The sequence below is a fragment of the Solea senegalensis genome, linkage group LG7, assembly GCF_019176455.1.
Source record: "Solea senegalensis isolate Sse05_10M linkage group LG7, IFAPA_SoseM_1, whole genome shotgun sequence".
In the NCBI taxonomy this organism is placed as follows: Eukaryota; Metazoa; Chordata; class Actinopteri; order Pleuronectiformes; family Soleidae; genus Solea; species Solea senegalensis.
Window position 1 is genome coordinate 13,231,928 of NC_058027.1, and position 60,948 is coordinate 13,292,875.

General features: G+C 40.0%; 3 protein-coding genes across 8 annotated transcripts; all 3 read right to left on the reverse strand.

Moving 5' to 3' along the window:
• Positions 1–3,024: 3,024 nt before the first annotated feature.
• LOC122771901 (transmembrane protein 266-like) lies at positions 3,025–40,496 on the reverse strand. The gene is made up of 11 exons (XM_044029465.1): positions 39,738–40,496; positions 39,044–39,179; positions 27,624–27,815; positions 14,773–14,927; positions 13,313–13,386; positions 11,986–12,042; positions 11,547–11,685; positions 9,223–9,338; positions 7,676–7,871; positions 4,781–4,843; positions 3,025–4,646 (listed from the first exon to the last, which is right to left on the reverse strand). The coding sequence occupies exons 2-11, from the start codon at positions 39,055–39,057 to the stop codon at positions 4,009–4,011; spliced, it is 1,644 nt and encodes a 547-aa protein (XP_043885400.1). The 5' UTR covers positions 39,058–39,179; positions 39,738–40,496; the 3' UTR covers positions 3,025–4,008.
• A 407-nt stretch (positions 40,497–40,903) lies between these two features.
• fbxo22 (F-box protein 22) lies at positions 40,904–50,026 on the reverse strand. Its single transcript, XM_044029960.1, has 7 exons — positions 49,815–50,026; positions 49,419–49,551; positions 48,084–48,171; positions 45,879–45,977; positions 43,942–44,094; positions 43,683–43,848; positions 40,904–43,019 (listed from the first exon to the last, which is right to left on the reverse strand). The coding sequence occupies exons 1-7, from the start codon at positions 49,943–49,945 to the stop codon at positions 42,626–42,628; spliced, it is 1,164 nt and encodes a 387-aa protein (XP_043885895.1). The 5' UTR covers positions 49,946–50,026; the 3' UTR covers positions 40,904–42,625.
• Positions 50,027–50,798: 772 nt separating this feature from the next.
• Positions 50,799–60,349, reverse strand: tpma (alpha-tropomyosin). 6 transcript variants are annotated; one of them, XM_044029961.1, is made up of 10 exons: positions 60,106–60,344; positions 59,677–59,802; positions 56,848–56,981; positions 55,866–55,983; positions 55,579–55,649; positions 55,345–55,420; positions 55,183–55,245; positions 54,916–54,985; positions 54,312–54,390; positions 53,544–53,910 (listed from the first exon to the last, which is right to left on the reverse strand). In XM_044029961.1, exons 1-10 carry the CDS (start codon positions 60,217–60,219, stop codon positions 53,907–53,909), a joined length of 855 nt encoding a protein of 284 aa, XP_043885896.1. In that variant the 5' UTR covers positions 60,220–60,344; the 3' UTR covers positions 53,544–53,906. The 6 variants fall into 6 exon arrangements, with proteins under 6 accessions (XP_043885897.1, XP_043885898.1, XP_043885901.1 ...); XM_044029962.1 differs by lacking the exons at positions 53,544–53,910; positions 54,312–54,390 and adding an exon at positions 50,799–51,434 and having other exon boundaries at positions 60,106–60,349; XM_044029963.1 differs by lacking the exons at positions 53,544–53,910; positions 54,312–54,390 and adding an exon at positions 50,799–52,828 and having other exon boundaries at positions 60,106–60,349.
• Positions 60,350–60,948: the final 599 nt, after the last annotated feature.

Below are 60,948 nucleotides of genomic sequence, written 5' to 3' on the forward strand. Positions count from 1 at the left end.
AGTGGCATTATATGTACAGTATAGGCTATATTGAAAATGTGTGTGCTTCTTTTATTTATTTATTTATTTTAACTTTATTTATCATTAGGTAGAGGTGAGGGGTTTTTTTGTACCAAAGTGGCCTAAAACGTTCAGTGAGTTCATTAAATCTCAATTTTTACCTGCACTTTGACTCTGAATTTTAACTGTTACAGAATTAGTGACATCTATTGGTGAGACTGCAGATTGCAAAAAAAAACCCTCTCATATTCCAGAAAGGATACCGTTCTTCTTTGTTTGATTTTTGCTTTCGCTTGGCTGACCACGCTGTGTAGTATATACTATTTCTGCCAATAAACCCTCATAAATATTACTTACTGCACCTTTATTAAAAACATAGAAGGTCTGTTTTCTAGCTGAATAAAGTTGCCTTTGTGGCCAAGGAGGAGGAGACTTGGTTTAAAATGTCTGTGTTTTTTAATGAATGAATAGTTTATTTGTTTTTTCTCCCTCTCTTTACGGGTCGCCACAGTAGACGATCCACATATTTATTTTATGTGGGATGTCTTTCCTGACACAACCCAGCTCATTTATCCAGGCTTTGGACTTCGAGTGTCCAATTTACAGTCAACAATGGGGATTGGGTACCTTCCTCAAGATTCGAATCGCCAACCCTTCAGCTACAAGTTGAACAGTATAAAATAAATGATGCGAAATAGAAAACATAAAGGAATAACATAGTTTAGCATGTGATTTAGCGTACATGTTGCAGAAAGGAAAGAAAGGAGGTCAGCGGTCATCACTTTCTCTTTGTTAATGAGAACCAAAAGAATGATCATGTAATGTTAATGCAGTTTAAGTGACTTCCTCTGTGCCATTATTAAAACATTTCAATTATTAAGCGTCTAATGGTCACTGCTATTTAACTTAGCTTCCTGTGAGTGTGACAGTGACTACACTCCTGCTTTCACCGGAGAGGTCTCAGAAGCAATTTACTTCTTCGCATGTCTCCTAAAGGTCTGCTCAGTGGCCTCGCCTGTCAAAATTCAACACTTGACTCACACCGTGATACGTATTGGCAAATTGGGTTCATATGAATCATTTAGGCGGACTTTTCATTCATTTTTTAGAGGCGAGGGAAAGTCGCCTCACACGATGTGATTGACTCAAACACATTTTTGCAAAATTTCCTCGGTGTTGCATCGCACAAACAAATTTGCTGAACTTGATCGCTGAATGGCGACGCTCGGGACAGAGGTGGAAGTTTGAAAAGCACGAATTATCCTTCTTTTTCAAGGCTGAGCGGGAAAAGGTTCAGATTGAAGGCACTGCACTTTCACTTGAGATATTAATACCAAGGCAGCCATGACAGATAGAGGCTGAGCCAAGGTTCGGCACCCATATTCAACAGGATTCCATTGTGCGTGACGAGAGCCAAGCAGATCATTATTTATTTACTTCGCTCCATGGCATAAGAGGGGATTGAAGCTTTTGTAAACTAGATTGATGTGATGGGTCAAGTAATTGCCAGCAGATTGTAGATCCAGGTTATCAATTTACATGTTGGTTCATTATAAATGAACACAGTTGGCTGCAGAAAATGATGATTTAAACAATGACTCCACCTAGTATGAGTCTATATTGTTTGTTTTAGTTCTATATAATCTGTTGCAGTACAATTTGAGTTAAATAATTTATTTACTATAAGCATTTTGAGTCATTTACTTACCATCATATCATCACTGAAATTAAGTGTAAAGATTGAAAAAAGCTTCTCTTTGAGAACTCTTTTTTCATTACGCCTTATAATAACAAAAATAATTGTTGCCATAGTTTTACATTCATCCTAGTTGCCAATGCCAAATGCTAATCTAGCTCATATATGAACAATCTGAATTTTAACATTTAGACTATTCTATTAACTTGCACTAAACTATTTAGATACGAACAATATATTATCAATTTATTTACAATGAACATTATGTGGTTATCAGCTGGGAGATTGTTTGCCATAAAGCCACCTATACTCTTCAGTCTAACTGGTATTTTGAGCCAATCTGATGTTTGTGTACATTCAATTCACTGCTGATTACCCAAGTTTTTATATATCATTAACCTGAGATAAAGTCACCGATGATGCATAAAGTATTAATGTCACTTACACAGAGTAGTTAGTACGATCATATTTTATGCAAATATGAAATGAGTGCGACGGCCAGTATTAGGGTGATAAAGGCCGAGGAAGGCATGGAGAAATTGTAACTTTTCTCTTATTCCACATCCTGACGCCTTTTGAGGGATGCTCCGTTTCCTATCTTCAATTTCCCGTCAAGCGTCATCTCCTCATTAGGTCTCAGATGGACACATCCCTGGCTCCCAAGCCTATAAATGAGAGAAAAGGTTTGTCCTGTCCTTTATATTGTTGTAAATAAACTTGCTAAGCCTGCCGGGAAATGAAATATCATCATAAGTAGGAAGTGAGACACTGACAGATTTGGCAGAGGGCATTGAAATGCCATTTTTGAGCTGCACTTACTGTTATTCAAAGCTGTAGTTTGACGTAATGTTCCCAAGTATGGGTCTTTACCCAATATAATCAGCCTCAGAGTTAGTTATCAGCACTTAAAGTGTCAAGGTCAAAAACAGAGATGTGCTCAGTTATGTAGCAGCTTGTGAAATAGCCCGTGTAATTAGTCCCCTGCTGTGTTATTTACACATAAATTAAACTATTCTCATTAACAGTTATAAGTAACACTCGTGTTGACGGACAAATTGCCGCCGTCAGAGTTATTAACAATTAAAACATTGAGAAACAAAATGGTACAACAGTTTATCTTCTCTTAAAATAATAATGGGGGAGTGGGTAGTTAACGGTGCTGATTCCTTACAATGACTTCACCAATTAGCATTTGTTGTGACAGGTCTTCAAATGTTTATAACCTTAAATAATTGACATGTTTTCATAATTGTATGTAAATGGAGATGTGTTGCTCAAACACTGTAAGACAAGACACTTGTTAGCAAACATCAGTGAATGAGGAGGAGTTAGAGAAATACTAACTTTTATTTTTGCTAATTTCATTCAAATGACAACACCTGCGATTGGCAATGACTTCCTCCAGATTAAGTTTGCAAAAGTGTTTGTAAACATTAAAGTGCAAAGAATTTGCTTGCCGTGAAGGGCACGTCTTTTAAAGGTTCATGCTACAAGCACTCCAGTCTAGTGTTATTTGAAGAATTCCAGACATTGAACTTTTCTTTTCATCATACAAATTCACCCATGAAAAAAAACAAAAAAAAAAAACAACAACAATACACTTGGAATTTTCATGGTTCCAAACAAATAGGCAACAGAAAAGCCAGAGGTTAAAAAAAGGAAAGAAAACGGGCGATTTGAAAACCGCTGTCAAGCCAGTCTTATGTACCCTGTGGCTCTTTGAACACAGACTCTATGATTAGTGTTAACAGTTGATAATACAAATTAAAAGAAAGAGAATAACAAGAAAAATACCATTACAACACTGCTTGTAACTGCAGAGAGTGGCGTCTTGTTTGTTCAGCATGTAGGTTTTATTCAGTGTAGGCTAAAATGGCCCATTGCTGGTTTTAATTCATGTTCAGTTCAGTGCATTTAGGACCTATTCAAAGAGAGAATTCCTGATGAAAATGTGTCCAAGAACACATTAGACTCCCATGTTACAGGAAGGTAATTGTGTGTTTTTGTTGTGCTATTTCAGGGCATTTCTAAATTGAAATCATGGGGGAACTGGGGAGGTCAGAGTTCATCATATCCGTCTATCTATAGTGTTCTGCACATGTCAAGTTAAGGAGCATCAGTGTCAGCTCGAAGCACAGGCTTAAGAATGCTCTGGATTGGCAAATATTGGCTTTACACAACAAGAGAAACATTTTATACCCTATGTGGTCCCTCTAGTGAGGTTTAACCTGCCACAAGAGTTCAGATGTTTGCCAAACATGGTGGCAGTTAAAAGAGAAAAAAAAAGCTCCCTGTTTCTGTGTAAGTGTAGTTTATGTATTAGACATGTGTCCCAGAGGTGTGTCCGCTGGTCCCAGGAGCCGGTACTTCTCCTCCAGCGACGGCTCAGTGCTGCTGCTCTGCAGATGGATCAGTGGTTTGGTCTGCAACAGCACACAACCTCTTCCTTGGCCACGCCTCTCCTCTTGGTTCCTGCGATTGAAGATGTTTATTCTGTTGTCCAGCTCGGGGCTGGCCTTTTCTGAGCCTGTGGGGCTGGGAAGCTTTAGGTTGACAGGGTCGACTGCCAGGCCCTTCTGGGCCAGACATGAGTCCTCAGAGAGGGAGGAGAGCAGTTCCTGAACAACCACGCTGGGGTCCCTGGGGTCTTGGCCTGAGAATGGAGGAGGGCAGCAGCGATGAGAGCTGTAACTCAGACTGAGGTCCTGAGCTGTGCTGCTGCTGCAGTCTGTCACAGATGACGCCAGGGTGTGGCTACTCAGGCTGTGGGGCCGGGCCGTCATGCTGCCACTGGACTGTAGCATGCTGCAGGAGGATTCACTTACAGCACTACCCACCCGCTCCACAGCGAGCACTGGGTTTGACTGGACAGGAGTCACACTGGTGGGGAGGTGAACATCAATGGCTGCCATGGTGATGACCCGAGTGCCTAAGCCAGGACCCCCAGGATCTTGAAAGACAGCGAACACATTTAGAAAAAGTCAGATATTGTCTTTAATTAGACAATCTATTGTGCAAAATTAAATAAATTAGACTTTTGCCTGGCACATGATTTACAAACTCTTAGTGTTCATAGTCTCTTACCACTGCTTGCTTCACTGTAGTATTGGCTGATGTAGTTGTTCATGTCATCGTGCCCAACAGGATCTGAGTTCAATTCAATATAAATCAAATGATGAGACGCTCATTTATCATTCATTCACAAAGTTATGACAAAATGTTGGTTTATCTAAGTATCTCTTTTCTATATAGCTGCACATTTCTGGCTCATTTTAACTTTGACAACCACCACCCTCTTAACAAAACACGTGTATCATCAAATTGTCCTTGTACCATATCACTCTGCGTCTACTAGCAAATGTTGCTTCTTCTTCCATATTGACAGGCATGTTTCTTATCGACGCCCCTGTGTCCATGATCCTTTCCGTGTGTCATTGACCCTCTCTCTATCAATCAATCAGTGTTATTTTAAACACCTGCGGTTGCTACTGATACCATAGTTCTCCTTTTAAATCATCACCTAATGACAAACAGACAAACACATCCACACAATAATTGTAAGGAATTAGTAACCTGTCAACACTACATACATTGTGTTGTGTTAATTGCTCTTTTCTGTCCTTTTTCTACACAATTTAATTCTATGAATAAGGAAAGAACCAGGTACAGTATAATTTGTGTTCATATACAGAGTCGCATGAAGTGTAAATGACTGTAATTGGATTTCACACCTTTCTCTCTGTACGTACTTTGGTCCATTTCAATCTTAACAGCGCAAACTGCTCCGAATGGGAAATATCTCTTATGTTTACATACAATAATATTGACAGCTTCGCCTTGCATTAGCTGCACCTTAGTGCACCAGATATAGACTTGGACAGTGGCAGGGTGGGGTTGGTTACAGGGATGAGGGAAATGGGGGTGAATGAGAGAGAGAACGGGAGCTCTTTGTTCAGACTCGGGTCCCTCCGGTCTTGCAGGCCTCTGTGTGTGAGTGTGTGTGTGTGTGTGTGTGTGTGTGTGGTGACTGGCTGTGATCTGCCGTGCTCTACTGTTCGCTTGATTGGCCTTGAGCTCACTGTCCGCTGGCTGAGTGCGAACCCAGAGTAGCCTGAGTGCTAGCCTCCGTCCCCGGGGACATGCTGCAGACTCTGATGGGTAATTTCATTTATTTTTCAGGCTAAAATATTAATCCCTGAGCCACCCCAGGAGAGGAAGCATTGCACTCACTAAAACAAGACTAAGACAATCACTCCACAATTAATAACACATGAGTCTTAAGAAAGAAAGAAAAAAGTAAAAAAGAATGGGCCGCCCAGCATACATAAAAAGGCTGAGAAAGGCTTTCTGTCGGAGAAAGTCAAGTTACCAGCCTGTCATCTGTCTGTGGAAAATCAGAGACGATGAGGTCCTTTAAGTTCAGATGTTAGAAGGCATTTTAATTGCTGTGGTTTTCATTCTCTACCACAGATGAAGAAGTATGAGGGTAGAAAACAGGATGGTTACCAACCACTGCAGCTAATACTGAATATAAGAATGACATGAACAAAAGAAATTAGATTTGGAGCAAACATATCTAGACTTTGATTAGATAATAGCTTCATGGTTTGGGATATTGACTGTATACCTACTCTGTATTGATCTGTTGGTCAGTTCTTCCATAATATTGGTCCTGACTTAAATATCTCAGTTATTGCCTTATAAAGTAAGATGGCGGTGGTTTACTATCTTAACATCAGAATGTTACAATATTGTCATTGTGTGCTGATGTTAGCATCGACCCAACCATTACTCCAATCAATGAAACCTCACAGACTGATGTGATGTCTGCAGATGCTTAGACCTGCTCATTTTATTAAATATGCTTCATATGCTTTAAGCGTTTTGTGTCGTTTTATAGAGACAAATGGATACGTTCAAACTTTGCTACACACCAAACATGCCTATATCTTTCGTTGCGGCAGTAAATCTCTTTTACGGTACTCTTGCAGGACTAAGTGCTTTGTCACGACAGTCCTCTCACTCCACAGGCTCATTGATTCGCATTGATTGTCACTGGACGTGATTTAAATGGACATGCGTTAGTACTTTGAGGTGTTTAAAACCATCTGTGAGTCTCCTACATTTGATAAGAGTTATTCACAGTGAGGTGGCTCGCTGCGTGTGTGAGCGCGAGGTCCATTGAGATCCGGTGTGCAATACTGGCCAGTACAAACACACTTGGCTTGATTTGAGTTGACCTGACTTGCCTTAAGCTGCATGGTCTAAGTGCTCATCCCAGTGACCATGTTTCTGTAAAATTCCCCACTTGTTTCTGAGAGCCAGATTTTCCACTATGCCCTCAGGGTAATTTCGCGGCCACTATGGAGCCTCCTGGTGTCCTATTGTGGTTTGCAGGTGAAGGGGAACAGATGTTGACAGCAGCCCACTCCTTCTTAACAAGACCCAATCCACAGAGCACTCTGTACCTGAAATAGCCCCAGTGGCCTGCGTTGGTTTGGTTTGGTTTTGCCACAAGGAGGGAGGTAAGAAAGATAGTTGGGGAGTGACAGACACTGACATGGTGTCAGAGAACATGCTTGTTTTCTCCAGAATTCTCCAGATCCTAAAAGCTTTTTTGCCCTTCATATTGATCCCACTGCGCCTGCGGTCAGATGGGTGTTGTGTCTGAGCGTGGAGGCGCTAAGAGCCTGGCCTCGAAGATGCCCCAGGGCTACTGCTTCAGATTAACTCTACACTGCTGTGGCATTCAGTTCACCTGATGTTACGCTGTTCAAGACTTTTTGTTCCACGTGATTATGTACATACTTTATGCTGCACCTGTCTCCAGGACTGTCATAATGACACCGGCTTTTTTGTCTTAAATGAATCTATTTTCAGTTCACAAAATCCTCCTTTTCAATCAGCTTATGTGATATTACCTGTTTCTGTCCAAGAATGCCAGAATACAAACATACCGCTCTAGAAACCGGACTGTACCTGCAGTTGTACGGGGCTCCCTGGGGTTTCTCTGGCCACCTTCATCGTCAGACTCCCCAGGAGTCAAGCCTTCTACAACCTTGAAACTTCTGCCTTGTTTCCCCCAGACGTGGTGGATTTGCATGGCCGCTTCACGCTCTGCTGCAATGTCCAGGTCCTGCTGCGCCAGATGAGCCCTCAGCTGCCTGATCTCAAACTGCACATGATTGAGTTGCATGAGCGTGTCGGTCAGGAGTGTGAATGAACAGGGAGAGTAAAAGGGTATTTGAAAAATGACAGATGAGAGGAAGAAGAATATGATAAGGAGAAAGATTGAGGAATAGGGGGAAAATAAAAATACTTTTCAAAGCAGTGAACACAGACAGTAATGTACATTCATCTTTTCTAAAAATCATAATATACAAATGTATTTGTTATTGAATAGCAACTGAACAAATCCATAGATCGAAAAAAAAGAAACATGCTGAATGGATAAAATTACATCAAATAGACTGTGGGCCTGTGACTCATGCTCACCATAGACACAAAGAATGATAAACAGTCTGTATTTGTATATCATGTCCCTTGACTTAATAGTTCATGGGTTATATTGCAAAACATCATGGTTTGTTATTAAGAAAGTTATTTTCAGTATTTCAGCTCTATGCTTTTTTATGTACAGCAATATCCCTCCATATGCTTCATCGCCCTGAGAGAAAACAATTGCAGTTAAATATAGCGAAAGGAAAACTTTGACAGGCGGAGAGCGTGGACTTTGTTACTTTAGTTCTGACGGAAATATGTATTTGTAATGTATGACCCTGCACGACTAAGAATGACCTTAGTGTACATTAAAACTGTGAGAACCTGTGTTTTATGAATATGTTTATTAGCTTCTAGTGCTAGACCTACACTTTTTTATACTGATTGTAGTCTGATCGTCCCCATCAGTGTGTGTGTGTGTGTGTGTGTGTGTGAGCTTAGAATGAAATGTGTAATGAAACAAGTGGAAAAGTTTGACCTGTTCATGAGGTATTGCTGCCCTCTTCTGGTGGCAGATGAGCTGGCAGCTTCATATAGAGTCATGGCTGTAATAAACTATACACTGTGACAAATGTAGACTAGATTTGATGACAGATAGGACTATAAACAAGCAGTAAGTCAGAAACCTGTGGTATAGAAACAATTAGAACCTTAAACCTACAATAATTATGTGTGACCATAACTAAGCTGTATTATTTTTAGTTGTTTGAGTGGCCCATTGTACACTGATACCCTTGTTTTATCTGTGGCTGTAGGTGTTTTTGTCATTTATGGACAGTTAAGAAAATCCAATAGTGACGGTGTTTAAGCGCAAAATGGAAATCAATAAAACCATGATTGACTTCCACGTTTCAAACCATAGTCTACATGTTGATGTTTTTGGCAGGCACACTTGTCCTGCATATGTAGATGTTGCTCTTGAGAAAACTTTTTTTTTTTCCTTTTTCCGACTAACAGAACCACTTGGTTTCACCTCCTGTGAGCTCACGAGCTAATTTTATAACTCTAAGGTGTTTTGTACTCACAGCCTGTTCCTGGCAGATCTGAGTGAGACGCTCCAGCTGCTCCTCTCTCACAGCCTTGGTCTTCTCACACTGCTGAATCTCCAGCTCCATCTCAACTTTGACTTGTAGCACGTATGCTATCACAGGAGAGAGATATTATGGTATTATATCTATGGTAAAACACAATGAGGTCAAGTCAAAGTTCACTGTTAAACGATATTTACTGCCCAGATGCCTGTCAAACCTCAGCTGGAAACCTTACACATGGACTCAATTAAAATAACAAAGTTTCACAGAGACAATGGTTTATGAAAAAATATTCACAATATTTGCATCTCCAGTTTATACAGTCAACATTTCCTCCGGGACCTGTGAACAATACCTGTATAGTACCAATTAGTTAGACACTATGGAAAATAAATTGTAATAAAGTAGACAATTTATGACATTAAAAAAAGAGCGAGACATGTCGCTCTGTAAACACTTTCTTTAACTTCAGATACACTTTTTGGTGTATCTGACATACTGTGAATCTAAATGCAAATCAGCTCAGTCTTTATGTTACTTTTAAAAACAATAACCTAAATAGACTGTGGATATTGGGCATTAAGACAGCATTGGCAACTTGACACAAACCTTTTTCAGCTCAAAGCTAATTTGTTTATCCATGGGAGTCTGACATGATGCTTATTTAGGGTTATTTAGGGTTCGACAAGTTTTAAATCGGTCTCTATTTTTGAGAGAAAACTGCAGGTGACAACATGATTTCCCCTTCTTTCAAGTTCACTGCACATTATTTACACGTGACACATTTTCTGGAGCAGATTAGGAGAGCGTGTCTCAAACAGGGTACTGAGGGTGTGTCCTGGTGTGTGTGTGTGTGTGTGTGTGTGTGGTAGATTATTTACAACAGATCATTCATCCATCATTTACCGCTTTACCCTCCACATGTGGGTCAAGGGTACTGGAGCCAAGCCCAGCTGACAACGGGGTACATACAGGACAGGTCGCCAGTCCATCACAGGGTCAACACACAGAGACAAACAACCATCCACTCTCACATTCACACCTAGGGTTAATTTAGAGTGTCCAATTAACCTCTGCATGTTTTTGAACTGTGGGAGGAAACTGGAGAGTAAAGCCGTGTGCACTCAGGGAAACATGCAATCTCCATGCAGAAAGGCCCTTGTGGGTTTGCTGGGCTGCAAACCTGGGTATTTTTTGCTGGTAGGCAACAGCAATGTAGATTGCTGAAATTACGGTGGATCTCTTTTTATTGGATCCTTTTTCTGATACTTTTTTTCTGAGAGCCCGGTTTCTCCAATCTGGCGTACGACATGTATCACTTTGCTAAGAAACTGAGCTCAGTTTCTCTGGTCCTGACAAGTTTTGATGCCGCTCATTCTTCGGTGTTTCCTCTCCCATCGCCCGACACAAACATCTCCTCTTTACACATTAAGCTAATCATGCGCGAGACTCAATGTCTCTCCTGTGATAACTGAGCACGTCCCTCAGCTGTACATTTAACGGTTTGTGTGAGATTTTTTTTTCCTCTCTGAGGTGTGACGCCGCCTGCCTAACAACAAAACTCAATCACTCACAATGATCAAAGTCAACAGGTCGAGATGTATAAGTCCTTTCCCTGGAAACCCACACAGCAACTGCATGTAAAGAAGCACATTTCCCCTGAAACTCTGAACACTGTAGTGCTCCTCAAGTAATTCATGCTTTGATTATGTGTCCTTTATAGTTGAATAAAAGCCAGTCTCCTGAAATGAACCAGCACAGGAAATAGTTTTAATCAGGACTCTGTCTGTATCGACATAAAAAATGCACAATTCTGTCTGTCCTCCAGAAAGACAGTAAGCACGGAACTGTAAAGAATACAGTGCTTCACTCATCCACTGTCACTGGACATGAACAGATGACACTGACCTCATTCGTGGTCTCAATGCCACTGATCCCGTATGCAGGCGGAGACGCGTACCGAGGGTGACCTCCGCGCACATATCGAACCTGTCTGTATTAGCATAGAGGAGAGCGACCACTATATTCATTATAGCCTGTCTGAATCTACTTAACCAGCCCCTTACAATCAATACAAGTTAGCGTAGCAGAGTGGCAGCAATTTACTGTGAGAGTAAATCAATAGCCATATTGCTCTGAATAGTAAATAATATGTATAACCATTGAGAAAATGGGATCATTTAGCTCTTTCGAGGCCAACTGATTCCCGCGTGATCTTTTGGAGTTAGGAAAGATGAGGTATTTCCTTCTTATATTGTTGGTATCAGTCTCTCACACACATTACAATTTTTTGATGGACAGGTTTTGGCCCTACTCACCATCAATGATCCTCTTGACCCTCCAGATGCGGAGAGTGATGATGAGGCTAATGGCATCCCAGGGGCTGCTGGGCCCATTGGCCACCGTGGAGGCCACCATGGGCGCCAGTGACAGCACAATGACAGCACCATCAAACACCTGAGGGGAGCAGCAAGGCATACGGTACACACACGTATCATATATAGAGAAATGCTGCCAAAACGACCTTCCAGCCATGACCTCAATTATGTGATTGTGGGCCGTAAAAATGAATCTGCCACCAACAGCATGTTTGCTTCGCTTAGTTTAGCACAAGCACCAGGAATGGGAAGAAACAGCTAAATTGGCTCTATCTAAAGGTGGTTTAGGGGTCTTGGGAGGATAACATTAGAATAAAAACAGGCATATTATATGTTAATAAAATAAGACACAGAAAACACAGATGACAAGTATACTCACCTCAACTTTGTTTTCTATGTAGTCCCAGATCCCGAGCACTACAATTCTGAAGACAGTCTGAGACAGACGGGATAGAGATAAATGGACATGTTAGAATAGGTAGGGACACAATGATATGTGACCCTGAAAAGAGCACAATCCATTTTTCTTCTTTGAATTTCCTTTATACTGCAGAAATAGTAACAATTCATGAAAATGATACCCGAATCTTAAGACTTAAGTCTTAGACTTACTTTCAAAATAAATTCAAAATAAACCGAATCCATACAATGACATTTATTTGACTCTGATGCATCAAAACATCTGGAAAAAGCCATGAGAGCTGTGTTTCACCTGCTCAAGTATTCATTGCTAAATTATCTCTGTAGCAATCATCCCTAATAACACTTTATCAGTGGCAAACCTGTAACCTGATATTGATAATGGACCCACAAAAGGTACAACACTTGTAATGTGATCACCTGTCAAGATCCTACACTCTTCTCTATGAATGCCCGTGGTAGTGGGCTTCTTTGTTGAAAAAGCCCATTGATTTACGATCCAATTAGCATGGAGAGTCATGCACAAGTGGTGACGCTAATCCATCATGTGGAGCACATGTTGGACAACAGTGCTGTGTTAAATGAGAACTGCTGAGGCTCTGCCCACATGTACGAATCCTCTTCCTTGATTGGTGCACAGGGACCACCTAGTAATAAGCTACAGCTACAGTATGTAACACGATTCCCACATGATTCTTGTTCTGTGGTGTCAGTGGGTGGAATGTTTGGATGGCTCATATTACTGAAACCCCATCCCCACTGCTCATTAAGCTCAGCTGTAATTATTGCTGCTGCTGGCTCCCTGGTAATTAATGTTTGGTTTTTAGGGCATCGGGGCTAAGGCCATTGGGGTAATTGGTTTGCTCTGGAGTGGCCTGTAGGCCAAATTCTCCACTGTCCATTTTTGTTTTTCACAATTCCAGCCTGATGGTAAGACACTATTTTATCTAACAATGACTCAAATTTTATTAAGACTAATTAAAACAGCGGTTAAAACTTTCAGCCGTCAGCCTCAAGGTAGCATCCCTAAAGCCAAAGCTGAATACTGACTAGATGAAAGATTGCAGGATAGTGGTCAAGAATGGAAATTAAATAAGAGCCACCTATACTAGTTCCCTTGGGCCTCTCCAAGGTCATAATTTTAAGTTTAAAGAAAGTTTAATTTGTCCCTGGGGTGCTCTGATGATCATTTAACACCAGACAAGAACAACAGAATTTCACCAATACAACTCTATAAAATAGAGTTGTATTGGTGATGGTAGCACAGTTAGATACACACATCTTACCTCTGAGAAGAAGAGTGACAGGATGATAAGGCTAATCCAGTGGATAATGCTGGCAAATTGAAAAGCATTGGAAACTGTTGAGAGAAAACACAGGACAAAATCTTAAGCTGCAGAGTTGAAGTAAAATATCAGTGTTTTCTATTTCACAGAGGTGAGAAAATAAACTCAAAATTAAATAAAAGTTTTAGCACCTGAGTCGGGTTGTAAGCTGAGTTAAAAAATATTTTTATTTTCTTCTGATGGAGCAGGAAGTCATGTGAAATCTGTTTTCCTGTCAGGATTTATTTTATCCCTGCTCTTGCAGCCCTTTGACAAACTGTCCAACAGCATGTTTAGGTCGTTCCATATCTCAGCGCTCATCCATCGATCTCCAATGCCAACCTGCATTTACCCACCCCCTTTTCCACTAAACTCTCTGTGCGCTTTCTTGCTCATTTCCTCCCACATTTCTGCCTACACCTCTATTTGTCTTGCAGGACTGGCAGCGGACAAACACTAGATCACACCAGTGTCCCTGCAGTGAGACTCAGGTATCATCAGACTGGACACTAGCCAGTAATTGATGAGAATGTTTGCCTGCTGTTGTAGACAAGAGACTCGGTTCATTATCGCCTCTCTCCATCACTGGCAATCACAAACATTTACCATCCAGCTCCACCGCCCCCTCTGTGACTGACATGACTACACACAGCAGTGACACGAGCGACTGTGGCAGTAAAGTGCTACCACCTAAAAATACAGAGAATCAAAAGCAATTGATATGTCTTACGCTTGATATCACCGCATCGGACCTACTGTAGCAGGTCCATTTAAAGCTAGTCCATCTATTTTAGATACAATCAGATGTTTGATGAGTATTTGTGGTACAGTTTCAAACCTCCGAATGGTTCATTATATCAATAATGGCACAGGAAAAGTAAAGTTACAAAAGGCACATTTACCAATTTCAAGTAAACCGTGCTCATTCATGTTACTTTTGTTTGTATATTTTGCAAAAGTTTGGCCATGAAATAATGAAAAAGTCAAAAGTAGTGGCTGAGTGTCTGTTTTCTAAGACGTCACAAGCAAAAAAAGTAATAGTATAGCCACTAAAAGGTCTATTATCACAGGTTACTTCAAGAGATGCTTGAGCTTTTCATACACATGTATGAGTTAAACCCATTGACATCTTGCTAATATATAAGACCAACTTTCAGTCACTTTCATGTCAATATTTGTACAGTTCCACAGTGATTCTTTTTTCTGACACTGTTTATATGTAAGTGGAAATACAGGACTAGCACTAGACCAAAAAAAAAACCCCAAAACATTCTGTTAAAAGCTGAAGGGCCTCCCAGATGTTCTATGAGCGTCAAACATTGTTCTGCTGATGTAGAATATGCAGGCTCAGCGAGCAACTCCTCAATACAAATAAAGGTCAAAATAGGAGAAAAACACGAGCAGCCGTGCACACAATTTACATTGTAGGAGTTTGGTGTCTATGAGCAGCTCCAAAGACAGGAAAAGCACCACCAGGATGACGCAAGCCACCAGGACACAGTTGAAGCCAGCGCTGAGCAGACAGACCTGCCACAGGGCCACGCGGCGACCACAGCACGGCTTCAGCCAGTTAGACCTGAGGACAACAAACACAATAATAATAATAATTAATGTTTCACTTCACACCATTTATACATATAAAATCAAAGTTAAGAAGCTAAGAGGAACAGAACTGGAACATGGATATGACGGAATCATTGTTTCCAGAGGTGGAGAGTAACAAGCTACTTTTTTACTTTAACTTGACTACATGTTTAGACCTGCACCTTTACTTGTACATAAGTAAAATGTTGTATTAAGAAAGTGGACCTTTTATTGAGTAGAACATTTCAGTACTCTTTGCACCTCAGATTTGTTCTGGCGAGTCCTGGCCAATAGAGGGCGGTAGTTTACACTTATGAAAGGTGATAAAAAATCCAGGGAGAGAGACTTGGTGATGGCCAGAGGAAAAAGCGTGAGTGTGGTCAGAGGAGTATTGACAGAGAAAGAGACACTGGAGCTCTGTGAACTAGTGTCTTGACCATTGGCTGTAGGTGTGACCAGAATAGTGATGGACTCCTTTTTACTGTGGCAATGAAGGGAACCACTGTAGAGGAAGCTGCGTTTGTGTTCAGATAAATCAGTGGTGTGAGACACCACTGTGCATGTGAGATATAAATAAAGAATAAAAGACCTAATTATATCCACATATCAAACTGAGAACTGTGTGTTAAAACATATGGAAAACTGTGAAAACTGTGGAAAAACTCAAGATCAGATACTTCATTCATTCATTCTACTACTTTATCCTCCACATGACGGTTACATGGGAGATGGAAGCAATCAGGTGACGTAAGGCAAAAGACGCGGTACACCCTGGACAGGTCACCAGTCCATGACAGGACAAACACGCACAGACAAACAACCATTCACTCTCACACTCATATATACAGTACCTACAGTCAATTTGGAGGTGAATGTTTCATGACAAATAAGTCTTTCTTTTGCCAGACAGTGTAAATGACAACAGAAATTAGACCATTTAAGGGTTTGGCAAGATGGCTCAATGCTATTTTGAAATAGTGGGCAAGTCTGACAGAGTAGCTACAACATGGGCTGACAGTGGGAGCTAAGAGAAACGGTGTCTCTCACCAGCTCTCCAGCTGGAGTGGAAATTTGGATCTGCCCACTACCTTTCCCTTCTCCCTATGCACTGGCACAAGGAGACAGACTTTGGCAGAGCATCTCCCTCCTCTGATCATGTCTCCATTCCTTGGCGTGGCACTAACTTGGGCTGCAACGGTGGCAAAATGGCACCATTTTCACTGTGGTTGCAAAACTGATTATATTGCTCTCATCACAGAAGTATGGGAATGTTTTCCCTGTTTTAAAATGTAGTTATAGCCAATTGAACCACATTAACTTTGGCATAAATTAAACTCGAGTGCAAGAAATGATCTGAGAGGTGCTTTTGGATGATATCAATTGATTAATTTGACGAAGAAAGAAGTTTTTGATGAACTATATAAGATTCAATCCCATGCAAATGACTTCACTGGGTCTCTTTCATAGCGTATACTGTAAGTGATTTTATTTGTTTTACCCTTATTTATGACACACTGTGTTTTCTCAATCGATGGAAGTGACTGTGGGACTGTTCGGCTACTTGATCAAGGAGAACAGGTCATATAACCTGAACAACAGTGATTCAAACCTGAAAAACATTACTGATTTTATAGAATAGTTCTTCAAATTAAACATCATTTCAGGCTGGGATTGTGAAGAATGATGAGCAAACCACAACATGGACACCTTACATCTCTGAAGAACAAACTGCACAACGTTAGAATGGAAATATGTTTGATTAAGATTAAGTTTCTCATTTTCCAGTAACACATTTATGTCATAAAAAAAAAGTAAACATTGTTGGCGGATGTTAAGTTGATCACTCCAGCCTCCTGTCGGTTTCTCAGATGGAATTATTTGTATAAGACTGGCATGCAGCAGAGCTACATTCCAGTAAATAATGCAAGGCTAATCTAATAGAGGTGTAATCATGCTGATAGCAATCATCTTCTTGGCTTTGCGTGGGGTGGAACAAGTGCGCGAGCTCCAGATGGTGCAGAATCGGCTCCACCGGGGTCTTGGCGAGACAGTGGATGCCACATATTGTTGTCATACTGTGTTCCTCCCTTCATGCCAGGACAGATAGGCCCTTTGTCTACAAGATGTATATGGGTGTGTTACCCCAAATGTCTGAAATCATTACACATTTTTTCAATCATGTCAACATGATACGATGTTCTTACATGTTGTCACAGCAGATGTGCATTTCATAGAAAGTCGAGAAATTCATCTGAACATAGATCCATAGCAGTAATGTGCATGCCAATCACACCCCACAATATATTTACCTAAAAGGCTGTTTCATTACATCCTTGATTTCTCTCAATACCTTCATGTGCCACAAATAATCACTGATGAGGTCAGTCAGTCATCATCGACCGCTTTATCCTCCACCAGAGGGTCGCGGGGGGTGCTGTGCCAATCTCAGCTACATCGGGCGATAGGCGGGGTACACCCTGGACAGTTCGCCAGTCCATCGCAGGGCCACACACAGATAGAGACAAACAACCATTCACTCTCACACTCACTTCTACGGTCAATTTAGAGTGTCCAATTCACCAAATCCCCACATTGCATGTTTTTGGACTGTGGGAGGAAGCCGGAGAACCCGGAGAGAACCCACGCACACACGGGGAGAACATGCAAACTCCATGCAGAAAGGCCCTTGTTCCAACCGGGGCTCGAACCCAGGTCTTAAATGTATTGTTCTAATAAAAAGTAGGGCTGGGACGATAGTATCAATAATCGTGGTTTTCTTTTCCTCCTTAAACCAAAATTGAATGATACATTTCGTTGAGACAATAACCCATGACAATAATCATAGTGGTAATAAAGTAGAAGGGCAATAAACGTATTGTTTCTCCTTTTAAACACAGAATGAGTGAATGACTTTCCTTCAGAGTGTAATTCAAATATTCACTGACTGCTCCTGATCTGTTTCACCGGCACAGCTGGAAGTTACAGCCTTGCTGCCACTTAGTGATGAAGGTGAGGAGAGATTCTCATTCACCCTCTCCTCCCACATTTTCCATTAGGTTTAAGGGAATTTGCACTATAGTCGAACTCCTCAAACGTTCACTATGTTTGAACATAATGAGCGTTTTTAAATCGAGTCGGTTCTAATGCATGGAAGAAATGTCATCAGAACATTGAACAATTAACCTCCATGGTTATAGGACGCTTTATGGCATGCATCCACCCCGAGTAGAGTGGAGTACTCCACTGAAATCCATTTTACATTAGATGATTTCATGCCTTATTTGTCTGTTGCAAGGAAGCAAACAATTACCAGAACATAAACATGGGGGCAGTGCTATAAAACAAGTGGTAAAAAGGCAAAATACTACTCACAAACTAAAGGGTCACTAAACATGTGCTCTAAACAGGTTCCCTATAAAGTTAGTTAGTTATATTGTCTCAAGAGTAGAAAGACATTAACTTCACTAAATCATACTGTAGTTTACCTACACACCGTGATCCACACACTCTTTTAGAAACCTGTTAAAACCAGCAAGCGCAGGTCATTAAAACACCATTCCAAACTTTTCTTCTCACCATTGGACAGAGACAAGTGTTACATAGTGTTTCCCATCTCCAAGCTTCATGCTGTTCCAAAAAATTTGAACAATAATATTCCTTTAAATGTTGAGTCTCCACTTCTCAATGGAGCTTACTCAAAAAAAAAAAACATTAAGTAACTGCATAGAAAAGAAAAAATACAAACACATACAGAAAACTCTGTGTCCGTCTCCTGCACATACTTTTGTTTGAAGAAAAACATGGAGTTGTAGTAAGGCAGTGTCTATCATCTGATATTGAAATGAGTCATAATCATCACAGCAGGCACCATGGAGACTCGGCTCATGTCATGATGAAAACTAGCCCAGACCAGAAGGGACGCAGTCCGACGCTGCCAGTGACACACGCAGTATATTAATGAGTCTTATTAAAGCAAGAGAAAATGTTGTTTCCTTAACCCAGTTGGTCCTGACAGCCTGAAAGAACCAACAGGCATGAGTCATTCATGGACAAGGTCGTCTTTTGTTTTCAAACTTGGCACCGTGGAATTTCTCAGTGACATTTTTCCACAACCCAGTAGTGAGTTCCCACATCCGTGGGCAAAACCGTGTGTCCAAAAGTCTGTGCTTGATGATGTATCTAAAGGACAGTACATAGGTGACTCTTTACCTCGGGCCCCCAGAGACCCTACAAAAAGCTCTGCACGTCTCCCTCACACATTTCTGTGTTCAGCTCTCCTGTTTTGTCACTTTCTCTGTCCACCTATTATCTCTGCTGCCAGTGTGTATTGAGCAGGTTGATACAGCTGTCAGTGTCTTCCACTGCTGGTGAGACTGAGTGGAGGTGGACAGGGAAACAGAGGAGTGAGATTAAATCAGGGAAAGTAATCGATACCACCATGTTGAGAGAGAGAGAGCCACCACACACTGGTCTCATCAGATAAAGTGGACGAGGGGATTTTGCACAAACATTTATTCATGCTCATCCAGTAGACATGAATAGAAGTCTTATTTTCTACCAATGAGTTTCCTTTTCTTTTTGTTTTATTTGTTGTTGTTTTTCCGGAGGGGGTCTATTTTCTTTTCTTTTCTTTTCTTTTATGTTATACTGTGAGTCTTACTCTGCCATTTGAACAAAGATGCTTTTCACAAATTTAGATGTTGACACATTTTTCAAAAACTATTTTAAAATAATTTTTTACTGATCAATGTACAGTAAAGTTTTTTTTTTTTTAATTTAAGATGAACTGCAAATTAGGGTTATCTGTCAAATTATGATAAACTGGATTCCTATCATATCCCACAGAAAACAAATTTGTTTTGAGCTGGATCCACAATTTAACAAGCAACTGGCTGGCTGCCCTTTTCTTTAAAAAGATCTTTGATTTAACAAAAAGGATTATTAGCATAGTATTTTCTCACATTCACAGTATTGTTAGGCAACCACATCATTAATTCAAATACTTCATTTGTTTATGTGCAGCAGTTACATAACTGCTTCTTATTTCGAGCCATGCCATTATATATTGATATGATTGCATAATAGAAGATGTTATTTGGCCGATATTAATTACAGCGTGTTAATTACACAATGTGACTATTGATCATTTACACTTTCATACTTCAGATTTGGAAGTTTCTCAAGTGTCCAGTAGATACATTATTATTAGCAGAATATGTCATTGTGTCGTGTTGATTTAACACATCAAGAAAGAGGTATGTTTTTTGGACACAACCTTTTTAACAAGCTCACATAGTGTGAAAAGTGTGTTGATGTATATGTTGAGAGGGAGGTGTTAGTATGCAGTTGTGCTGGGAAAACTCCTATTTGAATGCAAAGGTTATTTGAGCGAGATCAACATATATATGCACCAAGGTCGTCACTCTGTGATTATTATTTTCTTTATCTTCTGGAATTTGATTCCCTTTCCACTTTGGCCAGGAAAGCAATCCCTCACATTTCCTGTCAGTGAATATTAACCACTCTCTTCTATTGTTTATTCTCTCCCTCTCTTGGATGATGAGAGTGATGACACGGACAGGAGTAACACATTACTGATACTGCAATACTGTATGCGTGGATACCAAAAACACGTGTGTAAAAACACTAAATAAAAGCATGAAATGCAGATTTACGTAGTCTGTCTGAGTCCATTTGTCCATAAAAAGCTGGTCCCTCCCCAGTTTATGTCTGAGACAGCCTCCTCCGTGTATCTATATCTATCTATATATTATCTAAAAGGATCATTTAATTGAAAAAGCAAGACATCTCCATTTAATGTGTGTTCCCTCCTCTCAGTTGTGACGTGAACTCCACTCTCACATGTTACCTGTGGTTTTATGGTTAACAAAAAAAAGGAACAAAAGTAAAACATTTAAGTATAATTTCCACCAAATAATTGTGGTAGGAACCTGTTGTGATTGTGTAAAGGGGCCATGCTTATTTCCCTCCACTGACCACTTTCTAAAATTTGCAAATGGAGCAGTACTTCTTTCAAAATGGTAAATTTGGACCCTTGGCCTAAAGCCTGCTGGTGGCTCAGGGCATGAACTCCTGTTGTTTCCTCTTGCCCACCACAGATTTGGAAGAACCATCTGGTGTTGGTACCTAACCCTGGACTCCTTGCACATTTGGAACAGCACCATCAACAACATATGCTTCCATTTCCTCGTCTGTCAACCACAAACCGTAGGATGGAGGTGACATCATCAAATGCTCAGGTGTGCACATGCAGGGGCACCTGCACCACCTCAGGCTTCCTGTAAACAGAGTGAATTGTACAGCTGCAGGTTGACAGTAAGCTTGTCTACATAGTTTGGTGCATTTTAAAATTCAATAAAAATTCTGTTCAAAAAGTGTTTGTCCAATGCCGACAGTGTCTTTGTAAATACCCGTTTAACAGCTTGTGAACACAAATATGTGATCAGTCAATCAAACAGCTGCGACTCAATGCTTTTAGACTTGTCGACATTGTCAAGACGACCTGCTGTATTTCAAACCGAGCATCCAAAATGAGGAAGAAAGGTGATTTAAGTGACTTTGAAGGTGACTTGGTTGCTGATGCCAGACAGGCTGGCTTTGGCCTCAGTATTTCAGAAACTGCTAATTTACTGGCATTTTCACATTTAACCATCTCTAAAGTTTGCGGTCCCAAAAAGACAAAACATTCAGTGACACATCAAAAATGCCTTGCTAATTAACGCCAGAGTTCAAAGGAGAATGGCCAAACTGGTCTGAAATGATGAGAAGGAAAATCAAATCAAATCACCCGAAGACCATCTCTGACCACACAGCGACGAAGCAGATCGGCCATAACAGCGACTCTAGCCATCAATGAGAGGCCAGACTTTGCCCCCCCCCCGACAAAGTCACACACACTTAGCAGCGTCCTACACAAACAAGCTGAAATACACCAAAATCCTTCAACCAAAAAAAAAAAAAAAGTGAGCAAACAAACAAAAGCAGCTTGATGACTAGGAGGAGAGTGGGCGGCCATGAAAGTGCTGAACACAAGCCCGTGCCACCTTGGTCCTCCCAGCATTTTTCCTAGACAGGAAGATGGATGGGCCCAACTCTATTAATAACCACACTCCACTTACCATGGCGCCTAAACTGCTAACATTGCAACTGCCTCCCGATGCTAGCTAGAACAACCACCTCCCACAATGTCGCCCACATCTCTACCAATACTAAAACACCAGTGTTTGGCAAACATGTAGTAAACAGGTGCTGGTAATCTCCAGACAACCTGTCCACCTATCTTCACCATGAAAGCTTCCTGTGACGGTACCTCCGGTAGGTTTGGTCAGATAAGTTGATGTAGTGACAAGTGTGGGCAACATGATGGGGAAAAATAAGAAAAGATATTTGGCAGTTCCTTTGTATCACAGAGAAAAACTGAAGGAAGCACGAGATAAGGAGAGAAAAAAAAAAAACAGAAGAAAGAGCACAGTGAAAAACCAGTAGAACTACAGATATGTGTAGAAAGGTGATGAAAGAAGAAAAAAGACTGGGAAAAAAGCATCAATGAAGGGATGCGATTGTTTCTAATGAGGTGTGACAGTCCAGTATAAACTGGGATATGTAGTGAACCATGATTACTGAGGATTAGATAACAACCACTATGCAGAGCAGTAAGAAAGCTTGTCAGGCCTGGCCTTGTTTCTACGCTCCCTCTCTCTCTCCCTCTCAATGTATAAATACTCTAAGTGCTGTGTGTGTATACGTATGCATGCGCGTGTGTGTGTGTAAGAAAAAAGACGGAGACTATACTTTGCCATCATGTGAAGTGAGGCCAGCTCACTATATACGAGATAGCAGTAAGGTCAGCTCCACCTTCACAAAGCTACAGGCCATGATATGCAAACATGGCTGACAGTAGGTGCTTCATCACACGGTGGCAGTTTGACACAGGAGCCTTTTCTCTTGATTAATCCCCTCTGCTCGCTTCTGCTGTGCAGCCGTACACTGAAGGAAAACCACGATAGCAAAAAGCTGTTTGTTAGACGCCGTAACAGGCTACATGTCATTTCCTGTTCCCACCGTGTAAATGGGATTTTCTTAAACGCACAAGTATCCAATGACGATCTATTTCACTTTGGCTAGTCTTTAATAAAGTAAAAAAAAAAACAATTCTACAGTGCATTTTCTATTGACATGTTACACAACATAGTGCAAGAGGAATAAAAGCCCAGTTTAGTTTGCATAGTTTTCATTTACACCCACTCTGACATGGAAACATTCCCAAATTGGCTGTGAAAATAACTTTCCACCTCTCACCCAACAACCTGTCGCCATGGCAATGCAACACCTCGACCAAGGTTGTGACTTTCTTATGTTTTAGAAGCGTACAAGACCCGTCTGTTAAACATCACCGCAGACCACATGTCTCCCTTGCACAACGCTGTTTCACTGTCTCAGAAAACCCATGAGCCAGTTAATGCCACTCTCTGTGTGTGTTTGTGTGTGTGTGTGTGTGGGTTGGTAGTGTCTGCCAGCAGATTCCTCTACCACATTTTCATTGTGATGACTGTGGCTCGCTGTTCGCATCTTGCCTCTTCTCAACTTCACTTTATCATTCCACACACCCATAAAAAGATTCATTTCCTCGGCTTTATTTCCCTAAAGGTGAGTTCCAGCGATCCATCCCTGCTTCATGCTCTCCAGCTTTTCTCCCGGCGTTCAGCAGGTGGACACAGACATGGGCCTGACGGTGCTGACATACTGTTACGGCCCAACAAAGTCAACTCGCGGGTCGCGAATGTGAAAAGCGCTGACATGAAAAAACCTGGTGTTGCAAAACGTGATGACGGTGCATGGGGCGTGGCCTTTGTGAATGTCATTTAAGGAGGCTGGCGGCATCTGTCTGTTTGACAGGTGGATCGATAGAGTAATGAGCAGACGGAGGCACAAGCGTAATTACCAAAAGCCCAACGGTGCTGAAACGCACAGAGCAAGATAGACTTCTGCAGGTAAGAAGACGGACATGTTCACTGAGAAGCTCTCTCTGCAAAATTCTGCTGATTCTAATGACGTGGCCGTGATGTCATATGGGGCCTCGTTTGAATGCATCTTTAAAAAACCTCACAGGAAGGTGAGACCTTTGACATTTAAAAACCAAGAGGTACGAGGACAATGCGATGAAAGTTCCCAATATGCAGCCCGATAACGGTGAGTCATTTGAACGATTAGTTAAGCATTTACTAGTAGGGTGAAGATGTAACATTCACATAAGTGGAGCTCATGACGCCGGTGAAATAAAACGGAATTTCATTAGAGCCAAAAGAAAGAAGGATGACTTTTACAACTCCCACTGGCAGCGATTTTACTGCCAGACATTTTGCACTAATGACTTGAATATGAAATAGTGACCCCTTCGCACTAAGCACAGTTTGAGTAAATTGAGCTCACTGGTAAAATAACCTTCACCGCAGTGACTGGTAAATCTGTTGTTAGGGCTTTTTGCAGCAGGGGTTTGGCTGCGTTTTTCAGCCTCTGAGACCAGAGGGGGAAATTTAGTTTCTTGCCCTCACACCCGAGCTCATTTGAATATACTGATATTTTATAATTAGTCAACAACAGCAAGCCGGTGACCCAGTTATCGGTGGACTTACAGCAGACTTTCAGGAATTATACACATTGAACAACAGTTTCTTTTCTTTTTTTTTTACAGTGCACTAAAGTTTAATAAGTTCTAATCAGTGAGCACGTGGAACTGCATCTCAGCCTCGGTAAACATACGCACATGTATACATTCTGCAAACGGATCAAAATATGTGCCAGCGCTAACCCTGGTACACGCCATGACACACGAGAGCTTTACTGGCTGTGATACAGCAATAGTGTGAGCGTCAGCATCGCCCACTGTTGATGGTGCGTCTGTGACATCCATCTGTCTCTGGCCATGACTCGCTAACTGAAGGGAACCAATGGAGGAAGACTTGATTTGGTGTCAAACTGAGGACCTGGAGGAGTCTGTGTGTGTGTGTGTGTGTGTGTGTGTGCACACGCGTGCATGTTTTGTAGCCCGTGCTGCAGCTTATGGTGTGGATGTGCATCCTAGTGAGAGAGCAAGCACTAAGAGCTCAGTTTGAGTCAGGTTTACTGAACGGAATGAAAAGCCTGGGCAAAGAAATCTGTTCATATAGTGACTAATCAAAATAACAGCTGTGACTTGACCTGGTATCCATATGTCCATGCCAGGATTCAATAGCATTATGTTTAAAGATGCAGGGTGGAAGAATTTGTGACATCTCATGGTGAGATGACAGAATTAAATTTTTCCTAATTTACATTGTAAGCTTCCACCTAACCCTTTAACACCGAGCATATCGCAGACGACATGGCATTGTCATAACTACTCGACGGTTTGTGCTATCGGAAAAAATTGTGAACGCTGAGAAGTTGCACGTTCAAGCAAACATGTGGTTATTACGGTAATTTCACATTCGCGCAAATCAGCATCTTTGTCACCAGAGAGGAGAGAGTTGGAAAAACACCCATTTTTCCAAGGTTCCATTTTTTTGGACATTGAGATAAAGACTCAACCAAATGTTTTTTTAAATATGTTTTATACTGTATACAAATTTAACAAGCAAAATCTGGTGTTCATGTACAACTACAGTGATTTTTTCTAAATAATAAGTTTTTGGTTTTCTTCATTTTAAAATGTTAATACACTATTTTAACATGCAGTAAATTGTAAATAACTGCCGGATATTGAAGGTTATTCTGGAAAAATGGGCATTGGACCTTTTCTGGTCAAAATAAGTAAAAAAGTCCAGTCCAACATTTTGAGCCTTGGATATTAAAAGGGTTAAAAATGTAAAATACACACTCTGGAAAGTTTGTACATTTGTGTTGCCGTAGATTAGGTTTCAAGACGACCTCTATAAAGCAAGGCTCTTGCCTAAAATACAGCCAAGCAGAGGAAATTACAAAAAAATAATAATAATAATAATGGCTTTAAATGTGGCAGCATGTGTAGTCAGACATGATAAAAGACATACAAGACATTAAAGGTGTGATGTTATTGTTTCCTGGCTCATGGGCTATAAACTATTATAATAAAGCCTCCACCTGCCGGCAGGCGAGAAGGTGAGGGTGGATATTTAGTTTAAATTGATGAATTGATCTCAGTTGACTTATGGACACAGAGGTTGTCACGTAATGATTAATCAACGTAACCTAGAGGAGCAACAGGGACAGCAAGTCAAGGACTTAACACATGATGAATGACAATCATGCATAGCATGTGGCATTTACGCGAGCGTGATGAGGTGAACATGTATTCTAAATGTGTGACAGACAAACAGACATCCATTCATCTATTTTCTACCGCTTTATCCTCGACAATCAGACAGTGATGTTTAAATTTGACCATGTGGTGGTTTGGGTAAATTAGTTGGATAAGTAAAATGACTGGCTGAGCGTGCGTTCTAAATTATTTACTTATTTTTCACACATATGCATCTAAGTGGCCACACACAACAACTCTTGACGTCAGTGTAGTGTTTTCTTTTTAAAGCAGCCATGCACAAAAGAAATGGGCCTTATCATCTATTATCAGTCAGACAAAGCATCCGATACGATGCTTTTCTGATTTAATTGAATGTTGCTATGAAGGAAAATGTGGACGGACTATAACAAAATGACTATTTCAAAGAAGTCAAAACCATACTCTGGCCTTGAGTTGCCAAAGTGACTCGGATATAAAAAGAAAAGAAGATAATCTTGTGAAAAGAGGATATTACATTTGGGATATGTACTTTTCAAAATATTTTTAAGCGACACAATGAAGGATTTCAACCTTCAAATAATATCTCCAAGCTTATTTTTTGATGGTAAATGGTCTTACTACAGGTTTAAATGGTGCCCCAGTCTAAGCCTGAGCAGGTCTGCGTCACCTGCATTGGCACTATGTCATTTCTGGTTTTTGGGTCAGTGCCACTAAAAGAACTACAACTTCATACTTTACTGACACCCCTACATTGTGTTACTTTAAGCAAACACGATTTGTTGGCTCAACCGGGGAATGAGAGTGTAATGGTTCCACGTTTGTTAGAGACAAACGAAACCACATAAATGGGCAACATATGACCCAGCTTCAACTCCTCAGAGAAAAGCAGAGAGAAGCAGCTTAACTCGACATACGATGAGATAATGCTGACTATCTGCATCGTGCTGTATTCATTTACTGCGTGTGCAGACCAAAAGTTTCCGCTTCTATTGCTGCATTTTCATCTTAAATGCAATTAGCTGATGAAACATAGCTTGGCATTTACTTTAAAGTAGTCACAGATGCATAGTTGTCCCATTACCAAATAAAAAGTTACAGTATAACATTATTTTAAAAATGTTACTGTCCAGGAAATGATTATTATTAGCACATGAAGTTGTTTTCTTACGGTTGGGTCATATGTAGAGCTTATATTACTATTTATTACGGGTTACAGCTCACTCTAGCTTATCCACATTTATATATGTAGATGTTGTCAAATGTGTTGCATGTTGGGTTGTGTAAATTAGAATTAAAGTTCAATTCAAGATTTAAACCTGATGTACTTCATTCAATGTGTTTCCCACCCGTGATCTAAACATGCGTGTACATCACATTGAATGAATGCTCACATAGAGCCGATGCACTCACCCATCTCTGTTTTCGTCTTCATCTGCGTTGGAGAGGAGCTGCGAACCAGCCAGCGAGAGGTCCAGAGCGGCAAGGGGCAGATCTCTGTAGCCAAAACTCACCAGCTGGACTGGAGGAGCCAAGCACTGGTTCTCGTCCTCCACCGGCTGGGAGATGATCTCCAAGTCTGACAGACCTGCTGGCCCCACCTCCCTAGTTCCATGCCAGCAGCAACAGAGTCAAACGTTCCACGCACAAGAAAACAGAAGAAATAAGGAAGAGAAACATTTCAATAAAAGAATGACCTCAATCCTATATCGTCCATATCATCAACATTCTCCAGATGTTAACAATAGTTAACACTTTAAACACAAACACAATGTCCAAGGCGTCCAAGGCCCTGCACCAGCAACTGATCCTCAGCACTGGTCCAGTGACGGCTTACTCAGTTCAACAGTTCATTTGTGAGTAAACGCTGCGACCCTTCGGTTCCTCGAATTACTGTGTGAATATTATGATGAAATGACGTGTGTCAAAGGTTCCTGCTCCTTTTTTAAATGTTAGTACAAAACAATAACTTTAATGCCACATAAGTTGGTAAAATGTTAATTTATGTGCTATTGAGCTACTCAGCGCATCTCCAACTACATTCATGTTAGCTAACAAACTAATGTTAGTAAAGGGGTAGAATCATTTCACTATTAGCAGGCCAGATAATTTAAGTGAATGTTTTGTAAAATAAATATAATAGTGGTCAATAAAAGCATGCATGGGTGTCAGTCTCATTTTAGTTCAGGGGCCACATAGAGCACAATTTGATCTCAAGAGGGCGGGACCAGTAAAACAATTACACAATAACCTATAAACAACAAGAACTCCAGATTGTTCCCTTTGTTTTACATTCATTCAGTATCTTTTTACAAAATATATTATGAACAACCAGAAAAAAGAGTGACTAAATGAAGTGCAATTGTATGTGCATTACAACTTACATTTACCACCACAGTGGATCTACAAAGGCACAAAACATTTAGCCACAGGTATCTGGAACTGAAAAATATAGTATTTCACAGTATGATTCAATTCTAATCATAATGTGACATTTCCACAAATTCATCCTGCGGGCCAGATTGGAACCTCTGGTGGGCCAGTTCTGGCCTGCGGGCTGTAGGTTTGACATCCCTGATTTAGACTGTGATGCAAGATTGTTTTGTTGTGTGTAAATCACCAAGTATACAGTACATCATATACATCAAACAATTCAGTTGTAAGAAATGTTGTGATTGTAAAAAACAAAACTAATGAAAATCTAAATATTTGTAATTCAAAATTGTTGTTCTCACAATTCTCACAATCGTTTCTCACAAAGGTTTCTCTAAATGCCAAGTAGGTGTTGGACGTCTTTATGTCTTTGTTCTGTTACAGAAGACACATACACATCCTTCAGTTAATTCATCCTATTAATCAGCTTCCTTGGCTTTGTTGGGCGCAAACCTCCACTCGACACCGTCACCCAGTCAGAGTGTGTAAACTGTGCTGCTCAGTTGTGGGTCAGCAGCATGTAACGCAGCGTGCCCACAAGCTCCAGTTGTGTAAAACCTGGGCCATGCATCTCAGTAGAGCGTGGAGGTGGAAACAAATGTTGAGTGCAGCTGCAGACTCACTCCCTGTGTGTGTGTGTGTGCAATGTGGTGTTTATTTTTAGACCACAGCAGATGCTGGTGTATCATATCTGCCGTGACGTCATCTGCTCTCCCTTTGTCAGCTGAGTGGATCTCCACTCTCCTTCAAACGTCAAAGGAAGTCAGAAAAAGGTGGATGGAGCGAGGGGGAAGTACAGAGGTGTGGGTGAAGAGGATACCAAGGACTAGGACAGAGAAGAGCAATGAAGATCTAAAGAAGTGATGAGCAACAAAAGAAGAGGAGGTGGACCCTCAGATAGTTGGCTGAGAAGGAAAAAGGGAGGTGAGATGTGGAGGTGATGTGTTTAAAGTAAGAAAGATAAGACACTAAAGTAAATAGAAAAGTGAAACAGAAGAGGACAAATAGTAGCGTGAGAAAAAAAGATCTTGCCTCTATTTTCTCTTTTACCAAAGGAAAAAAATAATAATCAGAGGAAAAAAGACATGCAGAAAGTCCTGTATTAAATGGGGACGTTTTCCAAACAGGACAGTCAACGGTCCTGGGCAACGGTGGGTGAGTGGTAGAGAGAGTTGCCTTTCAACTGGAAGGTTTGACTCCAGTCAACATGCCAATGTTTTCTGAAGCAAGATACTTAATCCCAAGATGATCCTGATGGCAGTGCGAGAATGGGTATGAAAGGAAACGCACATGTGAATGTCTGAGTGAATGGGTGTGGATGGAAAAACTGTTGTGTAAAGCAGCTTTGAGTTGTCACTAGATAACTAACCAGAGCATTATCCCTAAACGTTACCATAACCAGTTACTGCCTAACCACATTCAAAATCTAAGAACAGTTCTGTTTTATGAGGACATGACAAGCTGAGGAGCCTTTAGGGAACTATGGTGGCCTTCACATGCCAAAAAGGATGTGGGTTGTTTTTTTTTTCTTTGCGTAGTAAACGCCCACTTCTAAACACAAAACACACAGGAAGATAGATTACATAATCCACAATGCTTACTAATTAATGTTTCTACTGATGTAATGATGATGCAAGACAAGGCTTCTTAGGTTGTACCGTAAGCTCTTGCCTTGCACAGTCTATCATCTCACAACGGCACTGTTTTTTTTGTGTTTCATCAATACAATCCCTCTGCTTTCAGGGAATAGGTGTTATTGCAGTCTAGTCTCAAGAGCTGCTGCAGTCTTCCTAATTTGATGCGTTTATTTCCCTTGACAAGAGGGCACTGCGTGTCTTTGACGATACAAACTCCATATGGTCCAAAGAGGCCGTGGTGTTGTCAGCTCATGCACTGTGAGAGCTAAGGAAATGTTAGAGTAAGACCGAGTTTCTGTAGCGCCGAGTCTTTTGTCTGTCTTCAGCAACTGCATGATTCTCATGACCTTTACAAAATCACATAAAATGAGGAAATGAGATCAATTTGAGGATGCTGGACTAGTAACATTACAGTAAGAAGCGATGTTTCTGTGTTATTTAATCACCCTCTAATACTCACTTAGTTTACAACATTTGTTTATACAAGCAGAGCGACGCTAAAAAAATGAAAACTCAGCCAAGGTCATGAAACGTGTCACTGTGTGTCCCACATCAAAACAATGTAAACACACAGCCTTAAAAATTGTCAAATGTTTTATCATTTTATATAATAGATTTACCTTTGCACTATACGTTTATTCGATATATTATTATGTTTTCTTTTATTCTATTCAGTTAGCACAACAAGACCCTTAACCCTTAGTACTAACGCAGCACGGATCTGTGCCACGGGTGCACATATTATAATAATACTCCTATACAGTATATGGACATCCTGGGGGGTGTGCTTAGTGATATAAAGTCACAGAATGGACTGTTTTTATTTGCTTGTTGTTTATAAAAACGAGCCAAATGAACTTTGACGTTGGTGTAAATGAAAAAAAAATGTCATTAGACTGTCTAGGCTGTGCTGTAAAAAAGGAAATAAGACACTATGTTGCACATTCTTAAATCCTCTGTATATACAGTATGTTTAAACTAAGCAGCCAAAATGCTCTGTGTTTTAACGGTTAAACCCCTAAATTGAAAAAATGTATGTCAGGATTACTTTATACTATAAATCTATACTATACTCATTTTATTGTGAAAGCTATCAATGATCCATCATGAAGTCCTTCACTTGTGTGATTCCCTCACTGAGACCGTGCACATGCAGCAGTATCAAGCCTCAGTGGGCTGATACTCTAATAGATACATTCTCCTACACACAACATCTCATCCATAGCTCCTCTCATCTACAGCACAGCAGCATGTTTGGCTCTGTTCCCAAACAATCAGGACTGTACACATAACAACTCATGACAGACACAAGCTGTCCAGAGAATCTACTGCCTCGCAGCTTGCAATAATATTCCTGGCACTCTGCCTCGCTGCCAGTTCAGCTATCAACACTGACCCAGCACATGGATTCGTACAACGTTCAGCATAGTGATATCCAGAGTCGTACATTTTGTGAAATGTACAAATTGTGAAATTACACTGAATGCCTCTTTTTGCTATTATGCAATGCAATCATGACATTCTATTCTTTTCAGATTTTTGTGTTTGTGCTCAAGAGAGGTAAAACAATTCACACGCATTGTTAATCAGAGTCCTGTCATCATGCAGGGTTTGTCTTGAAAGCTGTCGTAACATGATGCCACATAAATGAAACTTCAAAAGTTTGAACTACTTTTTCTTTCTTTCTTTCCTCACTTTGAAAGTGTTTTTGTTTTTGCGTGATTAGTTTTGAGTCGAGTTTTCATATCAGGAAAAATATTACTATATATTTGTGTATTATTAAAGTTGTCCTTATTATTATTAAGGACAATCCTTGCATTAAAATGGTGCGGTTCAGCTAACATATTTGATTAAAGAATGAATTATGGTCACTTTACTATAATATAAACACTGTCATTGACTGATTCTGTCCATGGACAAATATTTATGCTGTTTAAATACAAATACTGACCTTTCTGAGTACCTGCGGTGTTCTTATCTAACAGAGAATGGCAACGGCAAAATTCTCAGAAAAATAATTTTCAATGGAACGACCAACAAGACTGCAACTGGAGACGAGCACCCAGAGGGAAGAAGTGATATTAAGGGGAGCAGGATTCCTTGAGGGTGGCAGATAAAATTAAATAGTGGAGGGTGAATATATGGGCCAGGTAAGAAAAGGTCATTATGTGACAAAAGTTGCTCAAGGGATTTCAGTGACCAAAGCAGAAGGTCACATATGTAACTTATGGCCAATGGCGATGAAGAATGTTCTCCCTCAGAAAAGTGAAAGCAGACTCACTCATGACCTCTGTGACCTCTGTGCAACAAGACGATGAGAAGAAATGGGAAAAGCAAAAGGAATAATTTGATTTTGTTTTCCCCATGAGGAAATTGTATTAAGATAATATGGTAAACTAATGTAGTAAAATAAGCCAGACCTTCTACCTGCTAAACATCATCATCACTCTTTCATTTAAACTGGGATGGGCCATTAAAAGCAAGTTCTCTGTTTTTCAAGGTCGCCCTGTAGCATTGCGTAAAAACATATAAACATTCCATAATATGAAGAGAAAAGACAAACAGATACTGTATAAATATAAAGACAAAAACTGTTTGTTCCATGTGGATCAACAGGTGTCATCACTCAACTGTTGTCTAAATTAAAAAATTATCTTTAAAAGTCAAAGTACAGAAAAGGTAAATACTGTCATAGGTATTTGAAATTATTTAATTTGCATCAAAAAAGATGAATTTAGTACATTCAAATCCTATTTTAATTCCAACCAACATTCTGCATTATGAAGATCTATCCTCTCGATATACACTGACTTATATCCATGAGAGCAGTGATACAGTGATGTATTACATGTATGTGTGTGTGTATCTGTAGGTCTGTTACAGTGGGCTGAAAATGGCTCCATGAAACTGGGCTATGCATTAAAAATGTGGAAGAAATGTGCATTTATATATTGTGAAAACATGCATCTAAAAAGAAAAAGGAAGCATTGTATTGTACTAAATGAATAAAAAAAAAGATTTCAAAATACACTGACAAAAATAACATTATGGCACATTTCTCACGCTGCTCTGAATTTACTCTGTCCTGAGTGGACTGACTGTTCTTATCTAAAGCCTGAATCTGTTTGATGAGTAAAATAAATACTTTAAATGATAAGTGTCTTATTTCTATAGTAATCACAAGCAATAGATTGATAATGCCAATGGAAAATCTATGTGGGATAAAAAGGTCTTTCTGCATGGAGTTTGCATGTTCTCCCCGTGTGTGCGTGGGTTCTCTCCGGGTTCTCCGGCTTCCTCCCACAGTCCAAAAACATGCAATGTGGGGATTAGGTGAATTGGACACTCTAAATTGACCATAGGAGTGAGTGTGAGAGTGAATGGTTGTTTGTCTCTATCTGTGTGTGGCCCTGCGATGGACTGGCGAACTGTCCAGGGTGTACCCCGCCTATCGCCCGATGTAGCTGAGATGGGCACAGCACCCCCCGTGACCCTCTGGTGGAGGATAAAGCGGTAGATGATGACTGACTGACGGTAATTATCAATTACGATTCAAAAATAATTCTCACAAGAGGGTTTTACACTGATGGTAACCTATAGTTATTCCAATACTAACCTATAGTAAAGCAGTAATGGCCAACATATTACCTAGATCAGGGGTCTCCAACCTCTTGTATCAGAAGAGCCTAAAAACCTGTTTGGCCCATAAAATGAAGATAACATCATGTATAAAGTTTCATGTATATATATATATATATATACACATGAAACTTATATATAACTTATATATATATATATATACATAGAATAAATAAAGTTTGCTGCATTTGTGAAATGTAAGAACTACAAAAAAAAGAAAACTGACATTCAATAGCTGTTGAAAAAGGAAAACACACACAAGACAAAACACTGTTGGCACGTAGAGTTTAGAACTACTTTGAAATAAAACACAGAATTATGTTGACCTATTGGTGTCTTTCCATTATTTGTGGAAATTGATCAAATTACAAAAAAGTGACCCACTGAAATAAATAAAACAATATTAGGATGGTATGTAGCTCATGCTTGAGAAACCATGCTGGTATAAGTATAACGTGCACTTCCTTCATGACTTCATTTAAGTGTTGGGGACATTGCTTTTGATGTAGACAAGCATATTTTTTTATATATATTTTTTTTTTCATTTATTGCCTTGAGCTCTAAATAAGAGGACTTTGAAAGGCAAAAATTTAAATATTTGTAATTTTCTTTTGAAGCTACAGGGAGCCACTGCAGACGAGCTAGAGCCGCAGGTTGCAGACCCCCTGACCTCGATGTTACTTTGGGAAGAACATGTTATTACTGTAATTCTATCTCCTTATTAACACACTGTTACATTGTTATTACCAATGTGCATTAGGTATTTTTTATATTATGTCCCCATTACAAAGTGAATACCATACTATTACCATGTTGTTACTGTACTGTAATGTAAGGAGTTATCAGACAGGGGAGCTTATTTCTATCATCTAGAAAGATTTTGGTCATTCTCCTCTGACCAACAAAGCATTTGTCTGCCCAGAGAAGTGCACTCACAGGGTATTTTCTCTTCTTTTTTGGACCATTCTCTGTAACTCTGGAGATGGTTGTGTGTAAAAATTCCAGTTTGAGTTTGTGAAATACTCAGACAATCCTGCCTGGCACCAACAACCGTGCTACCATGTGATTGCCTGATTAAAGTTGCACTATGTTAAACAGGTGTATTTCATGTAATGGCCGGTGAGTGTAAATATGTTACACTTTACATTTTGCATCATAAGCGCAGTAACCTTTTCTGTTGCCGTTATGAAAGTAAAGACAGTGAGTAATGTGCGTCTTCGCTGCTGACTCACACGCAACACTATATGGATTTCACATCAAAAGATGACAATGAGGCAAAATAAAGTCTCTCACGTTTTACCTCAGGGATTTTATCTGCATCCAGCAAACTATGCTAAAACAGTGATGCCAGCAGATTCACTCTTCTTGCTGTGCATGTGCGTGCGTTCGGATCCTCACTCTATTCATCTTCTCAGCCTTTCGAGGCATTTATTTGGCAGAGGAAAATGTGGTGTTTAACACAAATTTTAATGTTGTTGGACTCAACACCTGTCATGTCGACATAGTTCACAGTCTGCTCCAAGTAATTTCTTAGAATACACATGTCAGCTTCCCGGGAAGGTTTTGTAATTTAATGCCAGTGGACATTAATGAAGTCTGTCAGGCACATTAGCTCATTAATAATATTCCAGATTAAACTTTGATGAATTGGTGGACTGAACAATGGAGTGTTCTGGCCCTGGTGTGACCAGTCTCTTATCTGACCTTTACAGATACAAGCTGTGGAAGACACAGGAGACATTGAGACTCCTGTGGGGCAGAGTGAAGACAGCAAATGTACGGAAGGAGAGGCCCATGGACCTTTTTTTTACTATGTGTCAGTGTCCAATAATAGATTATTTTAATTTCAGGAAGTCACGTAATGGAATGTGGGCCTTGAAAGACTTAATGAGAGAAAAGAGTTGTGAAACACACTGTACTGACTGGCTTGTTTCTTTCGCACGGCATTTTTGCATATAGGGCAAGAAATGCCATGTCTGTGTTTGCAGCATTTGAAGCAGCAGTTGTCGCCTTTAATTCTGAATGTTTGTTTCAGTGAGAGTGAATGAGGCACGTAATACCCTGGACAAGGTGATAGTGATGATCCATCCATCCATTTTCTATCACTTTATCCTCCACATGAGGGGGGTGTGTGAGGGAAACCCTGGACAGATCACCAGTGCGTCACGGGGCCACATGGAGAGACAAGCAACCATCCACTCTCATACCTATTGACAATTTTGAGTGTCCATTTTACCTAATCACCATATTGCATGTCTTTGGACTGTGGGAGGAAGCTGGAGAACCCAGAGAAAACCCACGCACACATGTGGAGAACATGCAAACTCTTTTTGCTTCAAAGGCAGGAGTGCTAACCACTACACCAACCGTGTGAGCTGATAGTCTTTGTTCCTGGTCTCTATCTCTGCTCCTCTATCTTCTTCTCTCCTTTCCATTTTTTCTTTCACCTCTCCTTCACTAACCCCTTTCCCCCTTCTTGTTAAATATGAGGGGTTTTTTCTCTTCATTGTTCCCAAGTGCTTGCTCATTGTGTTCCTTTTCTCTGTAATAATTGTAAGGTCTTGACCTTTAACCATGTAAAAATGCCTTAAGATAATATATGTAATGAACCAGAGCTATACTAATAAAATTGAGTTGAATATATTCTTTCATGCAGGTAAGAGAGATTAACTTAAAAATGAAAATATGTGTGATAGGATAATACTTTTATAGTAAAACTGCAATGAAATAAGTGCCTGTATGTCACAAAAATAAAAATAAAATCAGGAAAGGAATGCTATAGGTCTCAGATATGTTAGTATCACACATGAAGAGCAACAACAGACCATACACATACTGTATGTTACACAAGAATAACACAACACTCAGCACATGCGACTCATTCACATGTTTTAAAATCAGTTGCATCATGAAGATCATGAAGCTCATTTATTATTATCCATTGCAACTCAATGTTATCGCACCTTTTGTTGTGGAATGAGCCAGTTGGGGAGAATTATTGGTGCCACTCATTAGAATAAATTCACCCAAGAAGAGGAAAGATGTTACATGTTTGTCAGTTCCCTCCAGGCCTCTACGTGTTCTCTAAAGCATGTCAATCAGCAAACCTCAGGCATTTTAGGAGACACAACTAAACTCAACTTTGAAAACAGAGCAAAGATCAACAAACATTAACGTGTGCACGACAAATTCCCTTCAACCAGCGTGACCATTTGACTGAACTACTAAATTGTCAAAACTAGATCCACCCCAACTAACTGCAAATATAAAATGCTAATATATAAAAGTCACACAGATGAAACAATACTGACAATCAATCCATTCACTTCAGCTCTTAACCCCGAGGATCAAAAGGAGCTAAAGTCAAAACCAGCAGACACTGAACGAGTGGAGGGTTTTACCACAGACACATCACCAGTCTGCTGTCTATACACTACATCAGTCATGAGTACTTTTATTTGAATATATGTTTGGGTTTTTTTGGAAATGTTTTAAAAGAAAAGGAAGCAAAATGTGTATTTGTTACACTAAAATTAAAACATATGGCATTTGACAGGAATCTAATATGTTTGCAATGAATCGTATAAAACAAGAGATTTGTTTCCTTAACCAGATTTGAATGAGGTGAGGAAAAGTTGTTTAACCCCACACTTTTATCTTGTGTTTAAAAAACAGAAATGTTACTGTCTAAGACAAATAGTTAGGTTCTTCACTTAATAATATAAATATTAAATGATAATATATAACCATGCATTCCATGTAATTAGGATTTCATTCTGAGGTCCTAGCCTCAAATCTATTTTCTTTTTTACTTTTATTATCTTGACTCAGTTTGATTTTTCGTGGTAATCCAGCAGTTGGCTGTGTTGTACTATACATGCCCAGTAGAAACCTATTCAAAAAATCCTAAAAATGAATTAATTTAGTTGTTTTATGATCAGAACTGGTGTTGGTCAAAATGTCAATTCACCTAAGGAAAAGACAACTGTTGTTTGATTGCAGTTTATGCAGATGGGACATTTTTGGCACTAAAGGTGCTGAGAGTAACAAAAGACACAAACGAACAATGTTTTTCTTAAGTCGGTCAAATGAGCATTAAAAAGAAAACTTTTGCACAAAGATGTGAGTGATAAAAAAGAGAAATTAAACATTGACGTCTCTTTCTTATTCCTTAATGACGTGATCATTGAAAGCTTTCTTTTAGGTGTCAAGAGCAAAGCGAACATGTTTTAGGAAGCATTTCAGCTAAAACACAGCATGACATGGCATTACTGTTGAGACACACTGAGCTGAGCTCAGTATGGGACGAGGAGCAGAACTGGTGCACAAATGAAGCATTGATTTAGTGCTATTCATCTGGGTCAAGTGAATAAATGCAGCTAGTTAAGATAGGACAAATTAGGGAGTCATGCTATATGCCAGCAGAATCACGTGCTGACAGATTATAATGACTTTCACTGTTTTCCCGTAGCTTCTTCACACACACTCACAAACGTACACACAGGCTACAGCATGTTCCCTCAGTAATGCATCAGCTGTTCTCAGTGCCCACACAGAGGGTGCAGATTAAAAATGGAAAGCTGGAAGAAAACTGGAGGTGGAAAAGGAAACGGTGTTAAGTTCTATTATTTTATTTTTGTTTATGGATAATAATAATCAACAGAGGGCTAACGTAGCAAACACATTGCAAACTGTGTTAGCGGCTGCAGAATGGATGCTCTGTCTGTAGTCACGACTGTGCAGGTGTGTTTGCATGAATCTGCATCTCAGCATGTCTGTGATTAGCATTTAGAGTGATGAGGGTCAGAGACTTCTCAGCTGAAGCAGCATCTAACTGAAAGGGGTTCATTAATGCAAAACATGAAGTGCAGACACCTGGGTAATATAAGAAATGTGACTCAAAAAATGTCAGAAGATCAAGAAAAGTTAAAAGCATGCTGCGGGAAAAAAACTATACTCAACTACTACTACTACTACTACTACTACTATAATAATTGAGCCTAATCTTCGCTCTTGTATTGACAATTATGTGTTTCTAACACACTGACTATACAAGCTTAACTCTTAATAATGTTGCTCCTCAAGATTCAGTCAGTGGTTAACACACGTGTGGTCTGTACTTACTCAGCATTAGCCATGATGCTGGGTGATGGAGAGCCGAGTGATGTATCGCGCTTATCACAGGGTTTCCACTCAGTTCTGCCTGTTAGAGAGCTGCAGTTCACTTTTTCAACTGATAGATGATGCTTTCATGATGAACCTGGAGGAAGAAAAGTGGACATTAAGCGGCAACGGTGGAGATTTCCTTTGATTCATTTTAGACAGTAACATGAAAAGGATCTTTGGAAAGATGATCAAACTGATTGCCTTTAGACACTGTCTTTGTTCCATTTTAATATCGATCAAACCTGATGGCTCACATTTTTACTTTTAGTTAATATCACTTAAATCTGTTGTTTTTTAGAAATTGAAAGGGTGGAGGTTGAAGTCCATCCTGTATACCTGTTGACGTAAATCAGATTTTCAAAAGAATTGGCTTTTTAAAGAAATGGGATTGAAAACTAATTTGATCACACTTTGCAAAGACCACTGCTGATCAGGATGTTGAATATCTTAAACTTAAGTTGGTGTTTTTTTTAAAAAAAAAAAAAAAATCCATCCAAATTATTAATCCAGATGCATAACAATTCAGTATAAAGCATACAACATAACTTGCAACTTCAAAAATTCAGATTCCAGAGTAGAAATTGACTGAGAAGTTGTGAAAGAGCTGCAATCTGTACATAATTGAGTTATACGTGTGAAGCAGAGGACTTACCTGTGTGACATTTACATTGTTGACGGGTAACTGTGCCTCCCGCTGCCCCTCTGCTGATAGTAATGTCTCCCTCGGTGGTGATGTGAGTAAGTGAGGCGGCAGCAGCAGCAGCAGGAGACTCGCAGTGTAGTGTAGGCTGCAGCTTTCCTTAGCACTTTTGCATTGGACGAGCACCACCACCACTGCTGCTGCTACTGCTGCTGCTGCTGCTGAGTCCACTTGCGCTGCTTGGCTTTCAGTGCAAAAACCAAACAAGGGCTGAAGCTCGAATGCAATCGGCATCGTCTCTAGGAAAGAGCATATTAGCTGTTAGACGCTATCAGATCCTGGCTGTGACAGGTTCTCCAGATTCAGATCCAGGCTCCTGCTCCTCAGTGGATCCCCGGCGAGCGCAGCGGGGAGTCCAGCCACAGGAGCTGTCCGGGTGCTGAAGCTCCGGTCGAGCCTCGGCTCCGCAGCCGCTTCTTCCACAGCAACAGCAACACGAGGCGATTTTCAGGCAAACGCCATCAAATCGCTGACGTTTCGGTGCCGGAGACTGACAGCAGCCAATGAATCGTGTGACATGTTTGCGTCGCTCCGGTCACGACATAACAATCTAAACATGTTGGTCGTAGTGTGAACGTGCGTGCGCGCGAGAGAGGGAGAGAGATAGAAGAAAGCGTGCGAGAAGATCCACCACCACTTATCAATCGAGGCCAATGTGAGGGATTATCGCCACAGATGGTTTTATTAGCTTTGCGCCTGCTTGGTCGTCCCTCTCCGTGTTTTTATTATTTTTTTTTTTTTTCTGGTTTCCCAAAATAAAGATACTATGGGAATATAAATTGCCTTCACAGCAATTGGCTTAACCGTTTGTCATTCATCGGGATTTGCCAGTCGATGGTTAAAGCACACATCAATCAATCGCAAACATCTCCTCTTTTTATTTAAACACGCCTGGACGTGAGCTGCCGCCGATGTTATAGGCGGAGGATCGAGTTTCAGGCTGTGTGAGCAAATCAGGGAAAAGTGGTGATCTGGATCCGAGGAGGCGTGTAGTTACAACCCGAGGAAGGACGTGTGTAAACGCCCAGTGGACTCAGGAAGTGCCTGCTGCTGTAGCGTGTAACACAAAACAAATTTAAAACACACATTCATAACACAACACACATACACTAATAGCATGTACTTAACGCCTTTATTTTATTTAAGTAAAGTGAGCAAAACAGATATGATTTGGCACATGGAAAATAAACTGTTTAATTTATTTTAAGTTAGTCCAAACTAACTAAAAAAGAATTTCAATATCCTGTATTGTTGCAGATGTATACATTTATGACGCAAAGAAGCTACGCTTGCCTGTCGACTTCCAATAACACAAAGTAAAAGGTAGGAAATATTTGCTGAAAACGTTGATTTTACAATAATCACTGTTGCAGCTTGGACAGAAACTCTAAACTTAAGTTGTTTTCCAACTTAAACGACAACTACCTGACAAAGACATACATAACATAAACTAGAAACTGTACCTTATCACCTCAACTTACGTCTGAGTGGGGAAAAAATGTTAGTGAAATGAGCAGCATGTAAACAGTGATAGTACTCCACTGTATAAGGGGTAGAAGCTTTTTCAAATGTGAAACTTGTATTGTTTCTATATTTCAAAAATTACCTGTATTATTTACGACTTAAGTGAAGAAAAGCAAATAATAGAAGTCCATAACATTTAACAATTCAATTCCAACGACTAACACTCGTCTCTGTTAGTCAGAGTAGAAGATCAGTAACTGGGTCCATCCAGTGTTACTTACAGTTGACAGACTCATTCGGTCAGGTTTCTCTAAATGTGCAGTTTGGAAAGACTAAGGTGTCAACCGAACATTAAGGCCCTTACAATTTTTACCTTTACCTTTCTTACTAAAATTTACCAAGGCATAATCGAGGAAAGCTTTTTGCTGCTGCTACTGCTGCCGCTCATGTTGATAATTTCTTGCCGTAGCTACTGATGTTTATGGTTGCAACTTCCAACAAATAAATTCTGTGGAAATGCCAGACTTTTCTGATGTAAATGTGAGGAACTGGTTGTACATTAAGCACCAACATGATTCAAAATGGGTTAGAGGTGACCAGTAAGTCTCACAGGTACATGACAGTAAGTCATAAATATGACCTGACATGTACTAGAAGCACCATAAGACAGTGCCAAACTGAACCACAGTCAGTAGGTATCTTACTTTTGTTTGTATTTGTAGGCAAATACAGTTTGATATTCCAGTTGATAAGACAAGTGTAAAAACCTCAAGTGTAAAACCTTGAGGAGGAGGAAGAACATTCAAATCAAGATCACCTTGATTCTGTGAAAGAAGAACCACAGGCCTACTCACATATAATAAGTGCTTTTGTTGAATCATCAACTATAACAAGAGCTTAGGATACTCAAGTGTGTATAATTTACTCACTTGCAAAGCAGAAACAAACTATCAGGTTCATATCAGAGGGTGAGAAAGATATGCCATCACTGTGCACAATCTGAAGAAGAATATATTCACTTATATATATATATATACAGTATATATATATTACAAGGGTGCTACAGTATATTGCAGCTGAATGTTAACGATGATCAGTTTGTCTTTTTAGGGTCAATTTGTGAAACTACTTTTAAAATGAGGCTGTATTCATACACAGTCTCCGAGGAACATACTGTAATTCCCCAAAAGACGCCAACGCATGAATAGCTTAAGGATTCATTTGCTGCTGTATCAGCAGGAAATGGAGAGATTCTCTGAACCACAATGTGACTAATGAGTATGTGAATGTATGTTTGTTCCCGACTGCTGTTGCAAACAGGAGCGTGACTGGTCATCACTCTTACTGTTTGTCCAATGTTTTTGCAGGTTGATCCGTTAACCTAGATGGACCAGGGTCATGACCGTGGTGTACTCGTGCTGTAGGCTGTCGGTGTCGGCGTCGCACAGCGTGTAGTCATCTTTGATGATCCGGTCGCACCCGATCTCTCCGTTGCCAAACAGGCCGAAGAGCGGAGTGTTAGGGAACACCTTGCGGAAAGCGTCGGCCTCTACATTGGTCTGGTTGTTGTAGAAGTTCTGGCCTCTCCCCACGCAGGCAAACATGAACCCAAGGGTGTTTCTCTCTGGAAGCTTAGCAGCCTTTAACCGCCGCACAGTGGCTTCAGCTGCCTTCGGATTGCTGACGTCTTGATCTAAGAGCACAGACGCTCCCTGCACCTTTGGACCACTCAGGGCCAGACCCACCACACCGTATGAACCCTGGCTACAGCTACAGAGTGACAGATGAGAGTAGAGGCACAGAGTGAATGTTGCATAAGAACAGGGACTGATTAGGGATGTGTATTGGCAATACAATTCATATTCAAATACAGGTGTGACAATGCAATGTATTGGGTACTATAAGCAAGGCCATATATCAAAATAGAAAAAAAAAACTCAGTGAAAATAGCATCCCATTTCACAATATACAGTTTCTTTGTCGAGTGAGAAGTGGAGGGAAGAGAAGAGCGTTGAACGGTCAAAAGCCTGTCACCAAAATATCAGTTGGATGCTTAAAAACTACACAAAACCAGGTTCAAAGAATTGATACTGTGCTGCACCATGAACTCTATGTTAGTGTGTCACTATGTTCATAAGCCCCTACTGCAAACAGTTAAGCTTCAAGTCTGACAGATAGTTGATAAATAATGAGTGTCATAAATGTCAGATAACTAAGGAGCTATTTTTTATTTATTTTGTGGTTAAAAAAACAACAACACTTAACCAATCATATAATCTATCATTATTTTCAATATATATTTAACTGTTATCCTATAGAAGAAAATACTTATTAACAATAAAATTGATTAATGTTGAGATATGTTATGTTTTAGAATAAAACTAGAAACCTAGTTCGTCTACAAACCACTTTGGTGCTAGGGTATTAACTCACCAGTGTCTGGGAGGAGAGAGGACACTTTCTACCAGTCCTCCAGCAACAAGAGCTTTGCTTTTGCCGAGGAGCTCCAGCATCTGATTGAGGAAACGTGCCCCTCCTGGTTTATATGCTTCATAGACAAACAACAGTACCACACGCAGCTCTGGGTTGTCAACTAGCCCTGGAGACAACATACAGCAAATACAAGAATAAAAAAAAACAGCTGTGAAAGTCTCTAGAAAGAAAAGATGACTGAGTATTTCTCTTAACTCACCTGCTTCTTTCAGTGCACTTGGAGACATGGACTTCTTACAAAAGTGAAAGGGCTTAATGTGGACACCCTCCATGCTTGGGAACATGATTGCAAAGCCTGCCTCTCCTTCCTGGTACTCCTGAGGTGGGCTGGAATAAGAGCCACTGGGCGTCACTGCACACAGACAAAAAGGGCATCATTGACCATCGAACAAAACTGCACACAATTGGTTCACATTAAAATATGAAGTACAAGAACAGTGTATGTGACTTATACTCTTATACTGTAAAGAAAAACAGCCATCTGAAAATATGCCCATATTGTCTACATTTCCAAACATTTACATTTGTTTAAACCAGGTTACCACAAACGCATGGACATTTCAAGGCCTTTCCAGGACCAATTCCCTCTAATTCAAAGACCGAATATGCTGACACAGCTTAAGATGGCTTGCTTAATGTTACTTACTCATTGTTCTGCATGTAATATCACATCAACGGCAGAGAGACAACGTACAGTGTCCACGCTGCCGCCAGTAAATATGACTGGACGTTTGTTTTGCATAGGCTTAGTTAACGTACTTGAAACATGAAACAGCAGGTGGTGTCATAACAAACAAGGGAACATCGGCGGAGTGAAACATTTACCTAAATATCAACTTAATTTTACTGTTGTACACAATTCAAGCACTTTCAATGACTCATGTCTATTTTGGGCAATGTTGAAAAACTTTCAAGGATTTCAAGGACAACCCTATTCAAAGTTCAAAGTGGAAAACATTGCAACCTATGAGTCAACATCTAGTGGCCATTAGAGGCACTGCAGCTCAGTGGGCACAGGATTCACCATTAAATGTAGTTCAACTGCACTGGGATTTTATTTCCCTTTAATATCAAGACAGCAAATACTAACCACACAGAACTGTAGCAAACATGGACAAAATAGGTACAACACCAGATTCCATAGCTTCAGCTTGGAGCAGTAAGTTATATAAACCTCAGGAAAATCAACACACAAGCTAATGGCTAATTTGTATCATTTTGAAAACAAACTCAAGAGTTTGGCAGGCAGATGAGCTTCCATGCAAATGAGTAAAGCTCAAATGAGTCAGTAAGTATAATCAAGTTATATAAAGTCATTTCATAAACACAGACCGTCTCAGTCACTATTCACTCTTTCTAGTTTTAAGTGTTCAAAATTATGTTGATGTAATAAACCCCCTGATTTGAATTGAACTCAAAATGAGCAAACACTGCACATTAGTAAATAATTTATCCACATCCTCCACCACATTACAGTTTATGGAATTCATGAAGAATTATTACAGAAATCTTATGCCTAGGTGTGTCATAACTCATCTTTTTAATACTGTGCTGCCGCACAACCAACATACATAAATGATTAGACATACTCGAGGCTATACGACAAACCAATTACAACAAATCTATAGGTTCAGCCTCATCTAATCTAAGATTTAATTCAACTGAATTGGATGTGAGTCGTGACCCCGCGATGACCCTCAGCTGCAATATCACAAAACGAGTGTTATCACAAACAGCCGTGGCTGCCATTAGACCTGATAGACGATGGAAGCGTGATAAGCCATCATCTTGAAGAACGAGAGCATAGCTGATGGAGAGTCGCTTCTCCGGAGGGTTGTGATTACATGGAGAAATGGGGAGCGCAGCACCGGGCAGACTAGGCAATCTATCAGCAGCAGAGGGAGTGAAGTGCCAGCCACCAGTGATGCTCTCCAACTAGGCAGCAGCAGCAGGGATTAATGCATAGTCTCCACTGCTGCAAGGTGAACTGTTCCTCTTACACGAACTAAAGAAACCTGGTTTTCATCAGAGTGTCTTATTTGCATAATATTAAAGGACTAATAGTGAATTGAAAGGATTCCTTGTATGTTTCATTGGTAGCGAAATATGAAAGAGAACAAAGAGAGGATCACTTACGGACTATCCCTGGTGTAGCAACACCCATGATGTCACAACCTCTGGGGAAGAGCAGTTTCAGTTCTTCAACTGTGTCTGGACTGTGGCGACTCTTTTTTGCTACAGAGAAGTTGGAAGTAGAAATGTTTTATACTCTTATCATTTCAGTCACAAGCAAAGCATACATTTTCAGACACTGAAACAATTGGTGAAATTTAGTCAGACTCTTAAAGTTCTTCTGGGTACATTTCAATAAAACAAATATATATATAAAACCAAGATTTCAAGTTGATGAGGAGGTCACTTGGTGTGCAAAGTAAATTGAACTGCATCAACTCAGTTTTAACATACAGTATATGTGGGTAAAGTTAAAAGCTGATACCTCATAGTTTTTTTTACCCTCCTTTTTTCTTTGCCTTCAGGTGAACGTATATGTGTATGACAATACACACAAAGTTTTAGTTTCAAATTGTTTCACCTTTATCTTAGCAAGTTTATCCTATACTTTGATGGGGGGTGTATAACTATATTTAGAAAAAAAAGAGTAGCTAAGCAATATGGATGCTTTTCTGAAATATTTGTTGCATTGAAATGAGCTTTTAAAACTAATTTTTATCATTTAAAAAAGGTGCACGATACAATTTATGATGCATCATCTGCAACATTACATCTTCATGTCACCTAAATAACAACCGTCGCATCCACAACAAACCCTTATGCCAAAGAAGGAACTATATTTTAAAATAAACTTTGTTCCTAATGGTGATTAATTATGTAGTTTTTGTGTTTTTATATTACTGTGAAGGAAGTTTTGCAAGTGTGTCAAAATATTTCAAGCTTTAAAAGCATGCTTTTGGTGGTGTTGCTGATTTCCACTCCATAAATATTCTACTTTGTGCTATGAGGGTTGCAAAAGAAATAACATGCAGGGCATTACAAAGTCACCTCTTTGTACCCCAAATGTAGCTGTTGTAGGACTGCACTGCCCAACAGTAACTCATCAGCTTTGGAAGTGCAAGCCCACCTTTCTTTCTTGGTCTTTTGAGGAATGTTTTGTGTAGTCTTGAAGTTTTACCTCTCTATAAGAATGCAATTAATTATCCCTGCTAAAGATGAGCTTATATGTTTTTTTGAAGGCCAGACTGAGACTCATGGCACTAGCCATTATTTCAGGCTACATATCCACGAGGAGAAATAAAACAAAAAACTTGCCAAACCAGACTTTCTGCTGTGAGGACGTATCACCTCATCACCAAGTTGTGAGAAATACCATTTATCTGGTGTGCAGATAAAATTATGAGACATGAGACCAAATATGTCACACGGTGGTGTAGTGGTTAGCACTCTCGCCTTGCAGCGAGAAGACCCGGGTTCGAGCCCCGGTTGGAACAAGGGCCTTTCTGCATGGAGTTTGCATGTTCTCCCCGTGTGTGCGTGGGTTCTCTCCGGGTACTCCGGCTTCCTCCCACAGTCCAAAAACATGCAATGTGGGATTAGGTAAATTGGACACTCTAGATTGACCGTAGGGAGTGTGAGAGTGAATGGTTGCTTGTCTCTATCTGTGTGTGGCCCTGCGATGGACTGGCGAACTGTCCAGGGTGTACCCCGCCTATCGCCCGATGTAGCTGAGATTGGCACAGCACCCCCCGCGACCCTCTGGTGGAGAATAAAGCGGTTAGATGATGACTGACTGACTGAGACCAAATATTGATTGCTGGATTGCTGAGTTTTCAACCATGCGAGCCATCAAGAGGGCACAACCTTGTCCAAAAAAGGGACAAATTTAGAATGTCAGCACACAGCATACAGTGTACACATTATTGAAATATGGTGTGCACTTTGAGTTCATAATGTATTTCTACATGTGTAATTACCCCCGAGTGACCTGTACCCCCAACTTTGGTTTATTTCAGAACGGGTTAGCAATGAAAAGGCAGTATCCCTTATCAGTAAAGACTAGTAATACACTTAAAGCTATAAAAAACACACAATTTCACTACACGTGTCAAAATGTAATTAAATATACAAATATATAAAATCAAGCATGAGAATGGCTCAACTACTATGTAATTTTGAAAAATAAAATCTTATGGACTGTGTTAGCCCATTTATCAGCATATCCTAAACATTATTATACATGTACATGATCAAAAGGAAACATAATCTGTTTAAGTAACACAAAGTAATGAAATACTAAAGCACTGCATTACATAGGTTAATACCAACCTTTACTCTGTCTGTAGCAATAAGCTTGTCCCGTGAAAGCCTCACAGTCTACCATCACCAGAACCATTTTAGGCAGGAGAAATACTTTCTGTAAACAAGTTACGTGTTAAAACAGTGCAAGACAAAATGAATACAATTGATCATCACAAAACTCATTAGCTGCACAATGTGTCTGAATGGTTAATGACAGAAAATATGGCCAACCATTATAAAATTAAAAATGAAACATTTATTAAAAAAACATGTTTCTCAAGTTAAATATTTCCATTTAATTTCTATGGCATAAAAACACATGGTTTTCTCTCTTTTAAACATCACGTTCTCCAATTCGTAAAAAATAAATAAAGCTAATTTTGGGTCTTTGTTTTAGAATCAGGTATTGTTTTTCGTTTGAAGCCAAAAAAAGACTTGCTACTGGCAATTTCATGTCCATCTGTGTTGGATTACAGAGACACTGTTTATGTGCAAGCATCCTCCCTGGGTTTACACCTGCTGTACATAATACATCATTGAGTGCTGTGGTTCCTTACACATTTCAGAGCACTTCATTGCACTTCATTGCATTCCTTTTGTATGCCAGGTTTGTGGGCCCACCTGTTTCTATCTATAAAAACAACTGGCATATTTATCTACAAATTTTCACTCCCAGAAAATCCAGTGCAGAACCTCTACAGCCCCCCTGTGGTTTTCTGAAGAAATACCAAAACAGTTTGAAGTCTCTGTGACCTAGTTTTCACTCCCTGCTGTACTCCACTTACACACAAACAGAGTGGGACACAGATGAGAAAGAAGTGTTGTGATGTGCATTACATTACTTAAAGTTATGTGTTGTATATTTGTTTTTTAACACAGCATTACTCGTTTATGCTGCCTCCTGGGAACTATACTGTAGCTGTGTGGTGAATGAAACATGCAGCACGTGGTCAGGCAGCTGTTCAGGGAGTGCTTGATTGCTCTTGACAGACACTTCCAATATTGCAAGAAGCCAAAACTGCAATTGAGATTAAATTGTGAAGTTCCACTGAATGTCCAGGATTATTTCAACAGTAGATTATTTTTGATGACCACTTCTTCAGCCATAGTGCTGTATGAATCGATCTTGGCATGCAAACAAAAAACTGCTAAACTGAGAACCAGGGAGAGTAATGCGGAGCTGATGGACTTATTCAACATTGTGTGAACTCTCAATGAGGTTTTCCTTACTAAATACAAGTTGAGCAAATATGAAACTGTCAAAAGGTGTTAACCATACTTTGGCATATTATTGTATACGTGAGTCAAGGCCCCCACATCAATATCTACTCCCCCTCTACTACCCAGTGTGGTGTGACTTACCTCCACCTCCTCAGTCAGGATGCTGCACAGCGCATGTACATCAGAGTTGGACGGTCCACATGCAGACACCCAGGTCAGATGCTGCTGAGTCCGCAGCACTCTGCGAGCACAGTTCCTCCACAGCCTGCACACACTGAGGAGACAACACAGACAGACACAGTCAGCTTCATCTGCTAGCTTAGCACCATCCTCCCAAGAAAGCAAGTCACTTCACGTTACAGTCAGAAATGAAAGAAAAACTACAAAAACACAACAGAGTAACCGTTAACAAGTACACACCAGGTACAGCGGCTCATTATCTCTGTTTAACTGTTCCACTTGTGTGTGAGAATTCATCAACTTCCACTGAGCAGCCATTAGCATTAGCTAAGTTCACTGTTTACCAGTTTCCGTTACCTTGCAATCCGGAGTAGCGATTTGGTTGGTAAGAAAGTCAGTATACGTTCAACCACCTCGGCGACATTGCTGAGGACATAAGTGGCCTTGCTGCCTTGTAGAGAAAAGGTAAAATCCTCATTTTCATCCATGTTTCTTTCTCACGTCTTGTGATTTCAACAGCACGTCGGTCGTTCGAATACGAACTTTCACCTCCGTTTTTCCACTGCTGCCGAGGTGACTATGGTCACAGCGCCACCTGCGGCAAGGGGGTGCGCAGCAACTGTTTCTCCAACTCCAATATTGTTCATTAAGAGCAGATTACAGGACATTACTTGTGAATGGTTTTTACACAAGACATAATATATTTCTGTTGCACAATAATGTTGCTATCTGTTCTGGCCACATTAGTTTCCAAAGAGTAAGAGGCAGATTTAGATGACATTTCTGGGGATGTAGGTCATGGCCCAAATCATTAGATTTCAGTGCCAATGCGGATCTAGATTTCTTTTCCCAGATGCCTGTTAACCTAGCAAGATAGGGGAGTATAATGACCAACGTGAGAAACTGATATGCCATAGTGAAAACCTGTGTTCTCCCAATGTTTTATGTAGTTCTAGATGTTTTTCTAAATACAGCTTCAATTTCTCCACCTCTCAAGACATAATATTCACTTTTGGCTCAACTGTTTCATGCTTGTGTCCACAACTGATATGGTAATAGGGTAATTGATAGACATTGGAAAACACCTGGCCCATAATAAATGTTGACCTGTTGCATGTTTAAGCTCGCATTAAACGTGTTCTCCAAATGATTAACAAACTTGTATGTTTTTCCAATAGCTCACAATACAACATTAATATTAATTTATTAAAAATACTAGTGGCACGCCGGTTTCAACACATACTAGCATAAGAAAGTTAATTTGTATTTTAAGAGCCACTGTAATAAGCGTCTCATCATTCTTCACCATAACAGGAAATATGTGATAATGCCACAGTGGAGTAAATAATACTTGAACCATTTATTTATGATCTTTACATTTCCAAGATAAAATGGGAAGGACAAACATGAAATGAACGGTTTCAAAATGAACAGTGAAAAGGGAGAACAGTGCACATTCTTTCAATCAGCTGAAACAGAAGAGTACATTTGAGCAACTGTGCTAAGAATTTATTCCTTGCCAAGTGCACAACATCACTAACACTGAATAAATGTTTGCAATAACAGAAGAAACACAAATACAATAGCAATTTTTCAGAAGTACACATAATAAAAGTACCTTTTATGAAACCCTTGCTGAACCAGTGGTTTTGTTCATGATGGTTGTGTGCAGTATTTCCCCCCCCCAAAAAAAGTGCTAATTCTCCAGACAAAAACAGTGTAGTTTGACTGTAGCTATAGAAGCTGTGCTACCTTGAGAAGAGCTTGGTTCTTCAGGACGACAAGGTCAGGAGCCGTATAAACACAACTCCACACATTAACTGTCGTAGCTGTTTATGGCAGCCAGCCACATTCAGCGCAGGTGAGGCAATGTGTGGAGTAGAACAGAGGTGGGTCAAATGTTAACCATCTCCATTAGAGTCTGATCCAGCATCTGTTTTACATTCAGGCCTTCTTCTTTAGCACGTGTGAGTTTATCTGTTAATTACAGCATTGCAATGGTTAACAATCATAGAACCAACAATGGAAACATTCAAACCATAACAGACAAAAGCTCTAATTAAGGTTAATATTGTTGCAAACCTTTTGAGTGGGAGAAACTTCAGCTCTGTGTAAGTTAGCATTCAGTAAGCAAATCTATAACTTCAATTCAGACATTGAGCAAAAACCACAAACTCCTTATACTCTGGTATACCATATTCAAATGATATTGTAAATATTATGTTCAGTCTACAGACAGGGCTATAGCCATGGCTGCATGGGCTGTGTTTAGGACTAAAGAACGGCACAAACTCCAATGTTTTTCCCCAAGTCCATGGTTTGAAAACAGACTTAAATGATGCTCATAGTTTTAAAGTCAAGTTCAAACAACCCACCAACACAGTGACAGGTCAACCCAAAAACAGACACGATCAAAATCTGACCCCAAATTAAATTATCCCTAAAGTAAAACTCTGCCTTTATTTTATCTTTATTCCAAAGCTTTAGCTGTACTACTTAAGTAATTCAGGCCAGCAGCTCTGTGGGCCAACTCACTCATTGGCCCACAGAAAGTGTCCGTCTGCTCCAATGTGGTTCATTGCATCTCTGGTTTCATTTTGAACAAAAAATAATGTGAGGTGAAACTTATTTTGTAGATTTAGTTTTTCCTCCATACCTTGATGGCATGATTACAGACAAAAATGCACAGATCTGATCAGTGGACATCTTAAGCTCTGCCAAAATGTGTTTGTGAGAACAGCAGTCTATCAAACTCACTCTGATATGCTCTAGGATCAGAGGGTCCTGAACCACTTCACCAAACATGTGTTATAGCATCCTAACAGGTCAAATTTGCTATAAAATGAATCAAATTTGTAATTTTACTAGGAGTTTAGCTATGAACACGTCTTATTTCTGGAGTTAATATTTGTTTTGCATGGGTTACATGGACATGGGTTTTGAGATACAGAAGGAATTCTGGACCACTTACAGGATTTAAACATTTTCCTCAGCTGTGGGCTTCAAATATCGTGACCAGCCTTCACACCAAAACAGCAGCATGGCATAGATCTCAACTGGAAACATGAGCTACAGCCCTGAAAATGACTGAGAAAATATTTTCTCCACAACGTTCATCACCTGAGGTCATCGAACCTCTGAATCTGCTGTTTGAACATGCATAATGTGAAATTCTTCCATCTGTACTACCGTTTGGTGAACAAAACCGTGGTTTAAGTTTTGTGTCATGGACACAGTTGTCTATGCTTTTTTTCCTATAACAGCAATAGACAAAAGCATACATGAGCCCACTCCAGTTTATGCCTCGTTTAAGGCTACTCTCAGCTCATTGGTCAGAAGGCGGTTTTTCTCAAGCTGCTTGTATAGATGGTCTTGACAGTCAGAAAGCAGGTAAGAGAAAGGGAAAAGACACAGAAGGCAAGTTAGTACAGACGACAAAGAGTTAGTGCTGCTTTGAAGCTCATCATAACAAGTGTCTGTATTCAAACTGTGCAACTTTTGATTTTACAACAATTAAAATAAACTCACCATTTCTCACAAGCTGTCACTATGCTGCTGTCCCAGTTACCCAAATCAATTATTTACCGTTAGCTTTCTCTACTGAATTAAATTATCAGAAAGAAGCATGAAGCAAGCCAAAAATATTTACTTTTGAATAACCACAATTCAGACAGTGTTGTGTTGTGACTTAAGCTTAGATCATCACAATGAAGTATTTCCTCTGTATTCTTAGAAAGAATAGTAACTGCAATAGTATTAAACCGTATTTGCTGTTTTTATGTTTTAACCACATGTGTGACCAAAAACAAGGATTTAAATACGATTTAAACAGAGGTCACCAAAAGTTAAAGATCAATCTTCCAACGTTTAACTCATTAAGTGATGCATCGGTTTATCCTTAGACAAAAGCACAATGCCTGAATAAACTGACTTTAAAGCAAGCAAAACAGTCATGGCTGGTTACTTTGCTAAGAGGCTTTCAAGTCAGGAAAAACTGAGAGGACAAGGTCAACAGCTATCTCTTAGAACGAGTTCAAACCCCAAGATTGCCAAGTGAACCAAATAAAAGTCCTCTCAAAGAGAAAAGAGAGCAGTGAATGGAAGAGGAGCTTCAGAGTTTATTCAAAAGCTACTCAAGCTACAAAATAAATTAAACACATAGAAGACAACAATCAAACAAGAAAAAGATGGGGCATGAAATGCAATGGAAATGAAGAAACATTGGAGGAGAAAAGGGAAGGGGCTGACATGGATGGAAGAAAGTTTATTTTACGGCTCAAAGCTCTGTATGAGATGTGGACAAATGGATGATGGCAGCAACAGCCCACTGTACAGCAGTGGCAGGGCAGTAAGGAAATACAGTAACAAGAAGAACAGAATCGGGCTGCACTGCAAAGTAGAGAGGTAAGGACGCTCAACCAGCTTCTGGAGGGTGAAGGGTGTAAACATTTAGCTGTGAAAAAAAAGGAGAACAAACAAAAAAAATGTTGGAGGAAGAAACAAAGGGAGAAATGGAAGATACATGTCATGCAAAATCAAAGTAGGACAAGGGATACAGATGTAGGCTAGAAAAGCTAAAGAAAATGACTTATTTCAAAAGAAACTACAAGAGTGAAGGGAAGATGTGAAATTTAACTTTAGGACCTTATCATAATTTCCTACATAGCACCTTTAGTTCACATGCAAAGTAGTGGTATGCAACGGGAGGATTAAGAAAACAAAAACATCCATTTAACAGTTAAAAAATAAAAACTACACCCAAACAAGCCACAAGGGGGAGCTACTGTGTAAGGTAAGTATTGTTAGGTGTTCACATCTATGGTACAGAGCAGAGGCAAGCCTTTGGTGAATTACATGGAAGTCATGTCGTTGAGGGCGTGGTCCAGCTCCTCACTGATGGCCTTGTACTTCAGTTTCTGGGCATACAGCTCATCTATTGTGTGGCGATTATTATGAAGTGGAAGTGAAGGATTTGTAACAAAACAGAAAGACAAAAAAAATAAAAGAGTAGTAAGAAAACTTAAGTCAAAGCAGAAAACAAATAGACAAACGGAGAAGAAAAAAACAGAGCAGGACAGAAATAGGAAGGGAGCATGGAACAGCTGCTAATATTGTGTTAGATTCTTGAGGAGTCACAGAGAAACTGTCTCATACGTTCCATGACCCTGTGTGGAGGACTCGCTGGCCTTGAACAGTCACTACACTAGAATGCCAAACCACACTGTCGTGAGAAATGCTGTTGCCAACATGAATAATATCATGCGCAACTCTGTGGGTCAGTGCTTGGTTGGCAGTGCAAATATTCAGCCCAAGGTCTATTTAACAACCTGCTGACCAAATAAATAACCGGACACTTTACCAGTGTTTGCAAGCAAGAGGAGGTTTTCTCACAAAAATGTGTTTTTGTGTTGACTGCAGTTTAAATTTAGTTGAAATATGGAAAAACTAAGATTCATACCTTCAAGGTCATCAATGGTCTTCTCAAGCTTGGCGACTGATCTCTCAGCAAACTCAGCACGGGTCTCAGCCTGATTGGAGGGATACAGGCACACATTAGCAATTCCCAATAAGAGGTTTATATTAATAACCACAACCTTACACAACACTTGGACCACTTAAATGCATCAAATCCCTTCCATTAAAAAAAACAAAAAACATAGTCAGCTTACTTAAGTTAAATATCATTTAATTTTTATATATTCAGCTTATTATATATATATATTACCTCTTTCAGCTTGTCTGTGAGAACCTTGATCTCCTCCTCATATTTGTCTTCCTTCTGTGAATACTGTGGTTACATACAAAGAGAAGCATTAATCAATACAGGGCAGTTTCATACTTAAGTACATAATCATTTGCTGTGAATCTTCTCAGTCAGCTGTCTTACCTTCTCGGCCTGAGCCTCCAGCGACTTCAGGTTGTTCTGCACGGTTTTCAGCTCTTCCTCGAGCTCAGAGCATTTGCTATTGATTCACGTTGCATTTGAAAAAAAGGAGAAAGAAACAAAAAGAAAACTTAAGAAAATAAAAACGACATTGTTGTGACTCAAGACCTCTTTGGTCCAAAACATTGTTGTGAGTCGGGCAGAGAAGATAGAGGGAAGGAGGAGGGAAACGGTTACCTCTCAGAGAGCTCAGCACGCTCCTCTGTACGTTCCAAGTCGCTCTCAATGATCACCAGCTTACGGGCCACCTGAAATCACAGAACATGCTAACTTTAGCCTCTCAAATGGATACACACACAATATAATCAATTGAATCCTTAATGAAATTACTGTAATTACATCAATTATTTGACCAAGTAGCAACAGTATAAATCTGACAAGAGTCAGCTGTGACATTTAAGTAGAAGAATGTACAAAATGCAAAGCTCAAAGTTCAGAATGTAGTGAATAGCTGAAGAATTTGCCTCCTCATATTTGCGGTCAGCCTCCTCAGCAATGTGTTTGGCCTCCTTCAACTGGATCTCCTGCAGCTCCATCTTCTCCTCATCCTTCATTGCCCTGTTCTCAATGACCTTCATGCCTCTGAGGGGAGGAAAACAGCATAGCAGGTCAGTGCAACTTGTCCGCTGATTGTTTCACCAAGTACGACAAGAGACGAGTGGTTTAGCTCTGGTGATGCATGTCTTATAATAAAATAAAAAAATATACAGAATACTCCTGAGGAGCATATGGTTCCGTTCCCACTGTTGGTCATGAGTTTTACTACATCAATAACAAAACATTTGTAACAGTCATGCTGTCATGCCAAATTTATTAAATCTTCTGTTGAGGTACTTAATCTCCAGCAACTGGTGAATGTACATTTATCATAATAGGCAACCTTTGATTTTTAATGAACTCATGTAACAGAATGTGTTTTTGCATTTGTCTTAAAAAAGCTATCCTGTGCCATCATGTCCACAATTCTCAAAGTTTGGCATGGGACTTTTATGCAACCTATTATGTTAATTTCAACCTCTACATCTTTAGTATAAAAAAACACTGGGAGTAGCTTAGCATGATTCCTAGACAGTTGTTATTAATCTCAAAGTGCCCTATGTGCAGCATCGTAGTTAAGGCTCTGACTGAAATAGGCTGTATTAACTCAGGCCTATTTAAAAGACTATTTTTGTTTTTCGATTGGCCTGAACATCCAAAAATCTGCTAAAGAGCGTCACTAGAAAAAACTATGGAGTTTTGCATACATTTATATTGTTATTTTTATCTCTAGACACAATACAATATGCTTGACAATTAATAGAAATATAATTAAGAAAAGACAAACAGTATTAAGTATAAAAAGGAGTGATTTCTTCTTTGTGCCTTCAAAATTTTAATCATCGAGACACTTCACCTAAGGATTTTCTAGAATATATCAAGGAGTTTCGCCATGTCGCAGATACACACCTCTCACTCTCATCAGCAGCCTTCTCCGCCTCCTCCAGCTTGGTCAGAGCTGTGGCCAGACGCTCCTGAGCACGGTCCAACTCTTCCTCAACCAGCTGGATACGTCTGTTCAGGGAAGCTACATCGCCCTCAGCCTAAGACAGTAAAACACCACAAACATACCTGTTTGAATTAGAACTTCCCCAACCCATTATAACCACTCCAGAGAGCATGTACTTGCTCAGGAGCCAATGAATGGCTCTAAAGGCTCTTACAGTTTCAACCTCACTCATGTCAGTAGTTAGATTTATCTTACTATGTCTCACAGAAAGTGAAGATGAGCAAATCAATCAGAAAATATTTACATTTAAGAAGGGGAGATCATAGAACTTCCTTTTACTTTTAAAAGAAAACACTTAAAAAAACTGATAATCAAAACTTCAATCTCAACAACGCTCAGGTCCCATATGACTTTGATTTTTCTTTTAACAGTTCTTTCTACAGATTGCTCACCGATTAGTGTCCTACACATATCATATGCGTCTGAAATGAAGTCTGTTGGACTCAGTCCACAGTCATCATGGTGAAACAGCATTCAGCAACAGTGTTGCCCACTGCCAGAACCAGCTCTCAATGTCTATTTGAACCGTTAAAATACATTATTTGTTGTTATTAACACAGTTGTTCCATTGCATTTAACTCCTTATGTTGACTATTATTTCAACTTAATCTGTGATTTGTTGAGTTTCTGTCGATTATTCAGTTGATCCATGTATGATGCTGCTCATGGACCCTGTCATGGCTACAGTATATAAAGAGATTTTCAGTAGGACTCCCTGGTAAATAAGGGGTTACTAAGCAAAAATCTTGCGTACACCAGTTACCCTGTACGTTTTATGCACACTGTGTATATTATATTAAAGTATAATTTATCAGTGAACTTTCTGTGCATCTTTTATGTCTGTGAAGCACACTGTCATGGCCACTGTGTATGATACTGTGCTACACAAATACACTTGCTTTGCCCCATAATAAGCCTCTGGACATGGCTACATTTCAGTGATTCTGAGGGGAACAAAAGCAGCTCTGTAATCAACGAGCTAAATCCCAGCTGGAGTTTGATGCGGGTTTATATCAAATAACCTGCTGCTGTTGCTGATGATGATGATGTAGCGTTTAGCCTGCACTTGTTAGAAAAAGGGCGGGTTGTTTATGGGGATGCAGCGGGTGGTGTCCATGCACCATCCGCCCATTCTCGCATCCTGTACTGGGCTAATATCAAACACATCTACCTGCTAACATGATTGTTATCTATCGAGCAGACATGCACCGTCGCTGTCTGGGCCGCGCCGCCACGCTTTTTGACCAGATTTACACCTAATGCCGACGGCAGCCGGAGCACTAATTGCCTTCAATCATTAGCAGCAGCTTAGCTTACAGACTCCCTCGCCCTCCTCTCCTGGTTCAGTTCCCGCTGTAGTAGCGCCGCTCGATCTTCCGCGACATCGGCCTGCTCCTGCAGAGACTTGATTTTCTTCTTCACAGCTTCCAGGGAGCTCCCACCGGCCATTTTTATTATTTTAGTGTTGCTCTACCTCCTCTCAGCCAAGGTAGCTGTCCCTCTGCTGTGTGCGGGCTAACCCAACACACACACTCATACACAGAGTTGAAGATGCGGCGCGTTTGATCCCTGCCCCCACCGCCTTTAATCAACGGCTGATGAGGATTGGGACGTGCCATAAACCCCGGAAGTAACTGATTTTACACGCAAATTTGTGAATTTTCTGAAATTGTATTAAAACAATGTGAGAGTTTTGCTTATTTTGACTGTTCTTTTAAATCCAGTTACGCCACTTCTCAATAGTTTTGGTCAGTTAAACAGATACTGAAACAATGAAGTGATTTGAGTTTATCCCCTACTGGTAAATTGAGCTCACCCATCAAAGTCAGCTCCAGACATCACACAGTAGATACAGAGAAGAACATAACAAAGTTATAATTGTGTATAGTTTCTATTACTGCTGCTGCTACTACTACTACTACTAATAATAATAATAATAATAATAATAATAACAATAATAATGACAACAATATTAATATAATAATAATATTAATAATAATTATTATTATTATTATTATTGTATGCATGTTATTTGTGTTATTTAATAAATCTTATAGGATTTGTCAAGACAGTTTGAGGATTCAATCAATTTAAACACATTCAGAAATGGTCATCATGAGTGTGATGAATTATATTTAATATTAAAGTTATTTATGTTAATATTTCATGGCCATTATAGCAAATTATAGTAAAAACTGTAAAAACATTGATGAAGTTTTATTTACATTTTGTTCAATGTAACTGTGCACAATGTAAGTCCCCTAATGTTATCCTCCATCCTTGTTCGGGGTCTGGAAAGATCACATTATATTATTTTGGTTTATCAATAATGTGTGACAGTCAGTAAGGCATCATTTGTGAAGCAATTAAGTGCAGCCAATAACCATCATTGAGCAATATAGGCCTATTTGCAGAAAGCTAACTGAACCACAATTCCGTCAGGGAATTTATAGCCCAAAATATGCTTGTATAATGCCCCATTGAAACCCTATACTGGCCCTCAGATTTATCCAAATGGTTGTGGAATGCTCTGGTAGGCCTCTGAGCTGCGACCTTACCATATACAGTGCAAGAGCTAAATTTAACTATCCCTATAATTGTTTTATGCAGTCTCCAGGCCTCTTACAATTGATTATTGCACCTAAGATGCAGTCACCCAAAGGTTCAGGGTCAAACATAGGTCACCCAACAGGGGCTTCTCCACTCTGGTGCTGTCAACCCAAACTCACATCTGTGGCTTTCTTCTCAGCGAGCTCCAGTTTCTCCTGGGCATCCTTCAGGGCTTCAGAGTACTTGTCCAACTCATCCTCAGTTGACTTCAGTTTCTTCTGCAGTGCTACCAGGTCATCTTCAAGCTAGAACACAGAAGAAGAATATGTACTAAATATGAAAGACATCATAACTACAAATACACTACATAGTGTCTGTAAATAACCTTAATAATGTATGGGCTATTAAAACAGGCATGTTATTTTACATTATAATTATCATTTTATTTATTAAATCAGTAAATGTAAGATGTAATATATGGGTGGTAGTGAATTTAATCTTATGATGTTTCAGTGACAAGACGTTGGACATGCACGAACACGCAGCGCTATTGCGCACTGTGCCATTGGCACCCGACCCGTGCGTAAAGGCTCCAGAGCGACGCTGACCTGTTTGCTCCTGTCCTCAGCTGCCTTCTTGTCTGACTCGGCTTGCTCAGCTCTGTCCAAGGCGTTCTCCTTGTCGAGCTTGAGCATCTGCATCTTCTTCTTGATGGCATCCATGGCTGCTTAGTGTCGGGAAAACAAAAACAAAAGAAACCGGATGAAAGGATCAGAGCGTCCGAACCACACTGAACGCCAAGCTGGAGTGCGAGCTCGCCCAGGATGTAGTGAGTCAAATATGTATTTTCGCTATCTAGACACTGGACACCCGATACGTTTTGGCCAACAACTGCAGCTGCTTGCCAACGTGGGACCTGTCGTTTTTCTGAATCTCTTCACTGATTCGCTCTTCCATGACATTTGACCACTTCTATGACTATTCATGGGACATGGACGTCAGAAGGTCACTCCCAGACTCACACCAAGACGTCCACTCCTATTTCTCACACCACTGAAGTGACAGGCAGGAAGTTTTGACTCAGAGGTCGCAGTTCATCAGAGGGTGATATTTGGGAAAAACATGCTGATAATACTCACCTAGAAATAATAATAATAATAATAATCACTCAAGATGGGGATTTTTTTATTTTTTGTTTTTTAACTTTGTGCCAAAAATAAAGGATTGCATGTGTTGCTAAAAGTAATGTCTCACCATAACTCACAACAAATTGCATTTTAACACAGGGGTACCACCATGATTTGTCATAACACCTAATGCATGGGAGCTGCATTCATAAAACAAGTTCATGTGGTTGGATAAGCCCCTGTGAAAGTCTGACTCTCACTGATGGGTGTCATATTAGCCTGTACAGACTGTTTATCTTACAGGGATCATTTCAGCAGCTCCCT

What these genes read in the sequence shown, in the direction of transcription:
- fbxo22 (XM_044029960.1), bottom strand. Translation starts at nt 49,945, where the DNA reads ATGGATGAAAATGAGGATTTTACCTTTTCTCTACAAGGCAGCAAGGCC. An exon ending in TCCTGACTGAGGAGGTGGAG is followed by an intron (nt 48,172 to 49,418) that starts GTAAGTCACACC and finishes ACTTGTTTACAG; the next exon opens with AAAGTATTTCTCCTGCCTAA. An exon ending in AAGTGCACTGAAAGAAGCAG is followed by an intron (nt 43,849 to 43,941) that starts GTGAGTTAAGAG and finishes TGTTGTCTCCAG; the next exon opens with GGCTAGTTGACAACCCAGAG.
- LOC122771901 (XM_044029465.1), bottom strand. An exon ending in ACATAGAAAACAAAGTTGAG is followed by an intron (nt 11,686 to 11,985) that starts GTGAGTATACTT and finishes TGCTCCCCTCAG; the next exon opens with GTGTTTGATGGTGCTGTCAT. An exon ending in GGAGCCCCGTACAACTGCAG is followed by an intron (nt 4,844 to 7,675) that starts GTACAGTCCGGT and finishes AATTGAACTCAG; the next exon opens with ATCCTGTTGGGCACGATGAC.
- tpma (XM_044029962.1), bottom strand. Translation starts at nt 60,219, where the DNA reads ATGGATGCCATCAAGAAGAAGATGCAGATGCTCAAGCTCGACAAGGAG. An exon ending in CTGAGAAGAAAGCCACAGAT is followed by an intron (nt 56,982 to 59,676) that starts GTGAGTTTGGGT and finishes TTACTGTCTTAG; the next exon opens with GCTGAGGGCGATGTAGCTTC. An exon ending in TGGAGGCTCAGGCCGAGAAG is followed by an intron (nt 55,246 to 55,344) that starts GTAAGACAGCTG and finishes ATGTAACCACAG; the next exon opens with TATTCACAGAAGGAAGACAA.